The sequence below is a fragment of the Coregonus clupeaformis genome, chromosome 5 (assembly GCF_020615455.1).
Source record: "Coregonus clupeaformis isolate EN_2021a chromosome 5, ASM2061545v1, whole genome shotgun sequence".
Taxonomy (NCBI): Eukaryota; Metazoa; Chordata; class Actinopteri; order Salmoniformes; family Salmonidae; genus Coregonus; species Coregonus clupeaformis.
Window position 1 is genome coordinate 39845557 of NC_059196.1, and position 70909 is coordinate 39916465.

At 43.6% G+C, this 70909-nt stretch overlaps 4 protein-coding genes across 7 annotated transcripts; 3 read left to right on the plus strand and 1 right to left on the minus strand.

Moving 5' to 3' along the window:
* Positions 1-22382: 22382 nt before the first annotated feature.
* On the minus strand, positions 22383-27817 carry rwdd2b (RWD domain containing 2B). 2 transcript variants are annotated; one of them, XM_041876745.2, is made up of 6 exons: positions 27695-27817; positions 25484-25795; positions 24988-25055; positions 24678-24895; positions 24338-24509; positions 22383-24090 (listed from the first exon to the last, which is right to left on the minus strand). In XM_041876745.2, exons 2-6 carry the CDS (start codon positions 25688-25690, stop codon positions 23838-23840), a joined length of 918 nt encoding a protein of 305 aa, XP_041732679.2. In that variant the 5' UTR covers positions 25691-25795; positions 27695-27817; the 3' UTR covers positions 22383-23837. The 2 variants fall into 2 exon arrangements, with proteins under 2 accessions (XP_041732679.2, XP_041732678.2); XM_041876744.2 differs by having other exon boundaries at positions 27401-27817.
* Positions 27818-28232: 415 nt separating this feature from the next.
* usp16 (ubiquitin specific peptidase 16) lies at positions 28233-56688 on the plus strand. Of its 3 annotated transcripts, none has more exons than XM_041876746.1 (19): positions 28233-28483; positions 28846-28928; positions 29081-29265; positions 29356-29459; positions 30179-30294; positions 30546-30811; positions 31096-31194; positions 32268-32398; positions 32692-32779; positions 34628-34703; positions 37860-37951; positions 38161-38214; positions 38776-38964; positions 42800-43340; positions 45569-45787; positions 50623-50717; positions 53250-53336; positions 53589-53739; positions 55935-56688. In XM_041876746.1, exons 2-19 carry the CDS (start codon positions 28874-28876, stop codon positions 56054-56056), a joined length of 2670 nt encoding a protein of 889 aa, XP_041732680.1. In that variant the 5' UTR covers positions 28233-28483; positions 28846-28873; the 3' UTR covers positions 56057-56688. The 3 variants fall into 3 exon arrangements, with proteins under 3 accessions (XP_041732680.1, XP_041732681.1, XP_041732682.1); XM_041876747.1 differs by having other exon boundaries at positions 28851-28928; XM_041876748.2 differs by lacking the exons at positions 50623-50717; positions 53250-53336; positions 53589-53739; positions 55935-56688 and adding an exon at positions 45906-46161.
* Positions 56689-59653: 2965 nt separating this feature from the next.
* LOC121567179 (zinc finger and BTB domain-containing protein 22) lies at positions 59654-65099 on the plus strand (the record flags this gene model as incomplete). The annotated part of the gene is made up of 3 exons (XM_041877110.2): positions 59654-59792; positions 60463-60717; positions 63210-65099. Coding segments are annotated over exons 2-3 (2130 nt in total), but the record flags the coding sequence as incomplete, so codon positions are not given.
* An 8-nt stretch (positions 65100-65107) lies between these two features.
* Positions 65108-66563, plus strand: bach1a (BTB and CNC homology 1, basic leucine zipper transcription factor 1 a). The gene is made up of 3 exons (XM_041877112.2): positions 65108-65309; positions 65445-65651; positions 66037-66563. The coding sequence occupies exons 1-3, from the start codon at positions 65217-65219 to the stop codon at positions 66304-66306; spliced, it is 570 nt and encodes a 189-aa protein (XP_041733046.1). The 5' UTR covers positions 65108-65216; the 3' UTR covers positions 66307-66563.
* Positions 66564-70909: the final 4346 nt, after the last annotated feature.

Genomic DNA, 70909 nt, shown 5'->3' on the forward strand with positions numbered 1-70909 from the left:
CTTAAGTCAATGGGGGTGTTTGAGGTAAGGCGAAAGCAACCGACTGTAGACGAACGTCGAGGAGTGAAGTCGGGGGAGGTGAGTCTGCGACAGACGAAAGTCGGACACCAGGTGGTTTTCTAACAGCAAGTTCATCGTTAGAACCTTACTAGGATGCATCGTTAAATCTCTGAGCTGTTTCCCAAAACCGTCGTTATTAACGTTGCACAAAAAAAAAAATGCTTGTAATCTAACGCCTGTCTCAGACCACTCGTAGAACATCTAAAGCTGGGTGCACACGACATGACTTTCAAAACCCTAACATCGCTGTGCCTCTCACATTAAACGACGGTCTTTCCTGATTTTTTTTTTTTGGGGGGGTCTTGCCAACGCAGTGGTGCACACACCAAACGATGTGGCACACGGGGGGGGGGTCACACTGACTACAAGATTCTTGACTTGGTCGTGAGGATTGTCGATACCGTGCTGTCTCACAAAAATAATGATGTGATTAGATTTAACATAGCTACGACAAGCTGTAGCTCAAAGCAGCCTCAAACGTTTTCAGTCAGACATTTAGTCAGACACACGCCGTGAAGAGTCGAAATGTCTAGCCAACATTTTTGAATTGAATAACATTGCTTGTACACTTCAGAGCTGTGACGAGGACACTTTGGCTTTGGTTAAAGGCAAGTGGAAACGCATACTAGTAGTAGTCATCGAATCAAATCAAATCAAATGTTATTAGCCACATGCGCCGAATACAACAGGTGCAGACATTACACTGAAATGCTTACTTACAAGCCCTTAACCAACAGTGCATTTATTTATTTTTATAAAAAAGTAAAATAAAAACAACAAAAAAGTGTTGAGAAAAAAAGAGCAGAAGTAAAATTAAATAACAGTAGGGAGGCTATATATACAGGGGGGTACCGGTGCAGAGTCAATGTGCGGGGGCACCGGCTAGTTGAGGTAGTTGAAGTAATATGTACATGTGGGTAGAGTTAAAGTGACTATGCATAAATAATTAAACAGAGTAGCAGCAGCGTAAAAGGATCCTGCTCGAGAGACTATACATTCTGGGTGATGAAAAACAATGTCATCATCTCACTGGCTTCTTCTCTGGCAAGCTCTCATTGGCTATTGCTGATCACCGTTCTCAAAACTTGTCATTGCACATCTCACACTACAAGAGCATTGCAGGTTTTGTGCCTATAAAATCAAACGTTTGAAAATATCGGGACGTCTGGGACTGCTCAAAGACGAGATTGGTAGCCCTACGATTGCGTCTCTGACCCACTCACATTAAAGGAGCGTCGGTGACGGCCGCGTGCCCCTAGTAGGCAACGACATGGGGATTTTGTCTCCGATCTCAAAAACTTGTCTGGGACAGCTAAATCATGTAGTGTACACCCGGCTTACCGCCATGATCACACCGACAGTGTCCTCCCATACGGTAAAGTAAATGGCCTTATACAGGGGTGCAACTTTCACTGGGGAAATTTTCACTAGAAATTGCATGTTTGCCCCCCCCCCCCAGTTTTATCATTTGAATGTGATACAAAACAGGGCAACGGTGGGCTTTAGGACCATGCGGACGCCTCTGAGCGGTCAGGTAAAATAATGTCCCCCCCACTTCTAAAACCAAAGTAGCACCCCTGGCTTTATATATCAAATAACTTGACATTTATTTTTAAATACATTACTATATATTTAAACCCCATATATAAACGTGACATACATTTAAAAATATATGATCATATATTTTAATAACATATATAAATACATTTACATTTTAGTCATTTAGCAGACGCTCTTATCCAGAGCGACTTACAGTTAGTGAATACATTTTTTTTTTATATACTGGCCCCCCGTGGGAATCGAACCCACAACCCTGGCGTTGCAAACGCCATGCTCTATCAACTGAGCTACATCCCTGCCGGCCATTCCCTCCCCTACCCTGGACGACGCTGGGCCAATTGTGCGCCGCCCATGAGTCTCCCGGTCGCGGCCAGAGTCTCCCGGTCGCGGCCATAATGAAAAATGTACTCAGAACGTATTTTTGTTTTTTTCAATGCATTTATCGATTTGAAATGTGTTCCAGAAATATATATATATTTTTTACATGGCATATATTTAAAAACAATACATAAATCTCACATGTAGGGATTAATTATTTTCGAATTGCATTTAGTGTTAGTCAACCTTATGACTACTTTGTCATATCTTTGTATCTCCTGTAGATGTTGCCATCTCATTTTGAGATTAGATTGAAAACGCACACGGACCTATCTAAGTATGAATGTTTCTTTTCATACACTATAGTTGTGGCTGCCCATAAGGTTATGGAATCAAATTGTATTTATAAAACATGGTTTAGATGTTGTTGTAATCAATGACTGTATATGTTTGTAATCCACTATTATTTTGGGCTGAGTCCTCCAAGGATTTCCATTGGGAATTGTTCATGCCTGTTGCCACCAGCAGGGGGCGAGGGAGCACAGCGGTTTGCGTCTCCCCTTCCCTCAACAACACTCGAAGAAGACGCCTGTGACAACTAACCATTTCTCCGACTCTCTTTTTTCTTTGTTCTCAGGTATGTGGTGTACACATTATCTATAGTTGAAATGGTTATCTGAGTGATACTTACCTTTTATGTTGAAATTGTACAGTTTAAATGTGTAAACTGATCGAATGAAAACTGTTAGTGATCTGGACATAGCGATGACTGCGTTTGCGGCTAAGCAAAGCTAGCCCGTAGAAGAACATAAGAAAAAATGGCGCCAGATAATATTCTGGTTTGAATTGATTGATTTATGAGGTAATATTGTGGTTCTTTTCTACTCTGGTTATATGGTCTAGGTCCTGACAATTAAGTTAATTAAAGAAGTTGTACCAACTTGTGACGCTGAAGGATAGAGCTGCCATTCGGCCAGTTCAGGAACCTGCTATAGCTATTTGTAGAATGTAGCCTAATGTATTTGTATGTATTAAGGATCCCCATTAACTGCTGCCGTCCTTGAGATGTTTCTACAACTTGATTGGAGTCCACCTGTGGTAAATTCAATTGATTGGACATGATTTGGAAAGGCACACACCTCTCTATACAAGGTCCCACAGTTGACAGTGCATGTCAGAGCAAAAACCAAGCCATGAGGTCGAAGGAATTGTCCGTAGAGCTCAGAGACAGGATTGTGTCGAGGCACAGATCTGGGGAAGGGTACCAAAAAAATTCTGCTGCATTGAAGGTCACTAAGAACACAGTGGCCTCCATCATTCTTAAACGGAAGAAGTTTGGGACCACCAAGACTCTTCCTAGAGCTGGCCGCCCGGCCAAACTGAGCAATCGGGGGAGAAGGGCCTTGGTCAGGGAGGTGACCAAGAACCAGATGGTCACTCTGACAGAGCTCCAGAGTTCCTCTGTGGAGATGGGAGAACCTTCCAGAAGGACACCATCTCTGCAGCACTACACCAATCAGGTCTTTATGTTAGAGTGGCCAGACTGAAGCCACTCCTCAGTAAAAGGCACATGACAGCCTGCTTGGAGTTTGCCAAAAGGCACCTAAAGGATTCTCTGGTCTGATGAAACCAAGATTGAACTCTTTGGCCTGAATGCCAAGCATCACGTCTGGAGGAAACCAGGCATCGCTCATCACCTGGCCAATACCATCCCTATGGTGAAGCATGGTGATAGCAGCATCATGCTGTGGGGATGTGTTTCAGTGGCAGGGACTGGGAGACTAGTCAGGATCGAGGGAAAGATGAATGGGGTAAAGTACAGAGAGATTCTTGATGAAAACCTCCTCCAGAGCACTCAGGACCTCAGACTGGGGGCCAAGGTTCACCTTCCAACAGGACAACAACCCTAAACATACAGCCAAGACAATGCAGGAGCGGCTTCGGGACAAGTCTCTGAATGTCCTTGAGTGGCCCAGCCAGAGCTCAGACTTGAACATCTCTGGAGAGACCAGAAAATAGCTGTGCGGTGATCCAACCTAAGGAGAAGGGAATGATAATTATTATATTCAGCCCAAGGGCACAATGGCCACTGGCCACAAAAGGCATGGATTTTTTTAGGGGGCATTACAGCCACACAAAGGGGATGCAACCGGGAAATTCGAGGCATTATCAAGTGCTTGTCAAATTGTGAATGAGAGACTGATGAAGTGTGTACAGCCTGCGCAACAAACAAAGTAGAGCTCATGCCTTTCAAGCGACTTTTTTCAAATCATCATTAGGTCGCATCATGCAGCCTTACAGTGTATTAAAAATCAAAACATATAGCCCAACGTTTGTATCACAACCAAAGTTACATAAATAACTCTATATTAAGCATATAGGAGGACCTGTTTCTTTCTTAACCGCTCAACACAGAATAGCTTTATGTGGGCACTCCCTCAAATCGTTGGGGGAAAATATCCTTTCCATTTTATTCAGCTATGTTCAATTGTATTCTTCATACTATAAAATAATATAAAATAATGCCACGGAATTCTTTTTTTTTGGGGGGGTGGATCAGTTTAATAATGCAGATAGATTGTATCTTCTACCAATGTAATTGTCTGCATCACTTCCAATCCCCCATGTTTTTTTTTTATATGTATACTCCCCTTTATTACTTTTCAACCCCACCATCCTTTCCCTACTTGGAGTAAATTAGTGAACAACAATGCCCAGGCCTCTACTTCCGGTCTATACTTACTATCTACACCTTATGGACAGAGTTAATTTTACAATAATTCTATTATATATACATATATATATTTTTTTTTTTGCTCCTGAACTTCTTCTACTCTCAACCTCTCCGATCATTTTCATGATGTCCATCCGGTTTGCTTCTATATGCCATATCTTTCTAACTGTGCTCTTTCCCAAAAGCTCCCAACATACAACCTATATACTTATTATGGACACAGTATGCTTACATTTTTAGCTATCTTTGTTATCATTTGTTGTTAGTTGTTATTAGTCCCATCCTTCAACTCTATTCAACACCTCCCATCGATCTCTTAACACCATCCATATAGGATTTCTATTTGCCATATATATTTCAACCGTACTGTGATGTTTTACAAAAGTTCTGAACCTTTCTATTCTCATTGCTTCTACAGATTGTGAATTAAAAATAAACATTTTTGCTAAAAGTATTATTATATTATTGATTGATTGACTATGACTTTTCAGATCACCCAGTAATGCTATCTGCAAGGTTAGCTCCAGGTAAATATTGCAATCCTTTAGCCATTCCTGGACCTGTGTCCAAAAACAAGCTACAAATGGACAGAACCAAAACAAATGATCTAATGATTCTGTCTCTTCACAGCAAAATATGCAGAGCTGGGAAGATTGTATCCCCCATATAAATAACATTCTATTGGTAGCAAGAATTTTATATAATAATTTAAATTGAAAGATTCTAATTTTTGAATCTGGTGTCGTTTTGCGTGTCAGTTCATAAACACTATGCCATGGGATCGGTACGTCAAAGATCTCTTCCCAACTATTTTGCAATCTATATGGGACGGCTGTCAATCCTTTGGTCCTTAAATGAAACTGGTATACTTTTTTATTTATCCCAGTTTTCTTTAACCAATTATATTATTTAATGGAGGGCCGACAGACAAGTTCCTTACTTTTTCCCCCTTCCACTTTCCTCTTCCATTTTTGCGGTAAGGCTGCAATTATTTGGTTGTAATTTTGGGTAGAGCAGACATTTCCATATGTTTTTGTTAGCTGCATGTGCGACATAACTCCACCAGTCCTACCGATGATATCATTTACGAAGATTATACCTTTTTTAAACATTCTGTCAAAAAATAAAGGTTTTTTGTCAATTAGTATATTTGAATTTAACCACAATATTTGTTGCATTATTTGTTCTGTTGTTTCTGGAGGATTAAATTGAAATTGCAACCAACTTTCTATGGCTTGTTTTAGAAATAGTGATATTTGGGAGATTATTTCCTTTTCAAATAACTGAAAGTGAGAGGTTGTAATCTGAATAAAGGGAAAAAGGCCTTTCTTGAACATTGGGTGAGACAATCTTACTAATTTGCTTGAAAACCAGTTCGGATTTAAGTATAACTTTTGTATGACTGAAGCTTTTAGTGATAGGTCTAATGCTTTAATATTTAATAATTTCTGTCCTCCGAATTCATATTCATTATATAAATATGCCCTTTTAATTTTGTCTGGCTTGCCGTTCCAAATAAATTTGAATATTTTTTTCTCATATAATTTAAAAAACTGTTCGCTAGGCGTGGGCAATACCATAGGCAAATAGGTAAACTGGGATAATACTAAAGATCTTATCTATTTTTGCTAACTTTCTATTAAAATTTATTGAAGTGAGATCATTTATTTCCTTTGGGATATGTATTCCGAGTATATCCACATCACCATCAGACCATTTTATTGGTAAACTACATGGTAATGTAAAAATTGTATTTTTTAGTGATCCAATACGTAATATAGTACATTTGTCATAATTTGGTTGTAATCCAGAGAGGTTAGAAAATGTATCTAGATCCTCTATGAGGCTGTGGAGGGATTCTAGTTGTGGATTTAAAAGAAAACATGAATCATCAGCGTACAATGACACCTTTGTTTTTAAGCCCTGTATTTCTAATCCTCTGATATTATTATTGGATCTGATTTTAATAGCTAACATCTCGATGGCCACAATAAATAGATATGCCGTTAGTGGACAACCTTGTTTCACTCCTCTTGACAGTTTAAAACTTTCTGAGAAATAGCCATTATTTACTATTTTACACCTAGGGTTACTATACATGATTTTGACCCATTTTATAAGAGATTCTCCCAAATTGAAATGCTCCAGGCATTTATATATAAACCCCAGTCGAACTTTATCAAATGCCTTTTCAAAGTCTGCTATGAATAGCAGGCCTGGTTTCCCATATTTTCCATAGTGTTCTATTGTTTCCAATACTTGCCTTATATTATCTCCAATGTATCTTCCATGTAAAAAACCTGTCTGATTAGAATGAATAATATCCGACAATACCTTTTTAATTCTATGCGCTATACATTTTGCATCACAACACTGAAGTGTAAGGGGCCTCCAATTTTGTAAATGGACTGGATCTTTATATTTTCCACTTGTATCCTGTTTCAGTAATAATGAGATCAGACCTTCTTCTTGAGTGTCAGATAATCTACCATTTACATAGGAGTGGTTAAAACATGCTAATAACGGTCCTCTTAGTATATCAAAAAAGGTTTGGTATACCTCGACTGGTATGCCATCCAACCCTGGAGTTTTCCCGGACTTAAAATCTTTAATTGCATCCAGAAGTTCCTCCTCTGTAATTTCACCTTCACATGAGTGTTTCTGTGTGGCTGTTAATTTGACATTATCAATAGAAAAAAAATCTCTACAATTAGCTTCAGTTAGAGGAGATGGAGGCGACTGAAAAGAAAACATATGTTTAAAGTACTTTGTTTCTTCCTTCAAAATATCATTTGGTGAATTATGGGCGACTCCGTCAATTGTAACCAGTTTCATTAAGTTATTTTTGGTAGCATTCCTATGTTGAAGATTAAAAAAGAATTTTGTGCATTTTTCCCCATATTCCATCCAGTTTGCTTTATTTTTATAATATATTACACTTGATCTTTCTTGAATAAGTTTCTCCATTTCTTTTTGTTTTTCCTCTAATTTATTCTGAGCCTCTGTGTTACAGTTTTTATTGCCATCTATCTGTTCTGTTAGACTTTCTATTTCCTTTCTTAGTATAAACTCTTTTGACCTAAATTGCTTTTGTTTTCGAGATGAGTACTGAATTGCATGGCCTCTAAAGGCACATTTAAAGGTGTCCCATACAATAAGGGGATTCGCTGTACCTACGTTATGTTGGAAAAAGTCAGTTATAAATTCCTTTGTTCTAATTATAAATAAATTATCATCCAATAGGCTTTGATTACATTTCCAATATCCTCGCCCACGTGGAAATTCAGTAAGAGTAATGTATATGCCTATTATATGATGGTCCGACCGCATTCTGTCCCCTATCAACACTTTTTTTTTACTTTTGGTGCCAACGAGAATGACAGAAGAAAGAAGTCAAGACGACTAGCTTGATTCAGTCTCCTCCATGTATATCTCACTAGATCAGTATATTTAAGCCTCCATATATCTACTAGTTCTAATGTATCCATGACATTCACAATTTCCTTAAGAGCATGTGGGTGATTGTTTGTGGTGTGATTTCCTTTACGGTCCATTGAGCTATTTAAAACAGTATTATAATCCCCCACCATAATAATATTGTCTTGAGTTGCTTGCAGGCTTGATCATTTATTATATATATTGTCAAAGAATTGTGGATGATCATTATTTGGTCCGTAAAGGTTAATGAGCCATATCTGTTTATGGTCCAATAACATATTTAAAATAATCCATCTACCTTGCGTATCTATTTGGATAATTTGCACATTTGGATCGAAATTACTATTAATTAATATCATCACCCCTTTTGAATTTCTTTGCCCATGGGAGAAGTATATGTCCCCCCCCATTCTTTTTTCCACGCTACTTCATCTCGAATTGTTGAATGAGTTTCCTGTATACAATAGATATTATATTCCTTCTCTTTGAGCCATGTAAATATTGTTCTTCTTTTGTTATTATCTGCTAAGCCATTACAATTATAACTGGCTATACTTATTTCACCATACACCATAATGAGATACAAGTTTCAAGTCTATTTATCATTCTATATGTTTGTAAATTTACCAAGAAAAAATTGCGTAATGATTGAGTGTCCATATAGCTGTACCGTGATATTTGCATTGCTACGGAGTAACCCTTCAATTGTTCTCCACTAATTCCCCCGTTAAAGCCCCTCCCCATCCCAAGTTGAGCCGTCATCCCAGTGATCAGCATCCCACCCACGTCCCTCCGTATCCCTAAGGCCCCGAGAGGCCAGGACCCATCCATCGAAAACAGCACACAGTGCCACCCACAAAACAGAAGCAGATTAACCGCCAAAAGCATTTCCAATGCTTTCACCTCTATATATATATATATATATATATATATATATATATATATATATAAACTATTTTTTAAAAATTATGCATATCCTATTTTCCATCATTATCAATTAATATGCGTAATAATGTCGGCAGTTCACGCGTAGGATTCTAACATATAACCCGGATTGCCATTGTATTACATTTAATTCATTGACAAGCAATTATTATCCTAGCAAATAATTCCCGTGGTCCATCCCATACCCCCCCTCCCTCCCAACATCCCCCCACAACAGATGCCAGACATTTTATTTCACCTTTATTTAACCAGGTAAGCCAGTTGAGAACAGGTTCTCATTTACAACTGCGACCTGGCCAAGATAAAGCAAAGCAGTGCAATAAAAACAACACAGAGTTACATATGGGGTAAAAAACATAAAATCAAAAATACAACTGAAAATATATATACAGTGTGTGCAAATGTAGCAAGTTATGGAGGTAAGGCAATAAATAGGCTATAGTGCAGAATAATTACAATAGTATTAACACTGGAATGCTAGATGTGCAAGAGATTATGTGCAAATAGAGATACTGGGGTGCAAAAGAGCAAAATAAATAACAATATAGGGATGAGGTAGTTGGGTGGGCTAATTTCAGATGGGCTGTGTACAGGTGCAGTGATCGGTAAGGTGCTCTGACAACTGATGCTTAAAGTTATTGAGGGAGATAAGAGTCTCCAGCTTCAGAGATTTTTGCAATTCGTTCCAGTCATTGGCAGCAGAGAACTGGAAGGAATGGCGGCCAAAGGAGGTGTTGGCTTTGGGAATGACCAGTGAGATATACCTGCTGGAGCGCAGACTACGGGTGGGTGCTGCTATGGTGACCAATGAGCTAAGATAAGGCGGGGATTTGCCTAGCAGTGATTTATAGATGGCCTGGAGCCAGTGGGTTTGACGACGAACATGTAGTGAGGACCAGCCAACAAGAGCGTACAGGTCACAGTGGTGAGTAGTGTATGGGGCTTTGGAGACAAAACGGATGGCACTGTGATAGGCTACATCCAATTTGCTGAGTAGAGTGTTGGAGGCTATTTTGTAAATGACATCGCCGAAGTCAAGGATCGGTAGGATAGTCAGTTTTACGAGGGCATGTTTGGCAGCATGAGTGAAGGAGGCTTTGTTGCGAAATAGGAAGCCGATTCTATATTTAACTTTGGATTGGAGATTCTTTATGTGAGTCTGGAAGTTGAGTTTACAGTCTAACCAGACACCTAGGTATTTGTAGTTGTCCACATACTCTAGGTCAGACCCGTCGAGAGTGGTGATTCTAGTCGGGTGGGCGGGTGCCAGCAGCGTTCGATTGAAAAGCATGCATTTAGTTTTACTAGTGTTTAAGAGCAGTTGGAGGCTACTGAAGGATTGTTGTATGGCATTGAAGCTCGTTTGGAGGTTTGTTAACACAGTGTCCAATGAAGGGCCAGATGTATACAAAATGGTGTCGTCTGCGTAGAGGTGGATCTGAGAGTCACCAGCAGCAAGAGCGACATCATTGATATACACGGAGAAAAGTGTCGGCCCAAGAATTGAACCCTGTGGCACCCCCATAGAGACAGCCATAGGTCCAGACAACAGGCCCTCCGATTTGACACACTGAACTCTATCTGAGAAGTAGTTGGTGAACCAGGCGAGGCAGTCATTTGAGAAACCAAGGCTATTTAGTCTGCCAATAAGAATGCGGTGGTTGACAGAGTCGAAAGCCTTGGCCAGGTCGATGAAGACGGCTGCACAGTACTGTCTATTATCAATCGCGGTTATAATATCGTTTAGGACCTTGAGCGTGGCTGAAGTGCACCCGTGACCAGCTCGAAACCGGATTGCATAGCGGAGAAGGTACGGTGGTATTCGAAATGGTCGGTGATCTGTTTGTTAACTTGGCTTTCAAATACTTTTGAAAGGCAGGGCAGGATGGATATAGGTCTGTAGCAGTTTGGATCTAGAGTGTCACCCCCTTTGAAGAGGGGGATGACCGCGGCAGCTTTCCAATCTCTGGGGATCTCAGACGTTATGAAAGAGAGGTTGAACAGACTAGTAATAGGGGTTGCGACAATTTCGGCAGCTAGTTTTAGAAAGAAAGGGTCCAGATTGTCTAGCCCAGCTGATTTGTAGGGGTCCAGATTTTGCAGCGCTTTCAAAACATCAGCTGTCTGAATTTGTGTGAAGGAGAAGCGGGGGGGGTATGGGCAAGTTGCAGCAGAGGGTGCAGAGTTGGTGGCCGGGTTAGTGGTAGCCAGATGGAAAGCATGGCCAGCTGTAGAAAAATGCTTGTTGAAATTCTCGATTATTGTAGATTTATCGGTGGTGATAGTGTTTCCTAGCCTCAGTGCAGTGGGCAGCTGGGAGGAAGTGCTCTTATTCTCCATGGACTTTACAGTGTCCCAAAACTTTTTGGAGTTAGTGCTACAGGATGCAAATTTCTGTTTGAAAAAGTTAGCCTTTGCTTTCCTGACTGCTTGTGTATATTGGTTCCTAACTTCCCTGAAAAGTTGCATATCGCGGGGGCTATTTGATGCTAATGCTGTACGCCACAGGATGTTTTTGTGCTGGTCAAGGGCAGTCAAGTCTGAGGAGAACCAGGGGCTATATCGGTTCTTAGTTCTGTATTTTTTGAATGGGGCATGTTTATTTAAGATTGAGAGGAAATTACTTTTAAGGAACAACCAGGCATCCTCTACTGACGGAATGAGATCTATATCCATCCAGGATACCTGGGCCAGGTCAATTAGGGAAGGCCTGCTCGCTAAAGTGTTTTAGGGAGCGTTTGACAGTGATGAGGGGTGGTCGTTTGACCGCGGACCCGTTACGGACGCAGGCAATAAGGCAGTGATCGCTGAGATCCTGGTTGAAGACAGCTGAGGTGTATTTAGAGGGTATGTTAGTCAGGATGATATCTATGAGGGTACCCATGTTTACGGATTTAGGGTTGTACCTGGTAGGTTCATTGATAATTTGCGTGAGGTTGAGGGCATCTAGCTTGGATTGTAGGATGGCTGGGGTATTAAGCATATCCCAATTTAGGTCACCAAGCAGTACAAACTCTGAGGATAAATGGGGGGCAATCAATTCACATATGGTGTCCAGGGCACAGCTGGGGGCTGAGGGGGGTCTGTAGCAAGCGGCAACAGTGAGATCAGATACTCAACGGCTGTTATATCCCAGAGCCCAACTCGAGAAATAACTTGATTTACGAGTGCACATACAGTTAAAGCTGATTGAGAAAGCATGCAGATTGAGCAGAAATTGATAACAATGTGAGATTTGATTAATCTACTTAATCTATGTCAAGTCCTAGGTGATGGAGATCAGATCCACCCTCTTCACCTGAGACACAAACACTCTGATCCCCTGTTGTAACCATTTTCCCAAGCATCTCCATGCGGTCAGACCTTTGATTATTTTGTGCCACCTGGGCCACAATGATAAACCCCCTCTCTGATTGTCCGAGTGTGACCCCCTCCCCACGGAATTCTTAGCAAATCTTGTCTGCTAAATGAACTAGTGTAGCCCACAGCCACATGGCATAGCCAGATCAGGACCTAACATAAGGACAACTCAGAGTATGCTATTCTGTTCTTCTGAAATAGACTACATTTTCTTCATATCATGTTTCTTTAGACCTGTCTAAAATAAATAATGGATTTATTGTGAAGGTGTAGGCTATATTACATGGATTTATTAGACTTTTTTAAATGTACAGTGGGGGGAAAAAGTATTTAGTCAGCCACCAATTGTGCAAGTTCTCCCACTTAAAAAGATGAGAGAGGCCTGTAATTTTCATCATAGGTAAACGTCAACTATGACAGACAAATTGAGAAAAAAATCCAGAAAATCACATTGTAGGATTTTTAATGAATTTAATTAGCAAATTATGGTGGAAAATAAGTATTTGGTCACCTACAAACAAGCAAGATTTCTGGCTCTCACAGACCTGTAACTTCTTCTTTAAGAGGCTCCTCTGTCCTCCACTCGTTACCTGTATTAATTGCACCTGTTTGAACTTGTTATCAGTATAAAAGACACCTGTCCACAACCTCAAACAGTGACACTCCAAACTCCACTATGGCCAAGACCAAAGAGCTGTCAAAGGACACCGGAAACAAAATTGTAGACCTGCACCAGGCTGGGAAGACTGAATCTGCAATAGGTAAGCAGCTTGGTTTGAAGAAATCAACTGTGGGAGCAATTATTAGGAAATGGAAGACATACAAGACCACTGATAATCTCCCTCGATCTGGGGCTCCACGCAAGATCTCACCCCGTGGGGTCAAAATGATCACAAGAACTGTGAGCAAAAATCCCAGAACCACACGGGGGAACCTAGTGAATGACCTGCAGAGAGCTGGGACCAAAGTAACAAAGCCTACCATCAGTAACACAATACGCCGCCAGGGACTCAAATCCTGCAGTGCCAGACGTGTCCCCCTGCTTAAGCCAGTACATGTCCAGGCCCGTCTGAAGTTTGCTAGAGTGCATTTGGATGATCCAGAAGAGGATTGGGAGAATGTCATATGGTCAGATGAAACCAAAATAGAACTTTTTGGTAAAAACTCAACTCGTCGTGTTTGGAGGACAAAGAATGCTGAGTTGCATCCAAAGAACACCATACCTACTGTGAAGCATGGGGGTGGAAACATCATGCTTTGGGGCTGTTTTTCTGCAAAGGGACCAGGACGACTGATCCGTGTAAAGGAAAGAATGAATGGGGCCATGTATCGTGAGATTTTGAGTGAAAACCTCCTTCCATCAGCAAGGGCATTGAAGATGAAACTGGCTTGAAGTGGCTGGGTCTTTCAGCATGACAATGATCCCAAACACACCGCCCGGGCAACGAAGGAGTGGCTTCGTAAGAAGCATTTCAAAATCTTTGGAGGGAGTTGAAAGTCTGTGTTGCCCAGCGACAGCCCCAAAACATCACTGCTCTAGAGGAGATCTGCATGGAGGAATGGGCCAAAATACCAGCAACAGTGTGTGAAAACCTTGTGAAGACTTACAGAAAACGTTTGACCTGTGTCATTGCCAACAAAGGGTATATAACAAAGTATTGAGAAACTTTTGTTATTGACCAAATACTTATTTTCCACTATAATTTGCAAATAAATTCATTAAAAATCCTACAATGTGATTTGCTGGATTTTTTTCTTCTAATTTTGTCTGTCATAGTTGACGTGTACCTATGATGAAAATTACAGGCCTCTCTCATCTTTTTAAGTGGGAGAACTTGCACAATTGGTGGCTGACTAAATACTTTTTTTCCCCCACTGTAGATGTTCCAAAAGGTCTGCATCAGTGGCTTGTAGCCTATGCGTGGAAGCCAGGAGATGCTAAATGTGTTTATGTTCATTAACGGTACAATTACTGTGAGACCGGCAGTTATTTGCTTGACAATCAACGGCTGACAAAATGTAATGACTGCCATAACCCTACATGACAGCATGCCTGCAGTTTGCAAAAAGGCAAGTGAAAGACTGAGATCATAAAGGCAAAATATTCTGTGGTTTGATGAGACAAACATTTTCCTCTTTGGCCTGAATGCAGAGAAAACCAGGCACAGCTCATCACCCGTCTAACACCATCCCTACCGTGACGCATGGTGGTGGCAGCATCATGCTATGGGGATGCTTTTCAGCGGCAGACACTGGGAGACTGGTAAGGATAGAGGGAACAACAAAATGATGAGAACCTGATTCAGAGTGCAAACGACCTTAGACTGGGGGGGCGAAGATTTACGTTCCAACAGGACAATGATCCCAAGCATACAGCCAAAGCTATGCTGGAATGGCTTCAGAACAAGAATGTCCTTGAGTGGCCCGGCCGAAGCCCAGACTTGAATCTTGAAAATCTGTGGAAAGACTTAAAGATTGCTCTTCACCGCTGCTCCCCATCTAACTTAACAGAGCTTGAGAAAATCTGCAAGGAAGAATGAGAATAAAATCCCCAAATCCAGATGATCCAAAGCTGATACAGACACACTGAAGACGACTCAAAGCTGTAAATCGCCGCCAAAGGTGCTTCTACAAAGTATTGACTCAAGGGTGTGAATACTTATTGTAAATTAGATATTTATGTATTTCATTTTCAATACATTTGCAAAAATTAAAAAAAAAACATGTTATCACTTTGTCATTATGGGGTATTATGTGTAATGGGGTGAGAAGAAAAATCAAGTTAATCCATTTTGAATTCAGGCTGTAACACAACATAAGTCAAGCGGTATGAATACTCGCTGAAGGCATACCGTTTCTTGACTGTGTCCAGATCACTAATGATCACCCAAATGAGAGCTAGACAGTCAGGGAAAATTTGAAAATTTGACGACTATTTTTGGCACATTTTGACAGCGAGGGAATATAACACATTTTCATTGCGTTCCTTCGGACCTCGTTGAAGACCGAACGCGGCCCCTGGGGCAAAATTTGTTTGACACCCCTGTTCTAATGCCTCTTAAAGGGAAAGTAATCCAAAAGTAACTGAATGTAATCAGATTACGTTACCGAGTGTGGGTAATCCAAAAGTTACATTACTGATTACAGTTTTGGACAGATAACTCGTAACGGATTACATTTAAAAAGTAACCTACCCAACTCTGCTATTTATTTAGCACGGAGCCAGCTGCTGGGAGGTAACGATGTGCAGTTTGCGAACGATTCGTTCTTTTTGAACGACTCTTTTTTTTACTGACTCTAGGAGTCATGATTCATTTTTCTGAGTGACTCGTTCATTTTAGTGGTTCGTTTGACCTGCTGTCTGGCCCCAATTCATCCCACAGCAGGGTTAAATACACGCTCCGGAGATGTGCTCCGACCAACAGCTGGCTGTCATATCTGCGTGCAGGAAAATAGATCATGCTGCAGACAGCATAGAGAAGAATAATACATGTTTAGAACTGACAAATGATCGCATGGTGCAAGAATGGATGCAATTCATTGATTATTGAACGTTATCGATGGACACAGATCTATAGAACCAAAACATACACAGCCCGCCTCATCTCAACAGTCGGAACTCGAGAACAAAATAATTTTGCCTCGGCTACAGTTCGCAATAGCATATTGGGCCAACCTCCCTTGCGGCAGTCAAGCAATTGCTTTTTCTGCCAAGAGTCGTTCACCATCTAGTCCGGTTGCGGCCGCAACTAGACCTCCTTTCAAAAGGTGTCAATCAATGATCTTATTTCTAATGCCTATCAATCACAAATGTACACTGTTTGAAGCACAGTTTCATACGTTTCAGTCAAGAGATGACCGCTCCAATAAAGCACCTATGGTGAATGAAAGAATAGTAGAATCATGATTCGTTCCAGTTTTCAGTTCATCGTTCGCCGGTAGGGGGGGGGGGGTCCTGCGTGCCCTAGGCATTACTGACTCAAATGAACGAAATGAGTTGAAAGATTCGTTCTTTTGACTGAACGAGTCGAAAAGATCAAAGTTAGTAAAAAAGAGCCGAACTTCCCATTACTACCGGAAATATATCATTGGACAGACGAGTGGGTGAGTGGCAGACGAATGGCCGTTAATACGATTTCCCCCCATATCGTTTTCCAGTGGCTACAGCCAGAGGTGCTTATGAGGAGATGGGAAACCCCATTTGAATCGTATTAACAGGCCATTGTGTACGTTGCCCAATGCGTTGTCAATGGGCCGCGGGGTACACCTTCAATGAGTGAATGGGAGTCAATTGGGCGCTGGCTCAAAAACCCAACATTAGCATGAATTTCGTGAAGTTTTGCCTTGGTCGAAGAGCCGGAAATAGAGGATGTGGAGAGAGACTGCAATTCAACTGAAAGGAAATAAACAAACAATCAAACTTTACTGGGTGTGACGGCGGTTGGGCACGGCTGTGACTGGGTCAGGGATGGTAGGAGATACTGATGGAGAACAAAGTGAAGCAAGTATGGAACATAGTGGTACAAATAAAGTTGGGAGAAGGAAAGAGAAAAAGAAAGCGGGTGAGAAAAGGAGGAGGGGTTTGAAGGGGAGAGAGAGAGGAGGGGTTTGAAGGGGAGAGAGAGAGAGGGAGGAGGGGTTTGAAGGGGAGAGAGAGAGAGGGAAGAGGGGTTTGAAGGGGAGAGAGAGAGAGGGAGGAGGGGTTTGAAGGGGAGAGAGAGAGAGGGAAGAGGGGTTTGAAGGGGAGAGAGAGAGAGGGAGGAGGGGTTTGAAGGGGAGAGAGCGAGAGGGAGGAGGGGTTTGAAGGGGAGAGAGAGAGGAGGGGTTTGAAGGGGAGAGAGAGAGAGGGAGGAGGGGTTTGAAGGGGAGAGAGAGAGGAGGGGTTTGAAGGGGAGAGAGAGAGAGGGAGGAGGGGTTTGAAGGGGGGAGAGAGAGAGAGGGGGAGGGGTTTGAAGGGGAGAGAGGGAGGAGGGGTTTGAAGGGGAGAGAGAGGGAGGAGGGGTTTGAAGGGGAGAGAGAGAGAGGGAGGAGGGGTTTGAAGGGGGGGAGAGAGAGAGAGAGAGAGGAGGGGTTTGAAGGGGAGAGAGAGAGAGAGGGAGGAGGGGTTTGAAGGGGAGAGAGAGAGAAGGAAGAGGGGTTTGAAGGGGAGAGAGAGAGAGGGAGGAGGGGTTTGAAGGGGAGAGAGAGAGGAGGGGGTTTGAAGGGGAGAGAGAGAGAGGGAGGAGGGGTTTGAAGGGGAGAGAGAGAGGGAGGAGGGGTTTGAAGGGGGGAGAGAGAGAGGGAGGAGGGGTTTGAAGGGGAGAGAGGGAGGAGGGGGTTTGAAGGGGAGAGAGAGGGAGGAGGGGTTTGAAGGGGAGAGAGAGAGAGGGAGGAGGGGTTTGAAGGGGGGGAGAGAGAGAGAGAGGGAGGAGGGGTTTGAAGGGGAGAGAGAGAGAGGGAGGAGGGGTTTGAAGGGGGAGAGAGAGAGAGAGGGAGGAGGGGTTTGAAGGGGAGAGAGAGAGAGGGAGGAGGGGTTTGAAGGGGAGAGAGAGGGAGGAGGGGTTTGAAGGGGAGAGACAGAGGAGGTAGAGAGGAGGCAGAAAAGGAAGTTTTGGGGAGAGCAACAGTTTCCAATGCTAGCGGCAGTTCGCAGATGTGCCACCTTCATAAAGCAAGGACTTCCCTACAGGACGCTAGGCAGTGGTATTGAACAGGAGTATGTGGTGGTGGAGGTGTGGTTGTGAGGAGGGGTGCTAGTGGTAGTGAACTACTATAATCTGTGTTAGATATTTGACCTGGAAGTGCTGGAGAGGGTGGAGGACCAGGACAGAAGTAAGGTCATGTGGTAAACTCAAGTTTACTCCAAATCCGTCTTTCCAAATGCAGATTTAGGACACGGGCAGTGCCTAGATTTAAAAGGAAGCACTAGATGGACAACTGAAGGCGAGAGCCTGGTGGAGGAGAATCTACTGTAGATGGACAACTGAAGGCGAGAGCCTGGTGGAGGAGAATCTACTGTAGATGGACAACTGAAGGCGAGAGCCTGGTGGAGGAGAATCTACTGTAGATGGACAACTGAAGGCGAGAGCCTGGTGGAGGAGAATCTACTGTAGATGGACAACTGAAGGCGAGAGCCTGGTGGAGGAGAATCTACGGTAGATGAGCAGAATTCAGTTGAACAGCAGTCGACATTAAAATGATAGATACAAAACTGAAAATAGAAGGATGTAAATTCAAAGTGCACTATATAGGGAATAGGGTGCCATTTGGGAGGCCGCCTGGTTCTCTTGTAAGAGCTGCGCCGCCACCAGATTCTTCATTGATATCAGAGGCTGGTTGATTAAAAAACAGATCGTTATTGTGACCAGGGTCTCCTGGCAACCTACTGCGATTCATCTTCAGAAAGTAAAGAAGTAGGAAAGCCTTGGCGCGCACGCACACACACACACACACGGACACACACACACACACACACACACAGAGAGAGCTGCTAGCACACATATAAAAGCATTTTTCTGTCCTTGGGAGAATTTCAATACAGCCCATTCCTCTTCCTCTCTCAGCTTGAGTTGGTATTCAGCGGAGACCTGCTCGCTGTAGTCCTGAAGATACATTTATTTCTAAAGACATGCTGGAGCAGAGCGCTGCTTGAGAAGGAAGGCAAAAGGAAGGCGGAGTGTGCTTTGTAAATGCACAGTAGACCAGAGGGAGGTGGTGGTGTTAGTGGATGGAGCGGGCAGGTGGGGGTTTGGAAGGGCAAAGTGGGACCCGTTTCAGGAGCTGAGTGAGCAGGTGATGGCTCGGGTGGATATGAAAGGGGATGTGGATAGTATGAATAACTGGGTGAGAACAGCGTTAGTGGGGGGCAGCTACTGAGGCTATACCTAAGAGTTCAGGGAGGAGGAAAGCAGTTCCATGGTGGACGGAGGAATGTGGGGCGATGGTGAGGAGTAGGAACAGGGCATTTAGAGTACTGAAAAGGACGCATAACTTCCAACATCTGATTCAATATAAGCAGGCCCAGGCCCTGGTGAGGAGATCTATCCATCAGGCCCAGGCCCTGGTGAGGAGAACCATCTGTCAGGCAAAGAGGTCATGTTGGCATCGGTTCTGTGACACCATTGGAAGGGGCGACACCTGTGGGAGAAGTGTGGGGGCGAATTAAGAGGATGCGTGGGGTCAGAAGGGAGTGGGATTATCCAGTGTTGACGAGTGGGGAGGATGTGGCAGTAACAGATGAGGAGAAGGCAGAGATGATGGCCAAAGCATTTGTCGAAGTGCATAGCTCCGCAAATCTGTCAGAGGAGGGGCATTACACAAAAAAAATTGGCAAAAGACAAACATATGGAAGAAGGTACTCTGGTCAGATGAGACTAAAATTGAGCTTTTTGGCCATCAAGGAAAACGCTATGTCTGGCACAAACCCAACAACTCTCATCACCCCGAGAACACCATCCCCACAGTGAAGCATGGTGGTGGCAGCATCATGCTGTGGGGATGTTTTTCCATCGGCAGTGACTGGGAAACTGGTCAGAATTGAAAGAATGATGGATGGCGCTAAATACAGGGAAATTCTTGAGGGAAACCGGTTTCAGTCTTCCAGAGATTTGAGACTGGTACGGAGGTTCACCTTCCAGCAGGACAATGACTCTAAGCATACTGCTAAAGCAACATTTGAGTGGTTTAAGGGGAAACATTTAAATGTCTTGGAATGGCCTAGTCAAAGCCCAGACGTCAATCCAATTGAGAATCTGTGGTATGACTTAAAGATTGCTGTACACCAGCGGAACCCATCCAACTTGAAGGAGCTGGAGCAGTTTTGCCTTGAAGAATGGGCAAAAATCCCAGTGGCTAGATGTGCCAAGCTTATAGAGACATACCCCAAGAGACTTGCAGCTGTAATTGCTGCAAAAGGTGGCTCTATAAAGTATTGACTTTGGGGGGGGTGAATAGTTATGCACGCTCAGGTTTTGTGCTTTTTTGTCTTATTTCTTGTTTGTTTCACAATAAAAATATTTTGCATCTTCAAAGTGTTAGTCATGTTGTGTAAATCAAATGATACAAACCCCCCAAAAATCCATTTTAATTCCAGGTTGTAAGGCAACAAAATATGAAAAATGCCAAGAGGGGTGAATACTTTCGCAAGCCACTGTATATACAGTACCAGTCAAAAGTTTGGACACACCTACTCATTCAAGGGTTTTTAATAATGTTTTACTATTTTATACATTGTAGAATAATAGTGAAGACATAAACTATGAAATAACACATTTGGAATCATGTAGTAACCAAAAATGTGTTAAACAAATCAAAATATATTTTATATTTGAGATTCTTCAAAGTAGCCACCCTTTGCCTTGATGACAGCTTTGCACACTCTTGGCATTTTCTCAACCAGCTTCACCTGGAATGCTTTTCCAACAGTCTTGAAGGAGATCCCACATATGCTGAGCACTTGTTGGCTGCTATTCCGTCACTCTGTGGTCCAACTCATCCCAAACCATCTCAATTGGGTTGAGGTCGGGTGACTGAGAAGGCCAGGTCATCTGATGCAGCACTCCATCACTCTCCTTCTTGGTCAAATAGCACTTATACAGCCTGGAGGTCATTGTCCTGTTGAAAAACAAATGATGGTCCCACTAAGCAGAAACCAGATGGGATGGCGTATCGCTGCAGATTGCTGTGGTAGCCATGCTGGTTAAATGTGCCTTGAATTCTAAATAAATCACGACAGTGTCACCAGCAAAGCACACCCACACCATCACACCTCCTCCTCCATACTTCACGGTGGGAACCACACATGCGGAGATCACCCGTTCACCTACTCTGTGTCTCACAAAGACACGACGGTTGGAACCAAAAATCTCAAATTTGGACTTCAGACCAAAGGACAGATTTCCACCGGTCTAATGTCCATTGCTCATGTTTCTTGGCCCAAGCAAGTCTCTTCATCTTATTGGTGTCCTTTAGTAGTGGTTTCTTTGCAGCAATTCAACCATGAAGGCCTGATTCACACAGTCTCCTCTGAACAGTTGATGTTGAGATATGTCTGTTACTTGAACTCTGTGAAGCATTTATTTGGGCTGCAATTTCTGAGGCTGGTAACTCTAATAAACTTATCCTCTGCAGCAGAGGTAACTCTGGGTCTTCCTTTCCTGTGGCGGTCCTCATGAGAGCCGATTTCATCATAGCGCTTGATGGTTTTTGTGACTGCACTTGAAGAAACTTTCAAAGTTCTTGAAATTTTCGGGATTGACTGACCTACATGTCTTAAAGTAATGATGGACTGTCGTTTCTCTTTGCTTATTTGAGCTGTTCTTGCCATAATATGGACTTGGTCTTTACCAAATAGGGCCATCTTCTGTATACCCCACCTACCTTGTCACAACACAACTGATTGGCTCAAACGCTTTAAGAAGGAAAGACATTCCACAAATTAACTTTTAACAAGGCACACCTGTTAATTGAAATGCATTCCAGGTGACTACCTCATGAAGCTGGTTGAGAGAATGCCAAGCGTGTGCAAAGCTTTCATCAAGGCAAAGGGTGGCTACTTTAAAGAATCTCAAATTTTAAATATATTTTGATTTGTTTAACACTTTTTTGGTTACTACATGATTCCATATGTGTTATTTCATAGTATTGATGTCTTCACTATTATTCTACAATGTAGAAAATAGTAAAAGTAAAGAAAAACCCTGGAATGAGTAGGTGTGTCCAACCTTTTGACTGGTACTGTGGTTCAGACCTGGACAAGACTGACATGTTTTTATTAGGTTTTATGTACTGCAGTGTCTATTAATTGTCCAAAACGCACGGCTGCTTTCCCACTCTATATCGATATAGAATTTGCACAAATGTCTTACTGTACATCATTCCCAAACATTCTATGAAAATGACCATATATATTGCTCATTTGTCAGAAATTAAAAGGCATATTCTTCCTGGGGGTGTATATGAACAGATTTTAATAAGATTGTATGTTGCTAAAACACTGTCAGTTCCACTTGATGTACATTTTACATTTACAGTTTAGTCATTTAGAGCGACTTAGTTAGTGAGTGTACACTTTGTTGGAGGTGTCACTCGAGCTGTGAGGTGCATAGACATGTTCCATGCACCCCAGTAAGGGTGTTAATACACTTTATTCACCATTATTACCACCCTTGTTTTTCCAAGAATGACACAGTTGCTCCAGCTAGGTCCTTTTTAATTGACCGACTGGGTTTGAACCACAAGACCATGATAGCCTGCTGTGCTAAAGCCAAGACATTGGCTCAGGAAGCTAACGTACGTTTTCAGTTCTCAGGCAAGGTTACTCGTCTCCCGGACTGCCGAACCACTCATAGTACAGTATTCTCTATCCGAGCACCACTGGGGTTTCTAACCTATTCTTATTTATTTATAGTTTGATATATTTGACATTATTTTGTTTTATGTTTTGTATTTTGCTTGTAGAATGCATTGATGTATTAAAACGTACAAAATAAAGTTTGCTCACACGTGTGAAGAATCTGCAAACCACTCTCACTTTGTGTTTCAGCGTGTTCCATTTGACTGCCAGTATGGTCCAAACTACCATTCCATCCTGGACGCAGATACAAGGGATCTGGAGCGGAGGGGCTGATGGAGAAGAGGTGTGGAAACCCAAGTCTGAGCAACGCTATCCACAGCACTGGTGGTTTTCTTTTCTCCCTGGTAGTTAGGGATTCCCCTCTAACTGGTGTCACAGTTCTGAATCTAACTGTGTTTAGAGGGGAAGGGTTTTCAGACTTCAAGGCCTGTATTTGAGAAGGGGTTCAAGTAAACCCACACAAACCACCTTACTGTGAGCTCATCTGTGTGGATTAGCTATGGTGTTAAAAGGGTTGCAGACGGGACCAGCTGCACCCCTCTCTCAAACACTGTCCATAACTGTATACACAGGTGATAACGTCTGTTGTCCCTGACTCCCAGTTGCTACGTTGGTTCGTAAAGCGTCAGGCTGAGAACAGTCAGAGGGATTCTGCAGAGAAGCAACTGTGTTCCGTACGTAAGGACTTTGTGGATCGTGTGTCTGTATTCAATAATACAAATGGTCTGTAGTTGGCATATTGAGCTCAATCTGTTGAATATTTTGGTATTCGGGTGTAAAGCAGATTTCTTTAACATTCAAAAATAACCCCCATAGACAATGGCCATGTCCAAATTCTATCTTGTCTACTACTTACTGAAACAACATAATGTGTACTAATCATACTACTTAGAACGTACTGTTTAGTAGAAATGAATAAAGTAACAAATAACAGCATCCTAGGCTCATCCATACTGAGAATACCTCATCTAATGCGCAATTGCTTTGATTCCTGCCATTGGTTCATTTGGGTACAGCGTTCATTTGAGAACAACCAACAGTTCTGGGACCAGGCTAATTTAGTTCTAAAACTCTCTCCTATCAGCTATACTACCTTCCTTCAATTCCAAAGTAAAGCTGAAAGACGTCTCCACATCCTCTCTCGTTGAGGTACGTGTAGAGCTGGCCCAGGTCCATATGGTTTCCTCTGTTCCCGTGTGGATCAAACATGGCCTCCTCGAACCCTGTGAACCTACGGAGGGAATCCACGTTGTCCGCCATGCTGCCCTCAGCACTCTGACTGTCCAGAGGAACATCCTCCCTGTGGCGAATCATGATCTTCTTCCAGGTTAGAACCTTCACCCTGTAAAACACAAACAGAGGAGAGTGTTAAAAGATTTAGAGTACTATAGCACTCGTGGTGCTACGCTAATATTGCAGTCTGGTGCTATTTACCTTACAGTTAATGGTATTCCTATGGAGCCATTTTATGTTTGTAAAAAAAAATATATATATATATATATATATATGTTAAGGTGGAATGGATGGACAGCCCCGCCCCCCAAAAAAAACAACACATGTACAACACATAACACATGTATAACCCCTACCTGGCCCAGAAGTCTTCGCAGGCCGAATGAGGGCCTTCCACACAGACGATCCCAGGCTTGCCAGGCATACTGAACCCTGACAGACCCAACTCCTTGGACCACTCCAGAATGTTCTTCCTCTTCCTCTTGTTATAGATGTGGTGGCTGTAGATCCATAGGCGACTGAACTGCTCTATAATAATAATAATAATAATAATAATAATAATAATAATATTAAAATAATACATACATTTTAGTTATATATTTGTCAAAACCCCAAAGTGCTAAGGGTTAGGTTTATTGGAACTTCTTGGTACGTAAAATTATGTTGTACAATAAATAAAAACAGGTAAAAAGATACCTTTGGGCTGCGGAAAAGAGAAGGTAGACCGAGACTCTCTCTTGCCTGGGGCTGCTGTTGATGATGATGTGCTCTTGTCAGTCAGGTACAGGTGCAGGTTGTCTTTGATCCACTCGACGGCAGAGAGGATGCATACATCTCCTTGGCAGCTCTCTGACAGGTAGGCGTTCATGTCTGAGTGAAGCTGAGCCTGCTGGGATCGGCTAAGGTCAGGACACCTGGGGGGAGGAGAACTCAATTTAATTCAAAAACTTCATTTGTGCCCTTAGGACAATTCTATTAGGGCTATAGGGTTAAAGAACTGGCTTACCTTACAGCTATTTCAGGTAAGACATTAGGGTAGTCTGATGAGTAGGTGCACGATATGGTCACGTTCACCTGAGAGGAAGAGTACAAAGGAAGGGAAATCATGTGTAAATTAATAAATATGTAATGCTGTAAATATTTGTAAGCTGATCCGAGTCAATAGATATCCCTAGCTACTGTGTGACACTCAGTGAATGTAGAATAGAATGATTGTCAGGTTCTGTGTTTTATAGACCCTGTAGTCCTCAAACTCAACTCTGGACCTCCAAGTCAGTTCCACTGCATTTGTTTTTATTGTTCCCCTCTAATCAGGGACTGATTTAGACCCGGAACACCAAGTGTGTGCAATTAATTATCAGGTAGAACAGAACACCAGCAGGCTCCGGGACTTGTAGGGTAATAGTTTAACACCCCTGACCCTATATGGTCTCAGCTGAGTGAGTCAGTCATGCCAAGTGAATGTAGAATGATTCTCATGTTCTGTGTTTTTTTTAGCCTACCCCATTCACAGTGTCAGTGTCCATCTTCTGTTTGATGACGATGTGTGGTCTGGAGGGAGGATAGGTATCTGTCGCTCCCGCCACATAATCCCTGAGCTCAGCCACAGCTAGTTGGTCAGTAATCTCCAGCTCGTCTTCACCAGGATACATACTGAAGAGTAGCTCCATCTCAGCCAGATGAGATTCTGCCTGCTCTAGACGGGCCATAATGTTCTAAGACTCCTCCAGAAAGTACGTTTTAAAGCCTTGTTAAGACTCCTTGTTCAGAATTAGCCTATGAGGACATGTGGGCAGTGATTGTTATTTCAGCACCTGCGGATGTCAAAAAGATTGAAAGAACTTCAAGTTACACGTCTCCAGCACCGGCAGTGTCATGTTCTCTTGATAAGGCGAGCCGGAACAGATTTCAGCATGCTTTTCATTGAAACGTTACAGGAGGACACAAACTCATTGGCTGTTAGCCATCAGTATGCTAGTTGCAAATCGCCAAAAACTTTTAAATTAGCCTACTATCTATGGCTAGCTGGACAGAAAATCCGATTCTGTATGAGGGCATCAGTGATTCTTTGCACCACATCAACATGACACACTACCAAATAGCGTTCATGAAAATCCCTGTGATTAGTTTACGATGCTAGCGTAGCGATTCTAACGACCCGGATACATTTACCTACTAGACCGGATGTACACCGGGCCGAATATACTGTAACATATAGGGTGTGTTCGTAAATTCAATATGGAGTGCCAGAATATACACAGAGTGTGCTCTGTGCGTTCGTAAATTCAGAGCGCACAACGGCAGTCAAACACCCAAGCTAACTGGATAAAGTTGCCTAGCTTGCTAGCTACTTCCACACACAAATGAGAGAACACCTCACTCTGACCATTTTACTCGCCCTAGCAGAGCTGGTTAGGGTGTTTTCATGTTATCCAGAGCGTTGGTGAATGTAACTGTGCTGCTTGCAACAATTTAATTACGCTTTTTTGGGGGGGGCCGATGTTTACTGACACCGACCATATTCAATTGGTGTTGCACGTTCGTAAATTCATCAGTTATTCTGCGCTCTGAATTCGGAGTAGATTGCCAGAGCGAATTTACGAACGCACCCTTATACAGTCGTCACAGATAGAACAATGAGACATATATTTCACTGGGATGTATAAATGTGAAGCATCCAATTGGCGTTTCCCCTCACTACCAAATATGGTGATGAGAGGAAGCCCACTGGCGGGCAGTGAGAGAAGATGGATGGAGATGGATTTTGGCCGACATTCTGCAAATGTTCTCATCGATGAAACATTTGTTCTCAATAGAGTTTTCTGTTCCCAAAACGAAATATTTTATGAACAGAGTGGACTCAGTTTTGTAGAATTTGCCCTTTTCAAACGTTTTTTAAAATGCCGTTGTTTAGAATATGCGAAAAGGCGAATTTAGTTATTGCACAAGCGCACTTCACAGAGTAGGCGTTCCTTAACGGGAATATGCAGATGATGCTAGAACGCACCAATAGGATCTCTCTAGCTCCTGCTTGGCTCTGCCCACTATGACTAATTTGTTCCCATTGGAAACGACAGGCTGTGGTCTATCTTGGTTTAGTTATAACAAAAATATTTGATCGTTCTAAAAAATAGTGTATGGCAATATGTATGTCCGATTGGATTAAAGCTGATTCGCCACTCTTTAAGGGCAGCTAAATTAGCAGCGACGCTCCTCTGCGTGTGAACTCTGTGGATTTGGAAACTAGAAGTGCTCCTGAGTAGAATGTATCCCCCGACAAAACGTACAGAAAATGTTGTACTGTGCAATAAATAAACATTGTTGATCATTTAGACGTGAAAGCCCACATAGTATCTCATAGAAATACTGTTAATTATTCTTTGTATGATAATTAGTAAAAAATATATCGATAATCTTACACATTTCCCATAATGTTTTCTCTAATTTACAAAATATACACAATGTTATATCTGTGGTATACAGGACGGGACTCTTATTCTGAAGGACTCTACAAATCCGTGACCCGGAAGTACTTAGTAATTCTTGCCTGCTTTATGGTTCTGACTAGAGGGAATACAGCTATGACCGGGTGTTACTTTTTCGTAGTAGGTTAAGAGAATGTTCACAGAAGGTTTGGGTAATTCACGTGCAGGTTAGGCGAATTAGGTTAAGGTTAGGAAAAGGGTTCGAGTTAGGTAAAACACTCTCCTAACCTGTCACTTTCGGTCGTAGCTGTACTCCCTCTAGTCACAACCATGCTTCAAGTGGTAGCAACGATTTATAACTAAACCAAGATAGACCACAGCCTGTCGTTTCCAATGGGAACAACTTAGTCCTAGTGGGCAGAGCCAAGCAGGAGCTAGCGAGATCCTATTGGTGGGTTCTAGCTTCATCTACATATTTCCGTTAGGGAACGCCTACTCTGTGAAGTGCGCTTGTGCAATAACTTAATTCGCCTTTGCACTCCTGAACAACGCGATTAAAAAAAATACAACTTTTGCAAAGGGTAAAGTCTACAAAACTTAGTCCACTCTGTTCATAACAGATTTTAGTTTTGGGAACAGAAAGCTGTATTGAAATCAAATGTTTCATCGATGAGAAAATGTGCAGCATGTCGGCCTAAATCCATCTCGTTGCATCTTTCTCCCACTGCCCACCAGTGGACTTCCTCTTACTACCATATTTGGTAGTGAGTGGAAACACCGAGCGGATGCTTCACATTTATACATCCGGAAAAATATCTGTCTCATTGTTCTATCTACACCACCACAGCACTTTTTTTTGTTCAAGTATATGTGTCAACTGGCTTAAGCTGTTATTGTTTTAAAATATGGATAGCTATCATTTTTTGTAGTTATTACCGTTTGGTGTATTATTTTTCCTGAAGGTCGCTAGCTATAGATAGGGACTCGGCAAAAACGATATGCATAGTTTGAAGTCTTATTCAAAGAAGGGAAAACGAAACTGCCAACTGTGATTCACAAATCACGCTCCTCTGCCGGGTAGGTTGATGACGGGTACCTATCTAGTCACATTGCTGGCTAGGTTTATTTATTGTGTCATCTCTTTCTTGCAATTAGCCAAAAACATGAATCAAAACATTGTAGTGGATGCTTGACAGACGCCCAAGCCCATGGACGGTAATGGTAGCTACAGTTACAATGGCTATTCGCATTAACTAGCTACAGTTTTATAAGTAGGCTAGCTAAGTCTGTTCCTGTAATTGACGTTAAGTTAACTACAGTTCCCCCCCCCCAAATCCCCCCAAGTCAGAAGTTGTATATTTACCCGAGTAACATGTCACTACTAGGTACACTCCTCTCTGGCTAACCTGGAGTTTGTGATGACTCCTCATTCTGTCTAGGTCAGGTGTCTAAAGTCTTCCAGATAAGATGGTGAAGAGGAGGCAGAAAGGTCCTAGAGAGGACGAAGTGATTGACCTGACTGGTAGGGAATCTCTCTCTCTCTCTCACACACACACACACACACACCAATACACAAACACACACACACACACACACCAATACACCAATACAGGACAGATACAATGTAATTATTACCTACCATTAGCTAGTCTAACTGTGTCCCTCTCACTGCAGGTCCATCGTGCAGCCATATCCGTAAAGGTGTAGACCACAGCTTCCTGAAGAAGCCTGGGATAGACTACACGCGTAACAGCTGCCAAGACTGTAAGGATGAAGAGCCGGCTGCCGCTGTAGAGGATCCATCAGAGGAGATGAGAGAAACACCGATGATATGGATGTGCTTAAAATGCGGACACAGAGTAAGGGTCCATGGATACATTAGATTGTAGAGAGGCGTGTGCGTGCGCGTGAGAAATGTACTTGTACTAACAGTCTTTCTGGGTTGCCAGGGATGTGGGCGTACCTCTGAGGATCAGCATGCCATCAAGCACTATGAGAAGCCTCGGTCAGACCCTCACTGTCTGGTGCTCAGCCTGGACAACTGGAGCGTCTGGTGAGTGGATGGAACACTGTGTCTGCGACTCTGCTTCCCAAATGGGACCCTATTCCCAACATAGTGCACCATGTATGGGCTCTGGTCCAAAAAAAAATAGTGCACTATGTAGGGAATAGGGTGTCATTTGGGACGGGCCCTGTTCCGCTATCAAATCAAATCAAATGTTATTTGTCACATACACGTGTTTAGCAGATGTCATAGCGGGTGTAGCGAAATGCTTGTGCTTCTAGCTCCGACAGTGCAGTAATATCTTACAATTTCAAATTGATATCTAACAATTTCAAACTGGGTCCAGGAGGTTTTTACTGACCATGTCCCGCGACCAGAAGAAAAGGGCCCAGAGTTTTTCTTGAGAAGGTTGCGTGGTCAGGGTAAACTCCAGACCCTCTATCACTCTCACTGAAGACTGCACATGTAGAAGAATGACATATTGTACACAAGGATCAGTGTATGGTATTGAATAACAGCTTGGTGACAGGCCCCATAACTAGGCACAGGAGTTTTACCTGACTACATGAGCTGACCAGGCAAAACTCTGCGTCAAAGTTTATAACCATGATAATACAAAATTACTATTATTTATAATTTCATATTTTAAAGTGCGTTCACCACATTACGCTACACTGTACGCTAGTTGTTTTGTCAAATCGTCACATTATTTTGCGCCTCACCATTTTGCATGCCTGACCATTGTCTTGTGTGGTCTTGGCCTATAGGTGTTACATCTGTGACGACGATGTCCAGTACTCTAAAACAGGCCATCTGGCTCAGCTGGTGAACAACGTTAAGAAACAGGCCTTGTCTGAGCCCCGGAACCAAAGTCCACAGAGAAGTGAGTCCCATATCTAGACTACGTTCCTGTTGGGCTTTTAGTGTGCCTTTATCTTTGATCATTTTTAATGTTGTCTCTGTTTGGAGCAGCCTTCTACTTTTGGAATGATCAAATTAGATCAGTCAAATCAATTCTCAAAGAATTCTACCGCAATACGACTGAGCAACATGATTAGATGAGCATCAGATTTGACTAGTATTGTATGGTAAATTCATTATTGTAACGATTATTATGTTGCGATTTGACTCCAGAGCATTCAACAGTGAAGCTGGAGGACAGCCTGATAGAAGAGCCACAGGAAACCAAGCCAGAAGTAAAGGAAGAGAAGGAGAACGCAGTGACACAACCGAAAGAAAACCAGAAGAAGAACGCCAAGAAAGAGAAAGAAAGCGTTTTGAAAGAGAGCTGCAGTTTGACTAAAGGTCAGAAGGCAGGGGGAGGAGCCAGCAGCGGTGCAGTGTCAGTGAGAGGACTCAGTAACCTTGGAAACACCTGTTTCTTCAACTCTGTTGTTCAGGTAAGGAGCCTTGAAGGACTGTGTCCGAAATGGCACACTATTCTCTACATAGTGCACTACTTTTGACCAGAGCCCTATTGGGCCCCATATAGTGCACTACTTTTGACCTCTATTGGTCCTGGTCAAAAAATAGCACACTATGTAGGTATTTGGAAACCCTTTCATACACAGCCTTGGTCTGAGTGTGACAGTTTAGCTTGTTACTATTGGTATTTATTGGTAGGCTTATTTCTGAATGATATGTATAGAGTCATATACCATTGTTCTCCGTGTTTCTATTGCAGACCCTCTCTCAGACACAGATGTTGAGAGAGGTCATCAACAAGGTGACAGCTGAAGAGAAGACCAGTGTCACCATCACGCCTGGAGTCTCCTCAGACCTGGTAGGTTCCCTTTCTCTCCTGGTAGATCTCCTCACCTCTCTTCACCTGGAGTCTCCTCAGACCTGGTAGGTTCCCTTTCTCTCCTGGTAGATCTCCTCACCTGGAGTCTCCTCAGACCTGGTAGGTTCCCTTTCTCTCCTGGTAGATCTCCTCACCTCTCTTCACCTGTGAGTCTCCTCAGACCTGGTAGGTTCCCTTTCTCTCCTGGTAGATCTCTTCACCTGGAGTCTCCTCAGACCTGGTAGGTTCCCTTTCTCTCCTGGTAGATCTCTTTACCTGGAGTCTCCTCAGACCTGGTAGGTTCCCTTTCTCTCCTGGTAGATCTCCTCACCTCTCTTCACCTGGAGTCTCCTCAGACCTGGTAGGTTCCCTTTCTCTCCTGGTAGATCTCCTCACCTCTCTTCACCTGGAGTCTCCTCAGACCTGGTAGGTTCCCTTTCTCTCCTGGTAGATCTCCTCACCTGGAGTCTCCTCAGACCTGGTAGGTTCCCTTTCTCTCCTGGTAGATCTCCTCACCTCTCTTCACCTGGAGTCTCCTCAGACCTGGTAGGTTCCCTTTCTCTCCTGGTAGATCTCCTCACCTCTCTTCACCTGTGAGTCTCCTCAGACCTGGTAGGTTCCCTTTCTCTCCTGGTAGATCTCTTCACCTGGAGTCTCCTCAGACCTGGTAGGTTCCCTTTCTCTCCTGGTAGATCTCTTCACCTGGAGTCTCCTCAGACCTGGTAGGTTCCCTTTCTCTCCTGGTAGATCTCTTCACCTGGAGTCTCCTCAGACCTGGTAGGTTCCCTTTCTCTCCTGGTAGATCTCCTCACCTCTCTTCACCTGGAGTCTCCTCAGACCTGGTAGGTTCCCTTTCTCTCCTGGTAGATCTCCTCACCATACTACTCTGTACTTGTTGTGTATGTTTTTATGTGGATCCCAGGAAGAGTAGCTGCTGCATGTGCAGAGGAGGAGGTTCAGTAGATCACACCGTAGCAAAACGTTTTCTCCCGACTGACCCCCCAGCCAGGTCTGTCTTACACTTCCAACGGAATACCCTGTTCTGTTGTTGTTGATGATGCTGTTTCCTCCAGGAACCCATCCGGGTGCAGCTAGGTCCTCCGGGGTCTCTGACCATGGCGATGTGTCAGACTCTGAACGAAATCCAGGAGACTAAGAAGGGGGTGGTCACCCCGAGAGAACTCTTCAGTCAGGTCTGCAAAAAGTGAGTAGTGAGATTTACATATTAATATCGCTTCAGATTTCTGCCTTCAAGTTTAAAGTTTCTGTTGAAATCAGCACTCTTACATCAGAAAGGGTTTCCCTCTCCCTCTTCTCTCCGTCTGATCTCCATCTCTCTCCTCGGTCTCCCTCCCCCCCCCCCTCCCTCCATTCTTTATTTCTCTCTCTCTCTCTCTCTCTCTCTCTCTCTCTCTCTCTCTCTCTCTCTCTCTCTCTCTCTCTCTCCATTCTTTATTTCTCTCTCTCTCCCTCCCCCCCCTCCCCTCCCCTCCCCAGAGCGGTGAGGTTTAAAGGGTTTCAGCAGCAGGATAGCCAGGAGCTTCTCCGCTACCTGCTGGATGGGATGAGAGCTGAAGAGATGAAAGTAAGACTGTTTACCAGATCTCACTACTGCTACACTGGTAACCTATAGGCTGCAGACACACAGGAGATAGAGTGAGGGAAAAAAGGATTTGATCCCCTGCTGATTTTTTTAACGTTTGCCCACTGACAAAGACATGATCAGTGAGAGACAGAATAACAACAAAAAAATCCAGAAAAACGCATGTAAAAAATGTTATAAATTGATTTGCATTTTAATGAGGGAAATAAGTATTTGACCCCCTCTCAATCAGAAAGATTTCTGGCTCCCAGGTGTCTTTTATACAGGTAACGAGCTGAGATTAGGAGCACACTCTTAAAGGGAGTGCTCCTAATCTCAGCTTGTTAACTGTATAAAAGACACCTGTCCACAGAAGCAATCAATCAATCAGATTCCAAACTCTCCACCATGGCCAAGACCAAAGAGCTCTCCAAGGATGTCAAGGACAAGATTGTAGACCTACACAAGGCTGGAATGGGCTAAAAGACCATTGCCAAGCAGCTTGGTGAGAAGGTGACAACAGTTGGTGCGATTATTCGCAAATGGAAGAAACACAAATGTACTGTCAATCTCCCTCGGCCTGGGGCTCCATGCAAGATCTCACCTCGTGGAGTTGCAATGATCATGAGAACGGTGAGGAATCAGCCCAGAACTACACGGGAGGATCTTGTCAATGATCTCAAGGCAGCTGGGACCATAGTCACCAAGAAAACAATTGGTAACACACTACGCCGTGAAGGACTGAAATCCTGCAGCGCCCGCAAGGTCCCCCTGCTCAAGAAAGCACATATACAGGCCCTTCTGAAGTTTGCCAATGAACATCTGAATGATTCAGAGAACTGGGTGAAAGTGTTGTGGTCAGATGAGACCAAAATCGAGCTCTTTGGCATCAACTCAACTCGCCGTGTTTGGAGGAGGAGGAATGCTGCCTATGACCCCAAGAACACCATCCCCACCGTCAAACATGGAGGTGGAAACATTATGCTTTGGGGGTGTTTTTTCTGCTAAGGGGACAGGACAAGTTCACTGCATCAAAGGGACGATGGACGGGGCCATGTACCGTCAAATCTTGGGTGAGAACCTCCTTCCCTCAGCCAGGGCATTGAAAATGGGTCGTGGATGGGTATTCCAGCATGACAATGACCCAAAACACATGGCCAAGGCAACAAAGGAGTGGCTCAAGAAGAAGCACATTAAGGTCCTGGAGTGGCCTAGCCAGTCTCCAGACCTTAACCCCATAGAAAATCTGTGGAGGGAGCTGAAGGTTTGAGTTGCCAAACGTCAACCTCGAAACCTTAATGACTCGGAGAAGATCTGCAAAGAGGAGTGGAACAAAATCCCTCCTGAGATGTGTGCAAACCTGGTGGCCAACTACAAGAAACGTCTGACCTCTGTGATTGCCAACAAGGGTTTTGCCACCAAGTACTAAGTCATGTTTTGCAGAGGGGTCAAATATTTATTTCCCTCATTAAAATGCATGTCAATTCATAACATTTTTGACATGCGTTTTTCTTGATTTTATTGTTGGCATTCTGTCTCTCACTGTTCAAATAAACCTACCATTTAAAATTATAGACTGATCATTTCTTTGTCAGTGGGCAAACGTACAAAATCAGCAGGGGATCAAATACTTTTTTCCCTCACTGTAACTGTTTTAGTGATCTTTAAAGATGTAATGATCTGTTTATAATTCAACATATTTAGTTCGAACATTGGGATGTAAATTTATTACGGTTATTTAGCTGAACAGGATGAATTTGTACCAAGCCTCACAAATTACATTTCCCTTTCCTCTAAATGAAATCCTGTTTTGCTGTAGCATTATATACACGTCTCATCCTCTCTCTCCAGAGACTGAGCTCTGGAATATCGGAAGCACTGAAAAAACATGGAAGAGATGCTGAACAATCTAAGACTTTAGTCAAGGGTAAGGCTAGTGGTTCCGCCTCTGCATTGCTTCCTGTTTGGGTTTTTTAGGCTGGGTATCTGAAAAGCACTTTGTGACAACTGCTGATGTAAAAAGGGCTTTAAACAGTGCAATCGGAAAGTATTCAGACCCCCTTCACTTTTTCAAAATGTTACAGCCTTATTCAAAAATTGATTACATAGTTTTTTTCCCCTCATCAATCTACACACACTACCCAATAATGGCAAAGCAAAAAAACGTTTTTTTAGAGATTTTTGCAAGTTTATAAAAAATAAAAAATAAACGGAAATATGACATTCAGTATTCAGACCCTTTACTCAGTACTTTGTTGAAGCATCTTTGGCAGCGATTACAGCCTCGAGTCATCTTGGGTATGACCCTACAAGCTTGGCACACCTGTATTTGGGGAGTTTCTCCCATTCTTCTCTGCAGATCCTCTCAAGCTCTGTCAGGTTGGATGGGGAGCGTCGCTGCACAGCTATTTTCAGGTCTCTCCAGAGATGTTCGATCGGGTTCAAGTCCGAGCTCTGGCTGGGCCACTCAAGGACATTCAGATACTTTATACCAAAGCCCCTCCTGCATTGTCTTGGCTGTGTGCTTAGAGTCGTTGTCCTGTTGGAAGGTGAACCTTCGCCCCAGTCTGAGGTCCTGAGCGCTCTGGAGCAGGTTTTCATCAAGGATCTCTGTACTTGGCGGCATTCATCTTTCCCTCGATCCTGACTAGTCTCCCAGTCCCTGCTGCTGAAAAACATCCCCACAGCATGATGCTGCCACCACCATGCTTCACCGTAGGGATGGTATTGGCCAGGTGATGATGAGCGGTGCCTGGTTTCCTCCAGACGTGACGCTTGGCATTCGGGTCAAAGAGTTCAATCTTGGTTTCATCAGACCAGAGAATCTTGTTTCTCATGGTCTGAGAGTCCTTTAGGTGCCTTTTGGTAAACTCCAAGCGGGCTGTCATGTGCCTTTTACTGAGGAGTGGCTTCCGTCTGGCCACTCTACCATATAGGCCTGATTGTTGGAGTGCTGCAGAGTTGGTTGTCCTTCTGGAAGGTTCTCCCATCTCCACAGAGGAACTCTGGAGCTCTGTCAGAGTGACCATCGGGTTCTTGGTCACCTCCCTGACCAAGGCCCTTGTCCCCCGATTCCTCAGTTTGGCCGGGCGGCCAGCTCTAGGAAGGGTCTTGGTGGTTCCAAACTTCTTCCATTTAAGAATGATGGAGGCCACTGTGTTCTTAGGGACCTTGAATGCTGCGGAAATGTTTTGGTACCCTTCCCCAGATCTGTGCCTCAACACAATCCTGTCTCAGAGCTCTACGGACAATTCCTTCAGACAGATTATTTCTCTTATAATTCACAGTATCACAATTCCAGTGGGTCAGAAGTTTACATACACTAAGTTGACTGTGCCTTCAAACAACTTGGAAAATTCCAGAAAATGATGTCATGGCTTTAGAAGCTTCTGATAGGCTAATTGACATAATTTGAGTCAATTGGAGGTGTACCTGTGGATGTATTTCAAGGCCTACCTTCAAACGCAGTGCCTCTTTGCTTGGCATCATGGGAAAATCAAAAGAAATCAGCCAAGACCTCAGAAAAAAATGTGTAAACCTCCACAAGTCTGGTTCATCCTTGGGAGCAATTTCCAAACGCCTGAAGATACCACGTTCATCTGTACAAACAATAGTACGCAAGTATAAACACCATGGGACCACGCAGCTGTCATACCGCTCAGGAAGGAGACGCGTTCTGTCTCCTAGAGATGAACGTACTTTGATGCGAAAAGTGCAAATCAATCCCAGAACAACAGTGAAGGACCTTGTGAAGATGCTGGAGGAAACAGGTACAAAAGTATCTATATCCACAGTAAAACAAGTCCTATATCGACATAACATGAAAGGCCGCTCAGCAAGGAAGAAGCCACTGCTCCAAAACTGCCATAAAAAAGCCAGACTACGGTTTTCTACTGCACATGGGGACAAAGATCATACTTTTTGGAGAAATGTCCTCTGGTCTGATGAAACAAAAATAGAACTGTTTGGCCATAATGACCATCGTTATGTTTGGAGGAAAAAGGGGTAGGCTTGCAAGCCGAAGAACACCATCTCAACCGTGAAGCACGGGGGTGGCAGCATCATGCTGTGGGGGTGCTTTGCTGCAGGAGGGACTGGTGCACTTCACAAAATAGATGGCATCATGAGGACGGAAAATGATGTGGATATATTGAAGCAACATTTCAAGACATCAGTCAGGAAGTTAAAGCTTGGTCGAAAATGGGTCTTCCAAATGGACAATGAACCCAAGCATACTTCCAAAGTAATGGCTTAAGGACAACAAAGTCAAGGTATTGGAGTGGCCATCACAAAGCCCTGACCTCAATCCTATAGAAAATGTGTGGGCAGAACTGAAAAAGTGTGTGCGAGCAAGGAGGCCTACAAACCTGACTCAGTTACACCAGCTCTGTCAGGAGGAATGGGCCAAAATTCACCCAACTAATTGTGGGAAGCTTGTGGAAGGCTACCGAATCGTTTGACCCAAGTTAAATAATTTAAAGGCAATGCTACCAAATACTAATTGAGTGTATGTAAACTTCTGACCCCCTGGGAATGTGATGAAATAAATAAAAGCTGAAATAAATCATTCTCTCAACTGTTATTCTGACATTTCACATTTTTAAAATAAAGTGGTGATCCTAACTGACCTAAGAGGGAATTTTTACTAGGATTAAATGTCAGGAATTGTGAAAAACTGAGTTTAAATGTATTTGGCTAAGGTGTATGTAAACTTCCGACATCAACTGTAAATAAGGTATTTCAGTTTTTTTAATTTTTAATAAATTTGCAAACATTTTCTAAACCTTTTTTTGCTTTGTCATTATGGGGTATTGTGTGTAGTTTGAGGATTATTTTTTAAAAATCCATTATAGAATAAGGCTGTAACGTAACAAAATGTGGAAAAAGTCAAGGGGTCTGAATACTTTCCGAATGCACTGTAAATACATTTTGATTGATTTTAGATTGATATTCCACGAATTTGGACAACTTACGATACTATAGGATATGACATACCGTGTAGGTAACTCTCCCAGGCTTCCTTAGTCCAGTACGTCCCTTGGGTCTATCCTTCGGTATCCATGTTGTGGTTTGTCTGTTTCAGAGTATGAGAAGAAGGGAGCTCCTAGTAACTTTGTTGACCAGGTGTTTGGTGGGGAGATGACCAGCACGGTCATGTGTCAGCAATGCAAGACGGTACGTACAGAAACCTAAGAGACAGAAAACGAACGGATCAAAATCCACTTAGCTTGAGTTTCTAACCTGTTACACCAACTGTCAGAGCATGAAGCCAAGAACTGAACGATACTAAAGGTCATCCATCCCCTGTGAACACCTTTTGACCCCTAACAACAACAACAACCACAACACATCCATATGTTGCATGTCTGTTGTTTATTTTGTAGGTGTCTTTGGTCAAGGAGATGTTTCTGGATCTGTCTCTTCCTGTCTCAGACCAGGTAATGATGATAGGTTTGTCTTTTTGTACGCTGGCTGTGTATGACATCATGAAAACGAGCACTGGCTACGTATGGCATGAAAACGTGTGCGCTGGCTGTGTATGATGGCTGTGTATGACATCATGAAAACGTGCACTGGCTGCGTATGAAAACAACATGTACACTGGCTGTGTATGACATCATGAAAACGTGCACTGGCTGTGTATGACATCATGAAAACGTGCGCTGGCTGTGTATGACATCATGAAAACGTGCACTGGCTGTGGATGAAAACAACATGTACACTAGCTGTGTATGACATCATCAAAACATGCTGTCATTCCATGATGGATGAGGACATTTCCTTGACGTTTTACCAGCCGTTTATCTTCTGGGTATAGCCTAGCTGTTTATGGTTCATGTTATGCCATGTTGTGCTATGCCATGCTATGCTATGTTATGCTATGTTATGCTATGCCATGCCATGCCATGCTATGTTATGCTATGCTATGCCATGTTATGCTATGGCATGTTACCGTTATGCTATACTGCTTTAACGTCATGGTTGCTGCTGTCTCTCAGGCCTACAGGAAGAAGAGTCAGAAGAACGGAACAGGGAACCAGAAGGCTAGCAGTAAGGTGAAATATAATAACGGAGACAGCCCTAGCCCTGTCTCCATGACCAACGGTGACAGTGATGACCTTCCTACTGGCGTGGGCAGCAAGTACCAGCAGAAGAAGCAGAAGAAACAGGCCAAGAAACAGGCCAAGGTACAGTTAGGAACATTCTGGTACCCTGTTCTCAATAAACTTGTGATTTCTATTTTATGATATAGTGCACTACTTTTGAGCAGAGCTCAGTGAATAGTGCACTATAAAGTTTCAAGTTTTATTAGTCATATGTACAGGATACACATGGTATACTCTGTCCAACTAAATGCTTACAGGCAGGTTCCTTCTGGACAACGCAACAACAATAAGAAATACTACCATTATAAGAATAGGAACATAAAGTAAATTACTCAGTAGAACAGCATAAACATTTTAGTATCGTACAGGAAGGCCCAGTTTATAGTCCAATATTTACACGTGTGTCAGGGAAGGGGGGATTGAGGGGCAAGTGTTTAAATAGTTCAGTATTAGCAATAATAATAAGAGTCTGGTAGCAGCAGTTGTGATGTGTGGGTGTGTAGCATGTGTGTGTATGTCTGTGTTGGTGTGTACGTGAGTGTGTATGTCTGTGTTGGTGTGTGTGTGTGTGTGTGTGTGTGTATAGGTGTGTGTTGGTGTGAGTGTGTATGGGTGTGTGTGGTGTGTACGTGTGTGAGTCCATGTGTGCTAAAGTACAGAGAGAATGGGCCATCTGGTCAAACGTAGTGCACTATATAGGGAATAGGGTGCCATTTGTGTAGCATACATTGTCAATGCAGTATTAAAGTAGAAGCAATATAAGTATTAAAGCAGCAGTAGTAGTATTAAAGCAGAAGTATTGTAGCAGTGTGGAAGCAGTAGAAATATGAAAGCAGTTGCAGTATTAAAGCATTAGCTGTATTAAAGCAATAGAAGTGTGGAAGCTGTATTAAAGCAGTAGGTGTATTAAAGCAGTAGCAGTGTGGTAGCTGTATTAAATCAGTAGCTGTATTAAAGCAGTAGCAGTGTGGTAGCTGTATTAAAGCAGTAGCTGTATTAAAGCAGTAGCAGCATGGTAGCTGTATTAAAGCAGTAGATGTATTAAAGCAGTAGCAGTGTGGTAGCTGTATTGAAGCAGTAGCTGTATTAAAGCAGTAGAGGTGTGGTAGCTGTATTAAAGCAGTAGCTGTATTAAAGCAGTAGCAGTGTGGTAGCAGTATTAAAGCAGTAGCTGTATTAAAGCAGTAGCAGTGTGGTAGCTGTATTAAATCAGTAGCTGTATTAAAGCAGTAGCAGTGTGGTAGCTGTATTAAATCAGTAGCTGTATTAAAGCAGTAGCAGTGTGGTAGCTGTATTAAAGCAGTAGCTGTATTAAAGCAGTAGCAGCGTGGTAGCTGTATTAAAGCAGTAGATGTATTAAAGCAGTAGCAGTGTGGTAGCTGTATTGAAGCAGTAGCTGTATTAAAGCAGTAGAGGTGTGGTAGCTGTATTAAAGCAGTAGCTGTATTAAAGCAGTAGCAGCGTGGTAGCTGTATTAAAGCAGTAGATGTATTAAAGCAGTAGAAGTATGGTAGCTGTATTAACGCAGTAGCTGTATTAAAGCAGTAGCTGTATTAAAGCAGTAGAAGTATGGTAGCTGTATTAAAGCAGTAGCTGTATTAAAGCAGTAGCTGTATTAAAGCAGTAGCTGTATTAAATCAGTAGCTGTATTAAAGCAGTAGAAGTGTGGTAGCAGTATTCAATCAGTAGCTGTATTAAAGCAGTAGAAGTATGGTAGCTGTATTAAAGCAGTAGCAGTATTAAAGCAGTAGCAGTGTGGTAGCTGTATTAAAGCAGTAGCTGTATTAAAGCAGTAGCAGCGTGGTAGCAGTATTAAAGCAGTAGCTGTATTAAAACAGTAGCTGTATTAAAGCAGTAGCAGTGTGGTAGCTGTATTAAAGCAGTAGCTGTATTAAAGCAGTAGCAGCGTGGTAGCAGTATTAAAGCAGTAGCTGTATTAAAGCAGTAGCTGTATTAAAGCAGTAGAGGTGTGGTAGCTGTATTAAAGCAGTAGCTGTATTAAAGCAGTAGCAGTGTGGTAGCAGTATTAAAGCAGTAGCTGTATTAAAGCAGTAGCAGTGTGGTAGCTGTATTAAAGCAGTAGCTGTATTAAAGCAGTAGCAGTGTGGTAGCTGTATTAAATCAGTAGCTGTATTAAAGCAGTAGCAGTGTGGTAGCTGTATTAAAGCAGTAGCTGTATTAAAGCAGTAGCAGTGTGGTAGCTGTATTGAAGCAGTAGCTGTATTAAAGCAGTAGAGGTGTGGTAGCTGTATTAAAGCAGTAGCTGTATTAAAGCAGTAGCAGCGTGGTAGCTGTATTAAAGCAGTAGATGTATTAAAGCAGTAGAAGTATGGTAGCTGTATTAACGCAGTAGCTGTATTAAAGCAGTAGCTGTATTAAAGCAGTAGAAGTATGGTAGCTGTATTAAAGCAGTAGCTGTATTAAAGCAGTAGCAGTGTGGTAGCAGTATTAAAGCAGTAGCTGTATTAAAGCAGTAGCAGTGTGGTAGCTGTATTAAAGCAGTAGCTGTATTAAAGCAGTAGCAGTGTGGTAGCTGTATTAAATCAGTAGCTGTATTAAAGCAGTAGCAGCGTGGTAGCTGTATTAAAGCAGTAGATGTATTAAAGCAGTAGCAGTGTGGTAGCTGTATTGAAGCAGTAGCTGTATTAAAGCAGTAGAGGTGTGGTAGCTGTATTAAAGCAGTAGCTGTATTAAAGCAGTAGCAGCGTGGTAGCTGTATTAAAGCAGTAGATGTATTAAAGCAGTAGAAGTATGGTAGCTGTATTAACGCAGTAGCTGTATTAAAGCAGTAGCTGTATTAAAGCAGTAGAAGTATGGTAGCTGTATTAAAGCAGTAGATGTATTAAAGCAGTAGAAGTATGGTAGCTGTATTAAAGCAGTAGCTGTATTAAATCAGTAGCTGTATTAAAGCAGTAGAAGTGTGGTAGCAGTATTCAATCAGTAGCTGTATTAAAGCAGTAGCAGTATTAAAGCAGTAGCAGTGTGGTAGCTGTATTAAAGCAGTAGCAGTATTAAAGCAGTAGCAGTGTGGTAGCTGTATTAAAGCAGTAGCAGTGAGGTAGCAGTATTAAAGCAGTATATGTATTAAAGCAGTAGCAGAGAGGTAGCAATATTAAAGCAGTAGCTGTATTAAAGCAGTAGAAGTGTGGTAGCTGTATTAAAGCAGTAGCTGTATTAAAGCAGTAGCTGTATTAAAGCAGTAGCAGTGTGGTAGCTGTATTGAAGCAGTAGCTGTATTAAAGCAGTAGAAGTATTAAAGCAGTAGCAGTGTGGTAGCTGTATTGAAGCAGTAGCTGTATTGAAGCAGTAGCAGTGAGGTAGCAGTATTAAAGCAGTAGCTGTATTAAAGCAGTAGATGTATTTAAGCAGTAGCTGTATTAAAGCAGTAGTAGTGTGGTAGCTGTATTGAAGCAGTAGCTGTATTAAAGCAGTAGAAGTGAGGTAGCAGTATTAAAGCAGTAGCTGTATTAAAGCAGTAGATGTATTAAAGCAGTAGCAGTGTTGTAGCTGTATTAAAGCAGTAGCAGTGTGGTAGCTGTATTAAAGCAGTAGCAGTATTAAAGCAGTAGCAGTGTGGTAGCAGTATTAAAGCAGTATATGTATTAAAGCAGTAGCAGTGAGGTAGCAGTATTAAAGCAGTAGATGTATTAAAGCAGTAGCAGTGTTGTAGCTGTATTAAAGCAGTAGCAGTGTGGTAGCTGTATTAAAGCAGTAGCAGTATTAAAGCAGTAGCAGTGAGGTAGCTGTATTAAAGCAGTAGCTGTATTAAAGCAGTAGAAGTGAGGTAGCAGTGTTAAAGCAGTTGATGTATTAAAGCAGTAGCTGTATTAAAGCAGTGTGGACAGCCTTTTCTTTCTGTATTAGCTTTGAGCATGTTAACCACACTCTAATGTCTGTGTCCTGTCTGTGTCCACAGAACCAGAGACGTCAGCAGACGCTAGTCACCCTGGACAGCCTCACACCTTCGGAGAACACCGCGGAGAGCCCATCCCCAGCAGAGGAAGGGGAGGAAGGGAAGGATGCAGAGGGAGTGGAGGAGGAGTCTCTGGGTGAGAACCAATCATCAGAGGCCGAGAGGTCCGAGGCTGCTCCCTCAGAGCAGGACCAAGAGAAACCTCAGGGGGCTGGGCACAGAGAGAAAGAGGAGGAGGAGGATTGTGAACCAGTGGCTATATGGTCTGTGTCCAACAACCACTCCACTGTGATGTCAGAAGAGCAGAGTCCCCAGTCCACTGAGGGGGTCGTAAAAGGAGACGGACACGAGGCTGAACAGAGAGGAGAGGAGGAGGAGGAGGATGATGATGGTGACGCAGCCAAACCGTCTGGAGATGAAGAGGAGGAAGAGACCAAAGTGACAGACAAGCTGGGTGAACTATCTCTGAACGAAGCTTTCCTAGCCTCTGAGGACACAGACCTGGAGCTTGGGGGTGGAGACGGAGACACGTCTGCTGAGACAGGTAATGCTGCGTTTTGACCAGGGCTCTTCTTCTGACCCCTACGTTTTATTTTTCACCTTTTTGCTTTATTGCAGAGCGAAAGACGTTTAGGGACCGGGAAGACAATGCAATAACATTAAAAAAATATATATAATAATAATGTAGGCTATTTGGAGCACAGACAGTCAGGTACCAACGTTGCCTATACAGTGCATTCGGAAAGTATTCAGACCCCACAGACTTTTTCCACATTTTGTTACGTTACAACCTTGTTCTAAAATGGATTAGAACTGAAATGTTTTTTTTTCCCTCATCAATCTACACACAATACCCCATAATGACAAAGCAAAAATAGGTTTTTAGAAATGTTTGCAAATATTTTTTATTTTATTTATTTTACTGAAATATCACATTTACATAAGTATTCAGACCCTTTACTCAGTACTTTGTTGAAGCACCTTTGGCAACCTTGAGTCTTCTTGGGTATGACGCTACAAGCTTGGCACACCTGTATTTGGAGAGTTTCTCCCATTCTTCTTTGGAGATCCTCTCAAGCTCTGTCAGGTTGGATGGGGAGCGTCGCTGCACAGCTATTTTCAGGTCTCTACAGAGATGTTTGATCGGGTTCAAGTCTGAGCTCTGGCTGGGCCACTCAAGGACATTCAGAGACTTTTCCCGAAGCCACTGTGTTGTCTTGGCTGTGTGCTTAGGATCGTTGTCCTGTTGGAAGGTGAACCTTCCCCCCCAGTCTGAGGTCCTGAGCGCTCTGGAGAAGGTTTTCATCAAGGATCTCTCTGTACTTTGCTCCGTTCATCTTTCCCTCGATCCTGACTAGTCTCCCAGTCCCTGCCGCTGAAAAACATCCCCACAGCATGATGCTGCCACCACCATGCTTCACCGTAGGGATGGTGCCAGGTTTCCTCCAGATGTGACGCTTGGCATTCAGGTCAAAGACTTCAATCTTGGTTTCATCAGACCAGAGAATCTTGTTTCTCATAGTCTGAGAGTCCTTTAGGTGCCTTTTGGCAAACTCCAAGCGGGCTGTCGTGCCTTTTACTGAGGAGTGGCTTCCGTCTGGCCACTCTACCATAAAGGCCTGATTGGTGGAGTGCTGCAGAGATGGTTGTCCTTCTGGAACTCTAGAGCTCGGTCAGAGTGACCATCGGGTTCTTGGTCACCTCCCTGACCAAGGCCCTTCTCCCCCGATTGCTCAGTTTGGCCGGGCGGCCAGCTCTAGGAAGAGTCTTGGTGGTTCCAAACTTCTTCCATTTAAGAATGATGGAAGCTACTGTGTTCTTGGGGGACCTTCAATGCTGCAGAAATGTTTTGGTACCCTTCCCCAGATCTGTGCCTCGACACAATCCTGTCTCGGAGCTCTACGGACAATTCCTTCGACCTCATGGCTTGGCTTTTGCTCTGACATGCACTGTCAACAGTGGGACCTTATATAGACAGGTGTGTGCCTTTCCAAATCATGTCCAATCAATTGAATTTACCACAGGTGGCCTCCAATCAAGTTGTAGAAACATCTCAAGGATGATCAATGGAAACAGGATGCACCTGAGCTCAATTTCGAGTCTCATAGCAAAGGGTCTGAATACTTATGTACATAAAGTCCATTTTGCCACCATGCTTTTTATTTGTAATAAATTTGCACACAAAAGAAAACTGTTTTCACTTCATCATTATGGGGTATTGTGTGTTGATTGATGTGGATTTTTATTTATTTAATCCATTTTATAATAAGACTGCAACATAACGAAATGTGGAAAAGGGAAGGAGTCTGAATACTTTCCAAATGCACTGTAGATATAAATGGCAAAAAAATGATACATTTATGGATTTTTTAAGGTATCGTTTTCTCTCTATTCATTCTGCCAGCAACCCGCCCTTCAGCCACGCTATTTAATGACCCTTAACCAACCCGCCCTTCAGCCACGCTATTTAATGACCCTTAACCAACCCGCCCTTCAGCCACGCTATTTAATTACCCTTAACCAACCCGCCCTTCAGCCACGCTATTTAATGACCCTTAACCAACCCGCCCTTCAGCCACGCTATTTAATGACCCTTAACCAACCCGCCTTTCAGCCACGCTATTTAATTACCCTTAACCAACCCGCCCCGCGGATATAACCACTAGTATGAATGTCAATGTCATATAGTCCTGTTTGTATCGTGTTGTTTAAAGTTACTAAACATTTATATTTTGTTTAATGTTTATTTAAAAATGTAATTCCTAAATATAGAAATGGAGACTGAGCTGGAGGGGAAGGAGTACACAGTCTCTCACCTGGACCCTGAGCTGGCCTTTCACACGCTGGCCACCAGGGCGGCGCCAGAGAAACACGAGTGCTCTGTGGAGTCCTGTCTGTACCAGTTCACAGAGGTAGAGAACCTCACTCAGAACAACTCTCTTCTCTGTGTCACCTGCACCAAGAGACAGACCAAAAACAAGGCTGCAGAAGGTACGTTTTAGAAATATTCTGTCCCATGTTTTTCCAACATATGTTTTTTTTTTCTCTCATTGAATTGATCTTTTAAACTAATGAATATGAATGGTCGTTCTGTTTGGTCCCGCTCCAGACTTGATGTGTGTGTGTGTACACTATGGTTTAGGTCTATGGATTTCCACGGTGTGTGTGTGTGTGTGTGTTAGGGTTGGGCGATATTACGATAGCATCGACTAGCGATGGTGACGACATTGTGATGTGACAGACGATGGTTTAGCCTATTTGAAGTTGACTGGCGCCCCACAGTAAAGAATGGAGTCTCGCAGCACACAGCAGGACAGTATGCAGCAGGACGGTATGCAGCAGGACGGTATGCAGCAGGACGGTACGCAGCAGGACAGTACGCAGCAGGGCAGTACGCAGCAGGACAGTACACAGCAGGACAGTACACAGCAGGACAGTACGCAGCAGGACGTGCACGAGCAGGACAGTACGCAGCAGGACAGTCACAGCAGCACACAGCAGGACGTGGACAGACGCAGCAGGACAGTATGCGGCAGACGGTATGCAGCAGGACAGTATGCAGCAGGACGGTATGCAGCAGGACGGTATGCAGCAGGACGGTACGCAGCAGGACAGTACGCAGCAGGACAGTATGCAGCAGGACAGTATGCAGCAGGACAGTACACAGCAGGACAGTACGCAGCAGGACAGTACGCAGCAGGACAGTACACAGCAGGACAGTACACAGCAGGACAGTACACAGCAGGACAGTACGCAGCAGGACAGTACGCAGCAGGACAGTACGCAGCAGGACGGTACACAGCAGGACAGTACGCAGCAGGACAGTATGCAGCAGGGCAGTACGCAGCAGGACAGTATGCAGCAGGGCAGTACGCAGTAGGGCAGCACACAGCAGGACAGTAGGACAGTACGCAGCAGGGCAGCACATAGCAGGACAGTAGGACAGCACATAGCAGGACAGTAGGACAGTACGCAGCAGGGCAGCACGCAGCAGGACAGTACACAAGTGACATTCTGAGTAATTAGCCTAAACCTACATGCTATAGCCTATTTCAATAAATAGAGGGAGATGGTAATAGAGAGAGGGAGATGGTAATAGAGAGAGGGAGATGGTAATAGAGAGAGGGAGATGGTAATAGAGAGAGGGAGATGGTAATAGAGAGAGGGAGATGGTAATAGAGAGAGAGAGAGATGGTATTAGAGAGAGAGAGATGGTATTAGAGAGAGGGAGATGGTAATAGAGAGAGGGAGATGGTAATAGAGAGAGGGAGATGGTAATAGAGAGAGGGAGATGGTAATAGAGAGAGGGAGATGGTAATAGAGAGAGGGAGATGGTAATAGAGAGAGGGAGATGGTAATAGAGAGAGGGAGATGGTAATAGAGAGGGAGATGGTAATAGAGAGAGGGAGATGGTAATAGAGAGGGAGATGGTAATAGAGGAGGAGATGGTAATAGAGAGAGGGATATGGTAATAGAGAGGGGATATGGTAATAGAGAGAGGAGATGGTAATAGAGAGAGGAGATGGTAAGAGAGAGAGGGAGATGGTAGAGAGAGGGAGATGGTAATAGAGAGAGGGAGATGGTAAGAGAGAGAGGGAGATGGTAAGAGAGAGGGAGATGGTAAGAGAGAGGGAGATGGTAATAGAGAGAGGAGATGGTAATAGAGAGAGGGAGATGGTAATAGAGAGGGGATGGTAATAGAGAGAGGGAGATGGTAATAGACAGAGGGAGATGGTAATAGAGAGAGGGAGATGGTAATAGACAGAGGGAGATGGTAATAGACAGAGGGAGATGGTAATAGAGAGAGATTTGCATGGTTGTCGGGGCGTCACGCCAGGGTGGGCTTGGGCGGAACACGGCCCTTGTTTTGAGTGTTTCTGGAATTCCCTGTGGGAGGGATGAATGGTGGAGGAGCGATTGGAACAGTTTCCCTGTTTCACCGCTAGGATTTATGGGTATTATGACACCTCCACTGTGGGGCTCTATAGAAGGGCAAAATCCAAATGCTGTAAAGGGGACTTCCCCTCCTAAACACTGATCTCTGTGGCTTGGGGAGGTGATAACAATATGGAAATGGATGAATCACACTTAAATCTATTTTGACCGGAGTTTACATGGATTTGGCATGGAACTGACTTTTCCCACCACTATTACATACCAACCTGCTGTTAGCTGTAGGCATGTTCGGTAAAGGAGCCTTGAAGTCCATTTAAACATGGGACGTATTGATTTATTTAACCTTTATTTTCTCGTTGAGGTACAATCCTCTTTTCAAGAGAGACCTGGCCAAAGTGGCAGCACACGTTTAGTTTTAAGACAAGGACCAAAATGCAATGTAAAATGGACACACTGGAAAATGAAAATAGCATGATAGAGATCCTGGGCCTTCTAAAGCAAGACAACCAAAAGGGCAACTTTTAATAGGCTTCAGATATGGCCCTCCTGTTTGTGAAGTAGGCTTTACGAATGTTCTCTTGCCTGTAGCTCAGTTGGTAGAGCATGGCGCTTGCAACGCCAGGGTTTGTGGGTTCGATTCCCACTGGGGGGGCAGTATGAAAAATGTATGCACTCACTTAACTGTAAGTCGCTCTGGATAAGAGCGTCTGCTGAATGACTAAAATGTAAAATGTAAATGTAATAAATGTTATATTGTGTACAAAACGCAAGAGAGAAATGTAGGCCAGACAGAGCGGAGAATTCCACCAAAGCAGCGCTAAATGTCCAGTCAGAAAATATTTGTTTCTCCATCGGATGCTCGGGCATTAGGCTAAAGCCTAAACCAATTCAATGTTTCTTTATAACGGACACTCCCTTAACTATCTTGTGTCGAGTTGTTTTAGAAAAAACTTAGTCTGTATCCCCTTCTCTCTCCATTCGATAGGCTATATGAAGGCTACGTTTGGTCGTTTTGTGCATGTATTTCTCCCGATCAAACAATGAATAACATCGAGTTCAATCTCAAAGTTATTGTAAAGTAATTGCCTAAAAACATACGGTAGGGACTAATGATGACTAATCCAACTACACCAATAGCCTATAGAAACATCTAATGACCAGTTTAATCAAGTTACAGCATATTAAGAAAGATATGATCCATGCGGCCGGGAAGATCCCTCCGAACGAGGTTGAAAAACCAAATGGCCAATAACCTCCTACTGGCCATTTTAAAAGCTTTACCACCAGTTACGGTTATCAACAGTAGTTTATGTCCCAAATATTCTAGGCGACGAAGGTGTTGTCCTAGAGTTGTGGCTTTCAAAAATAACAAGAAAGAAAGGCATGGGCTGTCGTCAATCACAGCTTTATGGTAGATAAAATAAACAATATAATAACATTTTCTGTTATGAAATAAAGCAACTTATTATCCGGTTGTGAAGACGGTAGACTGCTTCTATCCAGACCATGATGTCACTACGGTAACACAGCCCGTTCCTCATCCGACAGTCACTGCTCCATCACAGCGAGCGACAGACACGCAGACAGACAGACAGACAGACACGCAGACAGACACACAGACAACAGACAGACAGACAGACACAGACAGACAGACAGACAGACAGACAGACAGACACACAGACAGACAGACACACAGACCCACAGACAGACAGACACACAGACAGACAGACACACAGACACACAGACAGACACACAGACAGACAGACAGACAGACACACAGACATACACACACACACAGACAGACACACACACAAACACACAGACAGACAGACACAAACACACAGACAGACAGACAGACACACAGACAGACACACAGACAGACACACACACAAACACACACACAGACACACACACACACAGACAGACACACACACAAACACACAGACAGACAGACACAAACACACAGACAGACACACAGACAGACACACAGACAGACACACACACAAACACACAGACAGACAGACAGACACAACACACAGACAGACAGACAGACAGACAGACACACAGACAGACACACAGACAGACACACACACAAACACACAGACAGACACACAGACACACAGACAGACACACACACAAACACACAGACAGACACACAAACATGCTCCATGCTCCATGCTGAAGCTCCTCCAGCAGAAAGTAATATTAGAAAAGAATTGCCTGCACTAGCCTTTGCCCAGTCTTTAACAACATTATCTTTCGTCTAACAACATTATATTTCGTTATGATCCATCCAGTTTGTGCTATATAGCCCAACTTTCCATTTAGCGGATTACATTTTTTTTTTTGGCTGAAAAAAACAAACATGTTTTGAGTTGACCAATACGGGACGATTAGTATCGTATATCACAATTGTTTTATGGGTACATAATCACCACAGGACAAAGGTCGACATCGCCCAACCCTAGTGGCTGGCAATGTGTATTTACAAGGAGCGTGTGTGTGTGTGTGTGTGTCTGTGTGTCTATGTGTGTGTGTGTGTGTCTGTGTGTGTGTGTGTGTGTGTGTGTGTGTGTGTGTGTGTGTGTGTGTGTGTCTGTGTGTCTGTGTGTCTGTGTGTGTGTGTGTGTGTCTGTGTGTGTGTGTGTGTGTGTGTCTCTGTGTGTGTGTGTCTGTGTGTGTGTGTCTCTGTGTGCTATGTGTGTGTGTGTGTGTGTGTCTGTGTGTCTATGTGTGTGTGTGTGTGTGTGTGTGTGTGTGTGTGTCTGTCTCTATGTGTGTGTGTGTGTGTGTGTGTGTGTGTGTGTGTGTGTGTGTGTGTGTGTGTGTGTGTGTGTGTGTGTGTGTGTGTGTGTGTGTGTGTGTGTGTGTGTGTGTGTGTGTGTGTGTGTGTGTGTGTGTGTGTGTGTGTGTGTGTGTGTGTGGTTTAGGCTCCAAGAAGAATGTGTACACAGATGGTCTGAAGCAGATGCTGATCTCGTCTTCCCCCCCGGTGCTCACCCTCCACCTGAAGAGATTCCAGCAGGTAAACCTCTTAACAACTAGGGCTGTGACGGTCATGGACATTTGGATGACGGTTATTCGTCACCATTATAATCGTTCAAATAGCTATTATTATTATTGTTATTATTATTATTATTGTTATTATTATTTGTATTTGTATTTTTTTTAGCTTCAAGACCACAAACTTTATCCAAAAGCCGGAAAGTAAAAGTAAGCCTGGTTTACACATGTTATCCTCCTGTGTTACCGCAGAAACCGTCTCAACCGCACGTCAGACTTTATCGGCTGTTAGATGTAAACCAGACCTACCTTTTTAATTTGCTGCTTTTGGGTAAAGTTTGTCGACTTTAATATGAAGTAGATCTTTTTTTATTTATTATTATTTTGTAAAAAAAATTTTACTGTTATGACTGTATTATTTTAATGAATATTTTCATTCATAATTGTTGGTTACACGATTACACAATTAGCGTGACGGACCTACTAACAACCTTTACCGACGCTCAGCGTTTATGCTGCATCCAATTAAAGTCAAGCTCTTGGCCGGGATTTAATCTGTAGAGCCCTGTCGACAACGCGCATCTTAAAACCAATGTTCCCAGCTTTTGCGAAGATGGCATTCACTGTAAACACAGCAGATGTCGGCTCAATCGGATATGTACCCACTTATTCTTGAAGAATATAACTTATACAGTGCCTTCGGAAAGTATTCAGACCCCTTGACATTTTCCACATTTTGTTAGGTTACAGCCTTATTCTAAAATTAATTAAATTGTTTTTTTCCTCATCAATCTACACACAATAACCAATAATGAAAAAGCAAAAACTGTTTTTTTAGAAATATGACATTTACATAAGTCTTCAGACCCTTTACTCAGTACAGCGATTACAGAATCGAGTCTTCTTGGGTATGACGCTACAAGCTTGGCACACCTGTATTTGGGGAGTTTCTCCCATTCTTCTTTGTAGATCCTCTCAAGCTCTGTCAGGTTGGATGGGGAGCGTCGCTGCACAGCTATTTTCAGGTCTCTCCAAAGATGTTCGATCGGGTTCAAGTCCGAGCTCTGACTGGGCCACTCAAGTACATTCAGAGACTTGTCCCGAAGCCACTCGTGCATTGTCTTGGCTGTGTGCTTAGGGTCGTTGTCCTGTTGGAAGGTGAATCTTCCGCCCAGTCTAAGGTCCTGAGTGCTCTGGAGCAGGTTTTCATCAAGGATCTCTCTGTACTTTGCTCCGTTCATCTTTGCCTTGATCCTGACTAGACTCCCAGTCCCTGCCGCTGAAACACATTCCCACAGCATGAAGGCCAAAAAGTTTGATTTCATCAGACCAGAGAATCTTGTTTCTCATGGTCTTAGAGTATTTAAGTGCCTTTTGGCAAACTCCAAGCGGGCTGTCATGTGCCTTTTACTGAGGAGTGGCTTCCATCTGGTCACTCTACCATAAAGGACTGATTGGTGGAGTGCTGCAGAGAAGGTTGTCCTTCTGGAAGGTTCTCCCATCTCAACAGAGGAACTCTGGAGCTCTATCAGAGTGACCATCGGGTTCTTGGTCACCTCCCTGACCAAGGCCCTTCTCCCCCGATTGCTCAGTTTGGCCGGGCGGCCAGCTCTAGGAAGAGTCTTGGTGGTTCCAAACTTCTTCCATTTAAGAATGATGGAGGCCACTGTGTTCTTGGGGACCTTCAATGCTGCAGAAATGTTTTGGTACCCTTCCCCAGATCTGTGCCTCGACACAATCATGTCTCGGAGCTTTACGGACAATTCCTTCGACCTCATGGCTTGGTTTTTGCTCTGACATGCACTGTCAACTGTGGGACCTTTATATAGACAGGTGTGTGCCTTTCCAAATCATGTCCAATGAATTGAATTTACCACAGGTGGACTCCAATCAAGTTGTAGAAACATCTCAAGGGTGATCAATGGGATCTGAATACTTGTATGTAAATAAGGTATTTCTGTTTTTTATTTTTAATAAATGTGCAAAAATGTCAATCTGTTTTGCTTTGTTATTCTGGGGTATTGTGTGTAGATTGTTGAGGATTATTTTTTATTTTGAATCCATTGTAGAATAAGGCTGTAACGTAACAAAATGTGGAAACAGTCAAGGGGTCTGAATACTTTCCGAAGGCGCTGTAAATGCCTCATGAGCTTTAGTTCAACTGTCGTAGAACCCAATGTTTGTAAACAAACGAAGTGTAAACAAAAAACTGTACAGCCTCAAAACATGGTTCAAACTATCATGTTGATATCATGGATGGTCAGTCCTGGCATCCATAGGTCTGTCTATTAGTCTCAGAGTTGTATCATTTCTCCAGCCCCGTCCCTCAGCTGTTTACCAAAACAGGGGCAGGGAGTGTGCTTTATTATTCTTTCAACTGCTGATTGCTGCTTTTAAATGTCATGTCAACGAGTCATTAACACTAAAGCCCCGAAGAGTAATGTACCTGTGTTTCCCATATATTGTTTTTATCACCGTTGGGGCACAAAACCCCCCCCCCCCCCCAAAGTGTATGTGATTTCCAAGTGTGTAACTTGTCTCTGTCCCGGTCCAGATTGGATACAGTGTGTGTAAGGTGAACAGCCATGTTAACTTCCCTCACATTCTGGACATAGCACCGTTCTGCTCTGTCGTATGCAAGGTAAAACACACACAAATAACACATTTTTTATGAAACTCTAATAAGCAACATGTGGAAATAAATCATCCATGTTTTGTTCTGTATCTTTAGTATAAACTATGTTGCTAGGGGACCATAGAGTCCTGAGTTGTTCCTGGTCTGGTGACGTTGGTCAGGAAAAACGGAGGACCCTATAGATGACCACACAGTAGTGACTGTAGAATGCTCACATGGATGCGTTTCTGTTCTGACATGCTATTGTTTTGTATTCAGGGTGTGTCGGAGGGGGAATCTCAGGTGCTGTACAGTCTCTATGGTATAGTAGAACACTGTGGGACTATGAGAGGAGGCCATTATACAGCTTACGTCAGAGCCAGACGTCACTGCCCCTCCCCCACTACACACAACGGAGTGGGCACACAAGGTAAGACGACTGTTAATGTACATCATTCACATGCTGTTGGGTTTGTACTGAGCATGGTCATTGAAACAATCCAAAAAATAGGTAGTTACATATCGGGATTTTATTTTTGACAATATATCGTATCGGCAATATCGCAATATTATTTTTGCGCTAGTTGGCACCAAAACTCTATTTTTTTTCCCCCATCATAGCTTATTCTTCATCATCTTTTAAAATTAGGGAGCCATTTTTTTTTTAAATGACTGATCAAAACTTGTTTTCTCATGGCTCTCTCTTGTCCCTCGGCAGCAGACATTCGGTGAGCAATATGGTTGGAACATCGAATCGCAAATAAAATCACAGTATCGAATCGCAATACATATAGAATCGTGAGAATCGCAATACATATCGTATCAGCACCTAAGTATCCTGATAATAGCATATCGTGAGGTCCCTGGCTATAGTCTTGGGCGGTATACGGGGGTATTTGGAAATAGCGACGGGATGGTTTTTCTTTTAAAATGTTTCAATACAGTTTAATATTCGTAGCAATTTTTTTAGTTAAATACCTGCAGTCAACTTGTGCAGTACATTATGAGGTAAAGTAGATCACGTTCTTCATTTCACCTGTCACATTATTTTACATTATGAAGCTTTCATAGTTCCCCAGAACAGTTGAGCCAGTCAGTTGTTTGTCTGTAAACAGCAGAAAGTGGGAGCAGGGGAGTCCAGCTGTGTATTGACAGGGATCGCGTTTTATATTGAAAGTCGTGTTTTTTTTTCTTCAACAGAGTGATCAGGGACGTGCATCTATAGTTTTCCTTCACAGAAAATACATTAGTGCAAAAACATTCGGCAGAAAATAGCTTCATTTTCATCAGATGACAACAGAAGTGCAACGCTATTTGGCTGGCAGCCGCACAAGTGAATGAGCTTACGATGAAAAATGCAAGGTATTTTTTGCAAAAAAATTAATGCGTGGCCATCATATTTTCTAATGTTTAGGCCTATCATCGAAATAATGTAGCCACCAGCTACGTTTCCTAATGTTTTGCTTAAAGTTAATCTAGCATTTTATTGGGGGAAAATAGGCTGGCTACACCGAGAGAAAAGTACAGGAGAAAAGTAGCTGCTGATAAGAATGCTGTTCTTGAATTCTCATCAGAGTTTAGAAGTGAAACTGAAGCACAGAATTAGTCTGACGCTGAGCAGAAATTACAATAAGAACCATTTTAGATCCGCGTTTACAAAACGCAGCGAGATATTTCTAATGCGTTTTTATCTGTTTTCCTAACTGTCTTTATTGCAACAAATGTTGATGGAAACAGTGTTGTTTTTTATTTTATTTTATTATGATTGGCGAATAATTTGGAAGGTATGCGGAGGCACCTGATGTTATTAAATATAAAGCTCCACTCCACATTTTTTAATTCTAAATGTTAGCAAAAATCTATTTATTTAACAATGTAAAAAAAAAAAATATTTGCAGGACAAGGATTGTGTTGACTTTTAAGAATGCCTGAATTACTTCACATTGCAATTTTGAAGTTTCACCATTATTGTTTTTAAATCATCTAGGCCTGCGTGCGTGCAAGTTACTGTGCAGCGTGGCGATAAGTAGGCACATGAGAATTATTAGAATATGGCAAATATTAGTACATTCTTGCATTCTATCCATGCTGGCTTTTGCAGGCTACCGGAGACATGATGGGTGAGCAGGGCATACAGGCTACTTTATTAATGCGCAATTTGCCTAATAGGATAATGGAAACACCTCAACTACAATTTTTATTCGATATTCTAGATTTAAAAAAATAAATAAAAATAAATTTAAAAAAATGAAGGTGTGACGTCATTACGGCCATCTGTTTTTACCAACACAAGACAGTTCGTGGAAACACGTCGTGGCAACTCTTGTCTAATTTCTATGCAAACTTTCTAAATGTTGACAACAACAACAAAAAATCACTGGACAAGTTAATGGAAACATTGCCCCTTTTTATGTACCTGTCTTGCTACATCCATTTTTGGGGCATTGAAATTATTGATATAAAGACTAGCCATTTGATTCTTAATAGTATAACTTTATAAATGCATCATGAGCTTAGTTAAATTGTCATACCCCATCAGAACCCCCAAAATATGAGCTTGTTTTTTTTCTCTCCATTGTTTGTAAATAAACAAACTAGCACCACTCCCCTTCCTTCTCTCCCAAGGCCAGCCAGAGCCGGTGAAAGGGGCGTGGTTCCATGTGAGTGACAGCAGTGTGCAGCCAGTCACAGAGAGCAAAGTGCAGAGCTCCCAAGCCTACCTCCTATTCTACGAGAGGATCTCCTAGACCTGCCTACCTCCACAAATTCTACCCAATTACCTACACAGGCTGTGTTTACACAAGCAGCCCTGTTCTCATCTTTTGACAAGAATTGGGTCTTTTGACCAATCAGATCTTATTCCAATACTTGGGCAAAAGATCAGAATTGGCTGGCTGTTTTTAAACGCAGCCATAGTGCACTACTTTTGGCCAGAGCCTTATTATACAGCCTTATGAGGCTCTTCTGGCCAAACTTTAGTGCACTATAAATGCCCATATTCCCTACATAGTGCACTACTTTTTGGCCTGAGACATAGTGCTGGTATTGTGGGACAACCATGTAGCCAGGTGAAGTGCAGAGTGGAATACGAGTGGAGTATTTGTTTTTATAATCAGTAGAAAGGTTGCTGTGTCCCAAATGACACCCTATTCCCTACGTGGTGCACTACTTTTGACCAGAACCCATAGTGCCCCTGGTCATAAGTAGTGCACCACGTAGCCAATGTGGTGCCACGCAACCAAAGATAATTTGTTAATATCATGATAATTATGCCACAACTGGGGATGTCCCAAAAGGAAAATGTTTTGCCTGAAGTGTTAATGAATTGTATCAGCAAGGACATAGAAAGGAAAAATAAACAAAACGCATTTTTACTGTACATATCTGACTATATATACACAGAGGGGCTGCGTCCCAAAGTGCACCGTATATATAGAGCACTACTTTTGATCAGAGACCTAAATAGGAAATAGGGTGCCATTCGGAACGCAGCCATTCTATGCTCTTGGACATTTTAAAACAACAGAGGAGTTTGTTGATTGATCTGTCTGATTGCTTGGTGTGTTTACACAGTATAAAGCAAAAATAAACCTGCCAATACCTTTTTTTTTTTTATGCTGCAATATGTAACTGTTTGGGTGACTTGACCAAATTCACATAGAAATGCAGTCATAGATCTGTCATTCTTATTAAAGCAAGTCTAAGAAGTGGTAGATCTGTTCAATGTGTGCTATTTCTATGCATCGCGGTCTTAACTTTCGTTACTTTTGCGTCTTCTAGTTTTGTACACCAGCTTCAAACAGCTGAAAATACAATATTTTTGATTATGGAAAATATACACTGCTCAAAAAAATAAAGGGAACACTTAAACAACACAATGTAACTCCCAAGTCAATCACACTTCTGTGAAATCAAACTGTCCACTTAGGAAGCAACACTGATTGACAATACATTTCACATGCTGTTGTGCAAATGGAATAGACAACAGGTGGAAATTATAGGCAATTAGCAAGACACCCCCAATAAAGAAGTGGTTCTGCAGGTGGTGACCACAGACCACTTCTCAGTTCCTATGCTTCCTGGCTGATGTTTTGGACACTTTTGAATGCTGGCGGTGCTTTCACTCTAGTGGTAGCATGAGACGGAGTCTACAACCCACACAAGTGGCTCAGGTAGTGCAGCTCATCCAGGATGGCACATCAATGCGAGCTGTGGCAAGAAGGTTTGCTGTGTCTGTCAGCGTAGTGTCCAGAGCATGGAGGCGCTACCAGGAGACAGGCCAGTACATCAGGAGACGTGGAGGAGGCCGTAGGAGGGCAACAACCCAGCAGCAGGACTGCTACCTCCGCCTTTGTGCAAGGAGGAGCAGGAGGAGCACTGCCAGAGCCCTGCAAAATGACCTCCAGCAGGCCACAAATGTGCATGTGTCTGCTCAAACGGTCAGAAACAGACTCCATGAGGGTGGTATGAGGGCCGACGTCCACAGGTGGGGGTTGTGCTTACAGCCCAACACCGTGCAGGACGTTTGGCATTTGCCAGAGAACACCAAGATTGGCAAATTCGCCACTGGCGCCCTGTGCTCTTCACAGATGAAAGCAGGTTCACACTGAGCACGTGACAGACGTGACAGAGTCTGGAAACGCCCGTGGAGAACGTTCTGCTGCCTGCAACATCCTCCAGCATGACCGGTTTGGCGGTGGGTCAGTCATGGTGTGGGGTGGCATTTCTTTGGGGGCCGCACAGCCCTCCATGTGCTTGCCAGAGGTAGCCTGACTGCCATTAGGTACCGAGATGAGATCCTCAGACCCCTTGTGAGACCATATGCTGGTGCGGTTGGCCCTGGGTTCCTCCTAATGCAAGACAATGCTAGACCTCATGTGGCTGGAGTGTGTCAGCAGTTCCTGCAAGAGGAAGGCATTGATGCTATGGACTGGCCCGCCCGTTCCCCAGACCTGAATCCAATTGAGCACATCTGGGACATCATGTCTCGCTCCATCCAACAACGCCACGTTGCACCAAAGACTGTCCAGGAGTTGGCGGATGCTTTAGTCCAGGTCTGGGAGGAGATCCCTCAGGAGACCATCCGCCACCTCATCAGGAGCATGCCCAGGCGTTGTAGGGAGGTCATACAGGCACGCGGAGGCCACACACACTACTGAGCCTCATTTTGACTTGTTTTAAGGACATTACATCAAAGTTGGATCAGCCTGTAGTGTGGTTTTCCACTTTAATTTTGAGGGTGACTCCAAATCCAGACCTCCATGGGTTGATACATTTGATAAAATGTTTGTGTGATTTTGTTGTCAGCACATTCAACTATGTAAAGAAAAAAGTATTTAATAAGATTATTTCATTCATTCAGATCTAGGATGTGTTATTTTAGTGTTCCCTTGATTTTTTGGAGCAGTGTATTTCACAGCGGTTTAGATGGTACAATGATTCTCTACACGATACTTGCTTATTTTGTCACATAAACTGAAATTAGGCTAATTATTATAATTTTTGCTACCAGGAAATGGCAGAGATTTCTGCAATGTGCTCCTATAAATGGTATAAAATGATCCGTGGAAAACAAGTCATTTGTATAGAAATTTCTATTTCAGTAATTTGTATATTGTGTTGTTAAGATGCAAATTAAAAGCTTGAAATACAGGAAAAATTCAATGCATTTTGCTACGTGATGCAATTATGGCTGGGCTAGCCCGAACAGCCGCTAGTGGGCACTGTTTAACTGTCTTTGACATGTGCAGTCAAATCAGAGAGGAAGAGGCAAAGCAAGAGGTTTTACTCCGCCCAAAATGTTTTCTACGAAAATAAGCCCACGAAGTGGGGTATTTTTGTATGGAAGTCAATGAGGGTCGAATTTGGTAAACAAAAAAAAATGTAATTGCTAATTAGTTACGTGAGGCTTATTTAATCGAATATAAGTTTATTAATGTTTAGGTTGGTACCAATGCACTGATATAAGTAGACGCACATGGCATTTCGGCAACTTTGAAAAAATCGACTTAATATCTGTGTTGTACCTGTTGTCATAGAGAGAGCCTCAATTGCACTGCCCGTGCTGTCACAGACGCTATAATGGCACAGATACAAGCATTTCGCTACACCTGCTATAACATCTGCTAAACACGTGTATGTGACAAATACAATTTGATTTGATTTGATACAAAGATGAGTCCTATATCTCTATGGCCTGGTTTTCACGCGTATCTGCCCTCTCATTGGCTAGAATGGTCCCACCTGATCACGCCTCCTCACGCCTGCCTTCCATCTTTGAGGACGTATTTGCATTTGTTAGAGCGGTCACTTGACTATCTTGTCAATATAATAGACAATCTTTGGTCAAATACAGTAAAGCCAAATACTTCCTGATGCATAAGTTTATTGTCACATGACATTTTGTTTCACCAGTGGAATGTACACCAACCGAACGCCGAATTTTTACCGTTAAATGGAACTGTCATCTCGGTGACATGACAGGTAAGTGAAACAATGTTTCTATTGTAGACAGTGAGGTAGGAATGGAATGATACATTGTAACTGCTTGCTGCGTGCAAACTGTCCAGCGCTAGAAGAAAGTTCTATGTCATGATCGGGCGTTATTCCTGCAGGGACAACGTGAAAGTAGTGTGTGAATATACGTTATATATAAACAAAAAATAAGTTATTTTATCTGTTGATCTGCTTTCTGTAGAGAGGGTATGGATCTCCATAGTCTAACTCGATGTTTGCAATCTGATCTTGATTTGATACAGTTCTGCTATTATAGCGAGAAGTTACCTCAGCATAGGTCTAATTCATGTGTTTTGTTCTAGTCATATTCAGGAATGAGGATAATTAAAACTAAGAAACGAAAGTCGGCAATACTGTATCCAAAAAGATTTTAAAAGAAGTCTAGAACGAACAAAAAACAGATGCTTCTCCTTCACATGCCTAAGCATGAGTCAGCATTTCCTGCTATTGCTCAACCCCCAGGAACACAAACACACAACTGACACAAAGGCTTTTCATTTGACATTGATTCGACCAATCGTATAGAATAGATTCATAATAGGCTATTATTAGAGAGAATTCATCATTTACAGTCACAGGTCCCAACAGTTATTATTGTCTATTTATCTTGTTTATGCCTGTCTGATATTTGTCTCAGGAGCTTGTCACCACCATGTATCTCCCGGGCCACCATACCTCCGTGTTCACGTTCCAGTCTGCGGTTCACAGCTCCCACGTCCTGAAGCGTCTCAACGACCAGAGACTGGGGGATGTGTTGTGTGATGTTACACTGGTGGCAGGCAGCAGGATGTTCAGGGCCCACTGCTCTGTACTGGCCTCCTGTAGTGACTACTTCTACAGCAGGATAATCAACCACACCAGCCCCAGCTTGGTGCTCACTCTGCCTGACCAGGTCAGGATCATACACTATACTGTGGTTGAGTCTCAAATGGTACCTTATAACATGTACAAGTGCCTTCGGAAAGTATTCAGACCCCCTTGACTTTTTCCACATTTTGTTTACGTTACAGCCTTATTCTAAAATTGATTAAATCGTTTTTTTTAGCCTCATCAATCTACCGACTATACCCCATAATGACAAAGCAAAAATAAGTGTTTTGAATTTTTTGCGAAAATAAAAAAATTGTAATATTCAGACCCTTTACTCAGTACTTTGTTGAAGCACCTTTGGCAGCGATTACAGCCTTGAGTCCTCTTGGGTATGACACTACAAGCTTGGCACACCTGTATTTGGGGAGTTTCTCCCATTCTTCTCTGCAGATCCTCTCAAGCTCTGTCAGGTTGGATGGGGAGCATTGATGCACAGCTATTTTCAGGTCTCTCCAGAGATGTTCGATCGGGTTCAAGCTTGGCTTTGGCTGGGCCACTCAAGGACATTCAGAGACTTGTCCCGAAGCCACTCCTGCGTAGTCTTGGCTGTGTGCTTACGGTTGTTGTCCTGTTAGAAGGTGAACCTTCGCCCCAGTCTGAGGTCCTGAGCGCTCTGGAGCAGGTTTTCATCAAGGATCTCTCTGTACTTTGCTCCGTTCATCTTTCCCTCGATCTAGTCTCCTAGTCCCTGCCGCTGAAAAACATCCCCACAGCATGATGCTGCTACCACCATGCTTCACCATAGGGATGGTGCCAGGTTTCCTCCAGACGTGACGCTTGGCATTCAGGCCAAAGAGTTAAATCTTGGTTTCATCAGACCAGAGAATCTTGTTTCTCATGGTCTGAGAGTCCTTTAGGTGCCTTTTGGAAAACTCCAAGTGGGCTGTCGTGCCTTTTACTGATGAGTGGCTTCTGTTTGGCCACTCTACCATAAAGGCCTGATTGGTGGAGTGCTGCAGAGATGGTTGTCCTTCTGGAAGGTTCTCCCATCTCCACAGAGGAATTCTAGAGCTCTGTCAGAGTGACCATCGGGTTCTTGGTAACCTTCCTGACCAAGGCCCTTCTCCCCTGATTGCTTAGTTTGGCCGGGCGGCCAGCTCTAGGAAGAGTCTTGGTGGTTCCAAACTTCTTCCATTTAAGAATGATGGAGGCCACTGTGTTCTTGGGGACCTTCAATGCTGCAGAAATGTTTTGGTACCCTTCCCCAGATCTGTGCCTCGACACAATCCTGTCTCGGAGCTCTACAGACATCTGTCAACCTCATGGCTTGGTTTTTGCTCTGACATGCACTGTCAACTGTGGGAGCTTATATAGACAGGTGTGTGCCTTTCCAAATCATGTCCAATCAATTGAATTTACCACAGGTGGCCTCCAATCAAGTTGTAGAAACATCTTAATCATGATCAATGGAAACACGATGCACCCAAGCTCAATTTCGAGTCTCATAGCAAAGGGTCTGAGTACTTATGTAAACAAGGTATTTCTGTTTATTAATTTTTTTGCAAAGAAATTCTAAAAACCTGTTTTCGCTTTAGCGATAATTTGAAACTTGTCTGCCAAGTTGGGCCTTTGGAGAGTGTTCAGAGTCATTCAGGTTGAGCTGCAGTGCTCAGCAAGCTGGAGCGAAGGACACACTGTGCCCAGTGTTGTGTTGCCGGCTTGCAGCTCAAACTCTCCCCATTGAGCAGTAGAGTGTATCACGGTGACATCCTGATGGTTACTACCAATACTCCAAGTTATTTCTGGTGCTACTGTAAATATAATTAAGTGGGATGGAACAAATTGGCCACGTACAGTGGGCTCCAGAAGTACCGGGACAGATTCAGCTTCATACTCCAGCACTTTGGATTTGAATTGATATAATGACTGAGGTAAAAGTGCAGACTCTCAGCTTTAATTTGAGGGTATTTTCATCCATATCAGGTGAACCGTTTACAAATTACAGCACTTTTTGTACATAGTCCACCCCATTTTTAGGGGACCAAAAGTATTGGGACAAATTCACTTGTGTGTATTTTAAAGTAGTCAAAAGTTTAGCATTGGGTCCCGTATTTCTAGCACACAATGATTACATCAAGCTTGGGACTACAAACTTGTTGGATGCATTTGCTTTTTGTTTTGGTTGTGTTTCAGAATTTTGTGCCAAATAGAAATGAATGGTAAATAATGTATTGTTATTTTGGAGTCACTTTAATTCTAAATAAGAATAGAATGTTTCCAAACTCTTCTACATTAATGTGGATGTTACCACGGTTACAGATAGTCCATAATGAATCGTGACTAATGATTAGTGAGAAAGTTACAGACACACAAATATCATACCCGTCAAGACATGCTAACCTCTCACCATTACAATAACAGGGGAGGTTAGCATTTTGGGGGGGGTGGGCACGCATCTCGGGCAAATAAATTATATTTTATTTGGACAGGCAAGAAAGTACGGTAGGGTGGGCCAGGCCCCCCTGATGCCGGCCCCGTAGGGCTCTACTCAGAAGCATGTATTTCCCTCTCCAGGTAACAGCAGAGGGTTTTGAACCGTTGCTCCAGTTCTCCTACACCGCCAAGCTGCTCTTTACCAAAGACAACATCCTGGCCATCCACAGGTGTGCCAGGCTCCTGGGGTTCCACAACCTGGAGACTAGCTGCTTCGACTTCCTTCTGCCAAAGTTCCTGGAGGGTAGCAGCAGGACCACAGCCCAGGAGGGAGGAAGAGGAGGCTGCTGTCAGGGCAGGTCCCAGATCAGCTCCTCCAACCAAGGCAAATCACCTAGTGGCAGGTCCCCCAACCAGGTCAGGTCCCAGATCAGGTCCTCCAACCAGGCCCAGGGCAGGACCCAGATCAGGTCCCCCAACCAAGGCAAATCACCTAGTGGCAGGTCCCCCAACCAGGGCAGGTCCCAGATGAGGTCCCCCAACCAGAGGAGGTCCCCTAGTGTTGGCTCAGCCTACAGTAGAAACAGAAAGCGAGACGGAGACGGCCAGTCCCCCAGTGTCGATTCAGCCCACTGTACAGGCTGTCAGTCCCAGAGCAGGACCCCCAACCAAGGCATGTCACTCAGCCAGGCCAGGTTGCCTAGTGGCAGGACCCCCAGTCAGGGCAGGTTGCCTAGTGTCAGTTTAGCCCACAATACAGACAGACACACAGACAGAGACCGAGAGCAGCAGGTTGGACCTCGACAGCAGAACACAGGCCCAGGCCAGACAACAGGAAGTGATGTCAGGAACATAGGAAGTGACATCAGGCCACAGTGTTCAGCTGCCAACCCCAGTGGAACAATATCACCACCGTCACACCAGAGCTTAACAGTGCCTTCAGACGGAAACGTACAAATAGACTTCCAGTCGTCATCCCAATGTCCAAATACCCTGGCCTTGCTAGTCAACCCGGTCAGTGGTGGTCGGGAGCAGTTCTGCATGTCACCCTTATCCCTCGGGGGACTGACGTCCTCCAGCGGTCTTGGTGTCCGTCCCATCCTGGCCTTGCCGTGTCCTGGTGGCGTTGACGGTAAACCAGACCCTGACGCCGTGTTCAGTGATGGAGACATCCTAGGGATGGAGGCAGCGGCGTGTCCGATGGCGATGGGTCAGGGTGAGGGGTGTCCGAGAGGGTGCCCGCTCTCCTGCGAGCTGCCGTCCCCTGACGACGTGAGCCCATCAGACCTTATGGAGGCAGCGGACGGAGAGATGGATGGTGACCAGTCTGTCGTTGGGAGTCTGATGGCTGAAGAAGCTGGGTGTAGCCCAGGTTCCTGTGGCACGTGCCCACTGAGAGGCTCGGTGGAGGTAGAGGAGGCCGAGCAACAGCAACCTGCATTGGATCTCCTGGCAAGACGCAAAAGCCCCAGCTCAGAAAAGAGTGGCGAGGAGAGCCATGGTGGATGCCCTATGCTCCCAAGGTCACCAGGATTAGGTCAAGTAGGTCAGCTACCTGTGTTAGAGCGGAGAGAGGACCCTGGTTTGGATGGGGGCGTGGCTGTTGGGGGTCATCTCTCTGACTCCGCCCTCACTGATCCCACCCTCTGTGGTCTTACCCCTGATGATGCGGGGTACGGACTCGGAGAGCGGAGCAGCGTGGAGAGGGAGGTGGCTGAACATCTGGCCAAGGGTTTCTGGCCTGACTTGTGCCCTTCACAGACTGAACCTCTCCCTAGTCTCCCTAATCTGGACATCATGGAGCACGGAGGTCTGGGGAGAGTTCCTAATCTGGACACCATGGAGCACGGAGGTCTGGGGAGAGTTCCTAATCTGGACATCATGGAGCACAGTGGTCTTGGGACGGCTGCAGACTTCCACTGGCAGCTAGACCTGAACTCAAATCCAGGGGACTGTCCCTTCCTTAGAGACCTGGGGACAGGAGAGGCAGGGGGGATAGAAGAGGTGGGGGGAGTGGGGGAGGTGGGGGAGACAGGGGAGGTAGGAGAGACAGGTGGGGTGGGGGAGACCGGGGAGGTAGGAGAGACAGGGGAGGCCCAGACACCCGGTGGGAACGACAGCCTGTCCCAGTCAGAGAAAAGTCCCTACATGTCATCTGTTAACTCAGGAGAGGACTCAGACGGAGACCTGGACACGGACGGAGACACGGAGAGAGAGGCCAACAACAGGAGAGCACAAGAGGTCAGAGTTCTTACTGGAAGGTCACAGTGTATGTGTATGAAGGTGTGTTGAGTCCCAAATGGCGCCCTATAAAGTGTACTACTTTTGACCAGAGACCATCTCTGTCTGTTCATCCATCCCTGTGTGCGCTTCCAGGTTTGTCTGCCCTTCCCGGTGGTTCAGATCTCGTCAGTGAGTCGTAGTGCCTTCCAGCAGCTCCTCAGATGCCAGCAGCTGACTCCGGAACAGCTGGAGTTTGTCCACGACGTCCGACGGCGCAGCAAGAACCGCGTGGCCGCACAGCGCTGTCGCAAGAGGAAGCTAGAAGGCATCCATAAACTACAGACTGAGATCGGGACACTGGTACGTCTGTGTTTGCCATCATCTCTCTTGCAGAGTTGGGTCTATTCCATTTAAATTCCAGTCCATACAGAAAGTAAACCAAATTCCAATTCCACATTTTCCTAATTGAAAAGAATTGGAATTTCAGTGTACTTCCTATATTGAATGGAAATTAAATTAAATTGAATAATCTCCTAATATGGCATTATAGTCTGATTTTATAATCTGGTAGTTTGATTTAATTGTAAACATTTCAACAATACATGTTATAAGTAGCGAATTATTCAACTGAGCAACGCATAAATAATTGACCTCTTATGTAACTAATTACACAATGACATTCATAGCTGAGCTGTGTTTTATTGGTCCAGTGGGTTGTAATGTTTTATCCTGTTCTGCCCCACAGAGAGGAGAGAAGAACAGGTTGCTGGAGGAGCGTGGCCAGCTGCAGAGGAACGTGGAGGAGACGTTACAGAGTCTGACAGGGCTGTGTCAGAGCGTCTGCAACGAGGCAGGGGTCTGTCGTGAGCAGGACCAGCTACAGCTCCTAGCCAAGCTCCAGTCTCCTGACGTCCCTATCTCAGCACTCCTCAACACTCTGGCCTCCCCCTCTCCTCCCCCGGCCTCCCCCTCTCCTCCCCCGGCCTCCCCCTGGGACTGGAGCCGGAGAGCTTAGAACCCCAACCACTGCCTATACCACAACCCCAGCCCCAATCACAGCCCCACCACTGCCTTAACCTGCTCTAGAGAACTGCCCCATCCTCAACCTGCCCTAGAGAACTGCCCCAAGGCTGCCCTATCCCCAACCTCAACCTGCCCTAGAGAACTGCCCCAAGGTTGCCCCATCCTGCCCTAGAGAACTGCCTCATCCTCAACCTCCATAGAGAACTGCCTCATCCTGTCCTAGAGAACTGCCTCATCCTCAACCTGCCCTAGAGAACTGCCCCAAGGTTGCCCCATCCTGCCCTAGAGAACTGCCTCATCCTCAACCTCCATAGATAACTGCCTCATCCTGTCCTAGAGAACCGCCTCATCCTCAACCTCCATAGAGAACTGCCCCATCCTGTCCTAGAGAACTGCCCCATCCTGTCCTAGAGAACTGCCCCATCCTGTCCTAGAGAACTGCCTCATCCTGTCCTAGAGAACCGCCTCATCCTCAACCTCCATAGAGAACGGCCTCATCCTGTCCTAGAGAACTGCCTCATCCTGTCCTAGAGAACTGCCTCATCCTGTCCTAGAGAACTGCCTCATCCTGCCCCATCCTGCCTCATCCTGTCCTAGAGAACTGCCCCATCCTGTCCTAGAGAATTGCCTCATCCTGTCCTAGAGAACTGCCCCATCCTGTCCTAGAGAACTGCCCCATCCTGTCCTAGAGAACTGCCCCATCCTGTCCTAGAGAACTGCCTCATCCTGTCCTAGAGAACTGCCCCATCCTGCCTCATCCTGTCCTAGAGAACTGCCCCATCCTGTCCTAGATAACTGCCTTATCCTGCCCCATCCTGTCCTAGAGAACTGCCCCATCCTGTCCTAGAGAACTGCCCCATCCTGTCCTAGAGAACTGCCTTATCCTGCCCCATCCTGTCCTAGAGAACTGTCTGGAGCCAAATAGCAACATATAAATCCAGAGCCATATACTGTATAGACCATAGATAATCTACAGTACTATGAAAAAGTATTTGCCCCCTTTCTAATTTTCTCTACTTTTGCATATTTGTGATACTGAATGTTATCAGATCTTCAACCAAAACCTAATATTAGATAAAGGGAACATAAGTGAACAAATAACACAACAATTACATATTTATTTCATAAACAAAGTTATGCAACACCCAATTCCCCTGTGTGAAAAAGTAATTGCCCCCTTACACTCAATAACTGGTTGTGCCACCTTTAGCTGCAATGACTCCAACCAAATGCTTCCTGTAGTTGTTGATCAGTCTCTCACGTCGCTGTGGAGGAATGTTGGCCCACTCTTCCATGCAGAACTTCTTTAACTCAGTGACGTGTGGGTTTTCAAGCATGAACTGCTCGTTTCAAGTCCTGCCACAACATCTCAATTGGGATTAGGTCTGGACTTTGACTAGGCCATTCCAAAACTTCCAATTTGTTGCTTTTTAGCAATTTTCATGTAGACTTGATTGTGTGTTTTGGATCATTGTCTTGCTGCATGACCCAGCTGCGCTTCAGCTTCAGCTCACAGACGGATGGTCTGACATTCTCCTGTAGAATTCTCTGATACAGAGCAGAATTCATGGTTCCTTCTTTTAAGGCAAGTCGTCCAGGTCCTGAGGCAGCAAAGCATCCCCAAACCATCACACCACCACCACCATGCTTGACCTTTTGGTATGATGTTCTTACTGTGGAATGCAGTGTTTGGTTTTCGCCAGGCATTACTGGAACCATGTCGTTGGGTGTTGCATAACTTTGTTTATGAAATAATTATGTAATTGTTGTGTTATTTGTTCACTTATGTTCCCTTTATCTAAAATTAGGTTTTGGTTGAAGATCTGATAACATTCAGTATCACTAATATGCAAAAGTAGAGAAAATTAGAAAGGGGGCAAATAATTTTTCATAGCACTGTATATCTGTTTTTGGATATAACTCTATACTGTATAGACCATAGATAATCTAGATATTTTATTGGATATAACTCTATACTGTATGGCTCAGATGAACTCTCACTGTTATTCATTGTATCAGGATTCATCCCAAATGGCACCCTATTCAGTGCACTACTTTTGACCAGGACCCATAAGGCTCTGGTCAAAAGTAGTGCACTATGTAGGGAATAGGGTACCTATTGGGACACCACCTCAGTCTGAAGAATTGTAGTGTAACAAAATGCCATGTTTTTTTGGACACTTTGAAGGACTTAGTATATTAACCTTTTAGGCTTTAGCTCAGTGGGATAACAACACAGTATCGTGACAGCAGGACACCTGGATTCTAACCCTGGTCGGCGACAGTCACAAACACTTTGAAGGATTTACTGTAAAGTTTTCAGGGTACATTTACCTTTTTCATTATATTTATTGTAACATTATGCAAACCTGTTGGAATGTAGGATCTGCAAGTGGACCTCTTTCGGACTACATTTCCATGTGCTTTTTAGCAGCCTTAATTGTGTAGCATAATAGCCATGCAATTTAAATACAGTATTTGTCACTAGTATAATAGCCGTGCAATTTAAATATAGTATTTGTCACTAAACTCAAGAGATTCTCTGAAGGTGCACAATACCAAGCACGAAGCCAAGAGACTTTGACCATCATCTCTCCTGCAAGAATTAGGTAATTGAATGAATGTATCTCAGGAAAACACTTAGCCTATCCATCTGTGTTCATCCATTCGTTCATTCGTCCATCCATCAGTTGTTTTATTTGCTGAATGAGGTAACGAAGATCATGATAGTTTTTCATTTTTATCATTTTAACAAGTTTTTTTTTTTTTTAGAGCATTAATTGAGACGTATGAAGAAAAAAAAATGTATGCACTCACTAACTATAAATCGCTCTGGATAAGAGCGTCTGCTAAATGACGTAAATGTAAAATGTATGATATCGATGACATGACATTCTGTCTTGTCATATACGTATAACGGTTACATTGTTTCTGGTATTACTACACACAGTATTGTAGGGTAGCAGGGATCTATGTATACGTCCCAAATTGACCCCTGTTGCCTAATGTGTTGGGCCCAAAGTGCTCTGGTCAAAAGTGGTACGCTATAGACAATAGGGTGCCATTGGGGTTCTTCTACAGCATGTTCCTTACTGATCTATTGCGAACACTTGCACATTCTTCACCTTGAGTGTATCTATCCTGATTGTATGCTTACAATTGTTTTTAGTGTTTTGAATTCAATTTTGACGGCACCTTAATTTCAATATTATGCAACATGTTTTACAGTGTATATGGTAAAGCTTTCTAATTTCCACATTAAAGGTTTGGTAATACATCTATTTTCCATTCATCTTCTCCAACCCCTTCTCGACGCCACAGATTATCCATTATATTGACCAGATGATCTAGCCGCCTCCCTCACAAAAAATAAACGTCTTCAAAAACGGAAGGAAGTCGGGAGGAGGCAAGATCAGGTGGGACCATTCTAGCCAATGAGAGCTAGAAGTACAGGCACCATTTTTTTCCACTAGTTACCACAGCCACACAGTCAAAACGGTCTATATCGTAAAAATTAATGAAAATAAAAAATGTGATTTTTTTGGTCCTAATTTAAGGTTAGGGTTAAGCACAAGGTTAGCAGTGTGATTTAGGATTAAAATCATATTTTAAGAAGATAAATTGTAGAAATGGGCGGTGTTTATGACTTTGTGGCTGTGGTAACTAGTGACGATGACAAGGCACAACTCCGATATAAAGTTATTTTTCTCAAAGTTGCCGGGATGTCACGTGTCCTACTTATCAGTACACTCGCAACAACCTAATCATTACGAAACTTGTATTCGATCAAATAATCCATTACCATTTTTGTTAACCAAATTCGACACTTTCATTGACCTCCATTACAAAAAACTCCTCGCTTGATCAGCGGAAAAACGCCATCTGCTGGAGAAAACAGATTTTGGGCACAGCTATCGCTCTCCGCTTCGCCTCTTCCTCTGTCGACGCGCGTCTTGTTTCAAACTCGACAACCATTTCCATTTCCTCCATCTCCCTTTCGCACGCGGTGATCCTCTCCCTCCTTCCCGGTTGATCTCTCGTTGTTACCGCGTCAAGAGATTATAAATCATTACCAGACAGCTGGTCTATCACATTCATTTTTTAAATATATTTTTTTATATACTTTTTTTTAATGAGGCCTGCTATTTACATTAACCAATATATTTTGAGCGATAGGACCATAGACATTAAAAACAAGGATAGGACAGGTGTAGGCCTTAGCCGTGGGTAGTAGTGGTGCTATTGGTGCCATTAAAAACAAGGATAGGACAGGTGTAGGCCTTAGCCGCGGGTAGTAGTGGTGCTATTGGTGCTGCAGCACCACCTGATAAAAAACCTTATTAATACAATACCATTTTTTTTGGGGGGGGGGTATTTTTTTATTCACAAAAGTAGTGCACTGGGCCTATGATAGTGCTGTATTAGGCATTGATCACAGCGACAGCATCATCTGGATATGCGTGCAACAAAAGTTCAACATTCCTCTTCCGCTACTATTTCTGTCAAACTGTCTATGCATACAGTTTGATGCATACGTTTGATAAATCCAACATATGCACCACACGGAACGCACAGCAATTGTGCTCCGCAATGCA

Coding starts and splice junctions, on each gene's coding strand:
- rwdd2b (XM_041876745.2), bottom strand. CDS start 25,690: ATGGCCCGTCTAGAGCAGGCAGAATCTCATCTGGCTGAGATGGAGCTA. Junction 24,896..24,987: donor TTACCTGAAATAGCTGTAAG/GTAAGCCAGTTC, acceptor TCCTCCCCCCAG/GTGTCCTGACCTTAGCCGAT. Junction 24,510..24,677: donor CTCTTTTCCGCAGCCCAAAG/GTATCTTTTTAC, acceptor TTATTATTATAG/AGCAGTTCAGTCGCCTATGG.
- usp16 (XM_041876746.1), top strand. CDS start 28,874: ATGGTGAAGAGGAGGCAGAAAGGTCCTAGAGAGGACGAAGTGATTGAC. Junction 32,780..34,627: donor TGAGAGCTGAAGAGATGAAA/GTAAGACTGTTT, acceptor CTCTCTCTCCAG/AGACTGAGCTCTGGAATATC. Junction 53,740..55,934: donor CAACGGAGTGGGCACACAAG/GTAAGACGACTG, acceptor TTCTCTCCCAAG/GCCAGCCAGAGCCGGTGAAA.
- bach1a (XM_041877112.2), top strand. CDS start 65,217: ATGTCATCTGTTAACTCAGGAGAGGACTCAGACGGAGACCTGGACACG. Junction 65,310..65,444: donor ACAACAGGAGAGCACAAGAG/GTCAGAGTTCTT, acceptor GTGCGCTTCCAG/GTTTGTCTGCCCTTCCCGGT. Junction 65,652..66,036: donor AGACTGAGATCGGGACACTG/GTACGTCTGTGT, acceptor TCTGCCCCACAG/AGAGGAGAGAAGAACAGGTT.